The sequence below is a fragment of the Pinus tabuliformis genome, chromosome 9 (genome assembly GCF_031772625.1).
Source record: "Pinus tabuliformis cultivar Carrire ecotype Pingquan chromosome 9, CPIR1, whole genome shotgun sequence".
Lineage (NCBI taxonomy): Eukaryota > Viridiplantae > Streptophyta > Pinopsida > Pinales > Pinaceae > Pinus > Pinus tabuliformis.
The window spans coordinates 254,080,565-254,152,653 of NC_142307.1; positions in this window are offsets into that span (position 1 = coordinate 254,080,565).

Below are 72,089 nucleotides of genomic sequence, written 5' to 3' on the forward strand. Positions count from 1 at the left end.
AACCACCATAAAACCATGATCTCTCTTCATAAATCTCAGCTGAAAGAAAGGGAGTGTTAGTAATGGAATAAAGGGGAAGAGGGAAGTTAGTCATGCTCCTTGCTGTAATATGATGGAATTAACCACTTTTTCTATTGATAGATTTTGCCTTGGCAAAACACCTGTTGACATATGTGTAATGGTGAAAATACCCTTTCTGCAACCACAACTGCCTACCCAGCTATTTCCCTAGCATTTTTTGTTTCTCCATAGAGGGTGCATTTGGACTTGCAAACCCTTACTTGCCTTTTCTTTTCTTTGGCTTTTTCTTTTTTCTTTTCTATCTACTTCTACCCTTATCTCTTCCAAGGTCCCAGATTAAGCTGTTGGGAATCTTTGCTTCTCTACCTAAACTACTTGTCTGCCAAGATTAAACAGTTTGGACAGACTTCTTTCTCTATTCTACAACTCAAAATTGAACACATGGCATGATCCAGATTAGCCTGTTGAATCATCCACAAAATTGAAATAAGGTCCTCAATACTTGAAACACTTTACCCACCTCTTGCTTTCTAGGAAATATGGGATCTTTGGGATACCAAAGCAGAGCATATTTGGCCTTTCTCTTGCCAATCATGAAATATGAAACCTATTGGTATAGGTATCCAACAAGCTCTACAACCATCTGCTTAAGATGGCTCCCACTAACCAGCAAAGACTGATGTCTGCTTTTGATGTTAGTGAAGGCAAAATGATCATGAGCCATTTCTTGCCAACTGTAGCACAGCCCCAGTCTCATGCAGATTATATAAGGACCAATCTTGAGGTCCTTGCCAAAGACATCCACCCAATGGATAAAATTGAGTTGCATAAACAAACAGGTGAGATGGTCTATGCCTCCTTGGCAGACAAAACCTTGGACAATTATAGGCTAGAAAATAGCCTTAATAATACAGCTGCCCAACTTGAGTTGGAAAGGGCATCATCACAGGCTAAGGACAACAGAATTAGGTCCTTAGAAGATATAATTATTGAGATTGGGCATGATCCCAAAGATATCAAGGGCATCCAGGAGATATTGAAGTTAAGGGATGCAGACATGGCTGGTTTGAAGAAAAAGATCAAAATGCCAGCCACAATTCACCCTCAAACAGATGAGGTTGCCCAGCAGAGGCATGATCAGGAGGCCTCAACCTTGCTGGTGTCTCTATATAAGCAGTTAGTCCAGACACAAGAAAAGCTGGGAGAATCAGAGGCTGCACATGCAGCATTACAGGCAACTTTGAAGCAAAGAGAAGAAGGTCAGACCTCCCAGCCTCCTCCTGAAGTAATAAACCTTGAGGAGATTGCTCCAACTATTGTTCCTCCTCCTCAAAAAACAGAACAGGCAGCAACATCCACCTCAGCAGCACCACCAGCAACAGAGCAGGCCCCAAGCCTGGACATGCAAAAGCTGAGGAATGAGATCCAGGCCCTGGAAGCTCAAATGACAGAGCTAAATGACACCAGGGATAAATTGGCTAAAGTGAATGATAGATATGACAAATCCAAGCAGTCTATGGCAGAAAAGGGCAGGGAGATAAAAGCCCTCAAAGACAGAATCAAAGAGCTAGAGAATGAGCTCAAATTAGATAAGGTGGTGGCTGAGCTTAAAATAGTGTTGTGGGCTAACATTGGCCAATCTATTAATGAGCAATGGCAATATATTGAAACAATCCATGAGCAGTTAGAGCTCATTCCAAAAGCACAGACTGAGATTCAAATATCAAGAGCTGCTCTAAGCAACATCCCTGAAATTGCCACCAGGATGATTAATGTGCTTAACAATAGGACAAGTACTCAGTTGGCTGCCATGGGGATATCAAACAGAACTGAGCACATTCAGTTAATCAAAAGGGTTATCACACTGAGAAACTTGGTACAAACATTAGAGAGAAGAACCCAGGACATGCAGACTAAGGTAAACAGGTTTTTGGAGAAGTTTCACGTATTAGAAAACAGAGGGCTCCCTGGCTTACTGAACAGCGCAGGGAGACTGTTTACTCATGAGCAGTATGCTAAAAGGGTTAATACATTTGCCACAAGTTAGATCAATGAGAAGCCCAGCACCTCAGAGGAAACAGGGCCAGCCACAAGACAGACTCTCTACAACAGAGTAGAAAATTTATTTTTTATAATGAATGAAATCAAACATCTGTTTGAAGTGCCTCCCAATTTTTATAAGTATACAGAGGCAGAGGAGACTATGGATGCAATTCTCAGGCATCAACTACCTACACTAGAATGGTGGACTAAGGCCATACAGATGATTTTATAAACAGGAAGCCATTCAGTAAATTTTGTTCACAAAAAATACAAATTGTCATACACAGGACAGTTTAGAAAGAATCAGCATGCGTTAAAGATAAAAGCTGAGCCAACTCAGCAGAAATTTCGGCCAACACAGCAAGGTAGGAAGCTACAGGTGTCCAGGCCGAGAAGCTACAGTAGAGCAGCTCCAAAAGCACATTTCTCAGCGTTAATGTAGATCACTCCAACCGACTCAGTGGCCTCCAAAGGCCAAAATATCTTCTGACAAGCATAAAGATGCACTTACTTTGTATTCAATGATGTAATAACTTTCTTATCTAAAAATATCTTGAAAAGTTGGTGAACGCATTCATTTCTGAGATAACTTAGCACTTAGATATTTTGTAAACCGATTGTGTATATTTGAACCTCGCACAAGCTTGCAGAGGTTGTTGTTGATCCCCCTTGAAGAAGTTCTTATGCTATAATCCTTTCAGAGTTTAATAAAGAAAGTGATGGAATTTCTCAGAGTTCTGAAGTGTTGAATGCGTTCTGGTGTCTGTTGAAAACTGCAGGATTCCTGTGTATTTCACAATACAATAAGTTTCTGTAACTCTCTTTGTTATGTATTTTCAATCTATTAAAATCCATATATGTTTCTAATTTCTAAGTGTTTGACAACAAAGAAAAAGAATAACCTTTAGGACTTATTCATGCAATACCCTGAGTTCAATCTATGTTGTTAATGAATGTTTTTCTTCAGCTATAATCTTGATAAGTGTAATTCTTAATTGCTGCACTTTCAGAATATATCTTTCACAGTGACCTTTGCTTCAGGAATTCAAGTTTGCTCCTGTGCAACATGTTTCACTTTCACATCACCAGCTTAATAGAGAATTCTTAATTGATTTCTGTTGGCTGACCATGCGTCACCACTTAAGTTTAAATTTGTTTGTTTGAGATACACAATAGGCCCTGCAGTCTGAACATCATCACTCCAGCATTTCAAAGCATTTCACAGCTCTGGACTCCATTGCCCAATGATATACTACTCTCTGAACACTACATCTTAAGCCCTGAGAGAAATCCTTCAACCAAAACATAAACCAAAAACCCGAGCATAATAGCTAGCCTAAAAACACTATCAAAACAGAGACAAACCATAAAGAGAGAGCCCTCTCTGATTACAGTTTGGCTAGAAACTGTGATCCAAAGATTGGTTAGTGGTGACCCCGGCCGTATTCCCTTGGGAGTCATAGGGAACAACCTGGGTGTTAACAGATACCTGTCTGCAACTTGGACATCGTAGCAAACCTTTCACTCACAATATGGCCAACTCTCTCTCACATTGTACTTTGCTACAGGCAACTCTAATTTACTTACTTCCAAAGTAGCTCAGATATGCTCTGAATCCATGTTGAATTTCCACAACCTTGGGTCTAGGTTAGAGTCTTAAAATCACTAACACTACCAAACCAAGAATCTCAGCCATAAACTACTTTTCACAATAGAAATATAAAGCAATAAAAAACATATGAAAAATATACACAATTTTAAACAAAATTGTACAATAATGTACAATCACCAATATTCGTTATATTAATCCAAATCTGATAAATACAATAGTCTATGGTTACAAGATATAATGAAAAACTTGGTTGCAACACTATTTTGTCGTATCTTGTCCTGCGGTCTATCGTACATGTATTGGTCACTATTCATGCCTTAGTACATCAAGGCCACTACATATTGAGACTCCACGATGGTTGCCTGCTATCACTGCTTCAAGTCACGTCTCCTACACTAAACAAAGGCTCATTAACTAGTCTTTGGGTTGGCATATTCTCGAGTTCTAATCTACCAGGCTAGAAACAAATTTCATCCATCAAAGTGTTGCACTTTGGCACCATCCTTCACCCAAACTTAAGCAGCTCTTCATCCTTCAAGATAGATCATCTAGGGCTACTTTGGGTAGCCAACACAATGCCATCCAATAGTCCTATGGCACCCAATATCGTCACTGCTAGACCTGCAACTAATATGACTTTTCCTCACCTCAGAATGTGATATAAATGGCTCCAAAATGCTACAAACACTCTGATCCAATTATGGTCTCCAAACTATGACACAACACATACCAAATTATGTTGTGGTGTCTCCTGAAATTTTGCAATTTTTGGGACTAGTTAGGGCATATACCACAGTCCCCAACCACCAACAAATACACCCTGAAATGACCTTTTCTTGTAGCGGCTGCTCCTCTAAAGTTTGTTTCTTATTTGTGCTACTCTCCTAGGGTAGAGTTAGCCACGAACTAGGGACAAAATCCCTAAGAGGACTAAGACACTCCTTTCTAGTCCAATCTAAGGTTGCACTGGCTTCCTGGGAGGACCATCCACCCTCACAAAATCTCCAAATAGCTTCATTGCTCCCTCTATGGTTGTGGCTCCTTGAAAAATCCTTTTACACTATGTTTTTCACCTGAAAACAAATCGCACCCATGCACAAAAAACTCAGCCTCTCGCTGAATATTTCAGACCCTAAAACATGTATGTTCCTCCTTGCTAACTCAACCTCCAAGCTACGTCATATTTCAGATCTCAATGATTTGTGTTATAGTCATGTATTTCACTTGTTGGATAATTCACATGATTCCAATCTATCCACAATATATAGCCTTTAAGGCCTCCAACGAATCACATGAATAGACTTGTCACTTGGATTTTACTTCAAGTTGGCCTACTTGAAAAATCCAATAATAATTATGTCAAATTCAAAAATTCGTATCTCCCTAACAAAAACTAGGATTCAGAAAATTTTTGATGCATTGGAATCCTATTTTTGAGCACTATCATCCTCATCCATCACATTGTTGAAATATGGCAACAATAATATTCCAATTCAATTTGTCCTTGAATTAAATTGTGAATTAAAATTGAATTTAGTCTTAACAACTAATTGGAAGTAATTAATTAATTTATTTTAAATTAATTAGTTGGAGGAATTCATGTTACAAGTCTTTCTGAAGTCATGCAAGAGTTATCCTTGAAATTAAGGAGATAAGATTGAGTTATATTTGAGTTGTAACTAGTTAACTCAGTTTACTGAGTTAAGTCCAATTAAATTATTTCCAAACTGTTTGAGGAACTAATAGTGAGTTAACAATCAGTTGATGCATTAATGCACTCAACTAGTGCTACTCTAGTTAACTGAAGATTTCCTCATTAGAAACTAATGCATGTCTATTCTGATAAAGACCCAGTTGAGATTAATGTTCAAGGACAATGTATTATCAGTTACATGTGTTTTCTCATGGAGAAAGCTCATGCATTGTTGATGGACAAAGTCCGCTAGGGTTTTGGTCAACACCCTAGCAGAGCGGGGGTTATCTACAGTAAAAAACAAGTATTCCACACAGCCATGATACTTAAATAAGAAAACTGTGCGAAGAGAGGTGCACCCGGGGGTCCTTTGTTCGGGTAGATCCAGCTAGGGTTCAAACCCTCTTGGAGTTCTTCTTGATCCTTGAACCTGCAAAACAACCATTTCAAAGAAGCATAGCAATATATGGACCAAGTATCATATAGAAATCAACTTCATAACATATTGAAAGATGGTTAGTTATACAATTGAAACAATTATTCACGTGTAAACCATAACAATAACATCATATGCATAAAGAAAATTGAGTTCGAGAACAAGGCAAATGTTTCTTTATTGCAAATAACTAAAACAAGGCAAGGAATGATATCACCCGAATCTTCCTCTTGCTGGCTCCAAGCGGAACCGTCCTCCGGATCCGTCCAATCCCAAGTCTTCAAAGGGCTCCTTCCATGACTCACACAAAGATATCTCAACTAGTGAAATAACATCATAACTCAAGGAAAAAAGGTTTTCTTGTAGCAGGGGAAGTGCTGGAAGCACAAGGATCTTCAGACCTGATCAGGGATAATCTCAGCGGAGTAATTTTCTCTCTATTCTCTCCTCCCTTAGGCCTTCCCATTGAAGCCTTTTTATACTTCTCCCAAAGTAGTTTTTTAGTTGTGAATTCGTCCGGAACAGTTGTGCCATGGGCACTAATAGGTAATCAACAGGAAAAACCCATGATATATGCCCAAAATTAAGGAGATTTAATTTTTTTAACTGTTTTAAGACATATACGTGGGTTGGGTATACACTGACCTGTGTACACACACGTTTAGCTCAAGGCAATGTCGCGTATAGGGAGTAAAACGTTGTTTTTAAGTATTTGGACCAGGTTTGGAAGAGGGGTTGCCATAGGCCATAAAGCAGCATCACAAATATCAAGGGTGAGATTTAGAGCTATAACAGATGCCCCCTAATATATGAGGTCAGAAGGCGTACATGATGGCCGAAATGTATTAAGTACATGGAAAGGAAACCTGTGAAAAACTGAGAAGGGCTTCACCAGATTTCAGCCAGCCAAGCCAAAAAAGGAGATCAGAAAGAAATATTGTTTGAGGCGGCCATACCCATGCTCAGAAAAAGTAAAGCATGTCCGCATATCAAGTACAAGCGGATCCACTAAGTATACAAGTATAGAAGAGTAGAAATACATAATGGATCATCTAATCATGATTGAACAATTACATGTTTGAATATCACATATAGGAATGTCAATGATGCTGAAGGATGAAGCTGATCACTGATATCCAAGACTGATCGCAATAGTACCAAATGAACATGATGGAATAAGATGGTACTACACTGCCAACTTGGGTGCCAGCATATATAATGTCGCCATGAATGACTGCAACATATAAGGTGGAATGGTATCAACTAGCAGCAACAGGATCAACTGTTAAGTGAACCAATGAATGTTGATGCAACCCGAGGTCTTCACCGACCACCGTGGTACATTTATACACAATGGGAATAAATGAGATGAAGTTGACCATGTGAGAAATCGTTTGATTACCGGTCATTGATGTATACCGTTAACAAATGCGAGACTACTCACCGATGATGATAATAAGAGTCAAGGTACCCTAGTACAATCTAACAAGTGTGAGTAAATGATATGAAGTCGAACAACTAGAAGAATTTATCGATCAGGACACAATGATGGTTTCCCACTGTTGATAGCGAAGGATCTTCCATTAATGACCTCAAACCCCAAGGTACTACAAAATGTACTCTAGACCTTTTCCCTAGAGCAATGAGTCATAGTCGATGGGGAAGATCTACTAGAAGGAAGGCATTAAGGCATCCTTCATCAATCTAGGGCAAATGTAACCTACAGGCCAATAATGTGGAAGGAATCGGATGAAAAAGATGTAGTAACCCGACCGAAGCACATTTCCAGCGTACACAAGATGTGGCTAGTGCATGACAGAAACCTTTTGAACCAACCAATAATGAAAGCTAACGCAGAGGCAAAGTATCCACCAATAGGGTCAAATGGAAACCAAGGTACTGCATGAATCCCAATGTGCGATAATGTAAGCTGATGTCGAACACAAGGGAAACCACTCAGTAAAAGACCCATGATAATAATCGATGTTGAGCATAAGGTGACCTATCAATAATGAAAATAGGGCCAGGGTGCGGCTCTAGGCCTATCCTCAGAGCAAGATGTCAGCGTCAATAAGGACAAGACCTGCCAGCAAGAAGTCAATGGAGACCTTCTCAAACCGGCATGAGTAAAGGACAAATATAATTGATGTGATGATAGACAAGACACTCACAACCAGGGATGGTCGACTGAAAAATGAGTCAAGAGACACCGCAGAGAGGCCGACTCAGGCTAACTTCCCTTGAACAAAAGCATGACTCAATGATGACTATGTGGCAACATATGATGACTCTGTATAAGTTCGTCATGCAGGAGGCATGAACGAACTCTCCATATGATTGGAAGAGATAACCAATCAGAGGAGAACTAACTCAATAACAAGGTTAAGGCATACATAAGTCAAACTAAATCCCGCCCAAATGGAGGAGACTTTGTTTTGAGTGTTTTGTTCAAGGGCGACACAACTGCCTCTAGATGACAACAATAAATGGAAATATTATCCTGTTCCCACTCTTTTTTGGAATATATAATTTTTTTTGTCTTTTTCTTTAAGCCGGAAAAAGAATAAAAGAATTTTATAATCCATTGGAAAGAACGAGTGTCGGTGAAGTAAATGATCTAGTTCTTGGGATTGGAATAATCCTATGCTCAATGCAGGGAGGTGAAAACTAGTCAAAGAAACTCAAAGTTATGTTCCTTCCATGGGTCATAGGGTGTCGAGTTGCAGAAGATAAGGGATTGCAAGTTTGATTTTGCAGATGATATGTTCAAAAAGTGGCTTAAACACGAGTCCAAGTGAAGTTGGCTCAAGGCCAAAAGGTGAAAATGGTCAAAATGCAATGCAGTAGTACAACTCAACACGAAGGAGCCTCTACGATATAAGGCCATAATGAATCAAAGAAGAAAAGAGGAATGAGTCTTCATTGCATAAGTTAGGCAGGACTATAGAGGACTCCCGAGCCTACTCAAATCAAAGCAGCATGGGCAAAAAATGCCAGTGAGGTGATAACTACGAAGCCCATGAAACAGATGGCTCTACCATCATGCCATGATTTAAAAAATTGGCGAGTGAAGATGGTTTACGAACCATAACACGATGGGATCGACCCTATGGCAAGTGTATCGACAAATGGAGGCTAGTATGCATAATGCAACAGAAAAATGGCTTCCCAAACCTATATGCCAGTGAGAAAAACGATGCCTACCATGACAGGTCTGCAGTCATGGACTTGACTCGAAACTTTCGAAAAAGCATCCAAAATGTCCTGAAAAACAAACCATTCTCAACATTCCAACCTCCCAAGTTAAAATTTATATGATACAAAACAAAATCATGTTTTGAAAAAATATGAAATTTTCAAATCTTATAAAATATTTTTTTGACTCACCACTGTTACCGTTTGAGTTGAGAACACAAGGAGTGGAGAAAAAGAAGCAAGCTTTTCCTTTTGCCACATTTGATCATTCAAATCTTCCCAAAATCACCAGGTAACCCCCAAACTTTTCTTGCATCAATTTGTGATTGGTTTTAAGAATTTTAATTCAAGTTTCACCGTTGAATTTATCTCAAAAATTTTGTCGCGACATATACGTGGGTTGGCTATATGAAACCTGTGTATATGCAGGCCCTAGATGCGACTATGTATGAAACAGACCCGTGTATATGTCGTTTAAACTTCAAAACAAAAAACTAACGATCCAAACTTGTTTTTTCCTCAGGATGCCTGTCACTTGGAGGGAAAGGGAGCATGCCACTATTGATGATGAGGTTATGAATGATCCACAGGCCTTGGATGCCTTAAGAGGATGCAGTTTGCTAAAGTTTTTCAAAATGCCAAATATGAAGGCAAATACTCGCTTGCTTGAAATTCTCATTCATTACTGGAGCATCTTGGACGACTCATTCATGATTTATCAAATGCCACTGAGGATAGAGATTGAGGATATCTATTTTATCGCAGGCCTTTCCTGGAGGGGAGAAGTGGTACATTCCAATGGCCAATCACAAGGTATCCTTTCTATCGAGGACTATGTGCATTTATATTGCCTGAGCCATCCAGAAAAGATTGGAAGCCAAATTCCTATCAAGCACGTAGAGAGTTTGTCATTGAGGATCATCCTATTCACTATAGCTAGAGTGAATGGGTCAACTTCCTTACACTAGGCTTCACGGCTTGCCATGAGCTTGATGGTAGACTGTCTCACCATAGTTTTTGATTGGTGTACTCTTCTTCTCACCAACTTGAAGAGCCAACTATCATCTATCAAAAAGGACCAGACCAAAAAATTTGGCTATTGGACCATTTTGTGCTCCTTCTTTTTTGAGAGGGTCCTAGTGCTATGCCCTAGAGTACTAGTTCCGATCAGTAGCCCACGAGATCCACGGATGGGCAGGTGGGCTGATCTGATGAAACGACTAAGAGGTGGGGACGTACCGCGGACAACGTTTGATGATGATTTCTTCTCCTGGTGGGAGTAGAAGATCATCGCAGTGGATGATTACCCCTATGCCGGCTTGGACATCCAAGTAGATCCTGATATAGCATTACCACCAGCCACGAAATGGGGCGATATAGGTAAGAAATGTTTTTGATTTTATGATTTTTATGATTTTTCAAATATGAAAATGAACTTGAAAAATATTTTTGATGGGATTCAAATGACTGATGTAATGATCATATTCCAGATATTGGGCCAGTATGACCAGATGGATTCCCATGGCATGGACATCGCAGCCGACGCACCGAAGAGGCGACTGCCAATACAGAGCGACTCCTACATACAGTTTAGTGACACTTGGTGAGATTAACTCACTCAGTACCGATGGAGGCTGTAGAGGATCTTTCTATAGACATGCAGCATCACGTGGTTGGAATGCCATGGGAGTGGGTTTAGACTTTTAGGCATGTGGCCAAAGTAGTAGTTTCATACTTAGCCACTCATCCTGAGTAGGGGCATTAGATGTACTGGACATGATTATGGGCATTTGAGTCCCAATTTTTGTATATTACTGTGGACACACTTATGTACACCCAAGATGTTTTATGATATATATATATATACAGTTTCAACTTTTTGATGCTTGATTTTATTGTGATGAATGAATGATGTGTCAGTCTAAAGCTTGATTAGCAATATAATCTGCTAACCAATTATGAGATCTTGGAATGCACAAATAAGTAATGTAAGTAAATGATCTTTACAACAACCTCACCCTTAAATATTGGCGATATAAACATGGATCCCTAACCTGATAAATGTTATTCAATTATGAAACTATCAGTTGTGAATCAAGATAGACTACCAATGAATCGATTCTATAAGAAATAGCTTCATATAGTAAATTAACGACGACAATATACTTAGCCATATTATTTGATGCGAGACCAATGCATACTCTCCTTGACACCATCAACTGACCAGTTGGATAGTAGATCACCCAAGCTGCGGAAGCGAGGTTCCGAGTGCCGACTAGCACCATCAGCGAATCCAAAATAGACCAAGTCATCCATCAACACCTGCCACAAAAGACCAAAAAGTGTTGATACCCAAAAAACGCCCTATGAGATATGTACAAAAATACAAAATGTATAAAGAAGCCATTGCCTAGCTGCTACTTAAGCAATGTACTTTTTAAGGTATAGCCGATCAGGGGGCTCTGCCAACTTTCTCCTAGGGATTTTTATAGGTACATTCATTGAACCAATCAATATATTACCTTTGACAGACATCTATGTTGGAGCCAAAGGAACCGTACAAACATCACTAGTAGGTAGACTGGAGGACCTAGATTTGACTTCATGGAAAGGAGGATGGACAAGTAAATGATGACGTAAATCTTCCAATGGTCGATCTACAGTCGTCATTGCTTCGAATATCGCTTCATTAAATGGAAAAAGTGTATCTAAGCAACCCAAAGTAGAAATGGAATCAAGGGTCCAAGTAGGGGCCACATCACCATCTAACTCCTTTCCAGAAGAAGGAGTGGGATGGTTGTCTATAGAGTTATTGATAGATTCATATCTAAGCTCTACTACAGACATAGAAGATTTTATTTCACCCACCTTGCCATTATCCGATGTGGTCACAGATGAAGATGAGGCTCCAGGATCCCAAAAATAATGAGTTTGATCAAACTCTTTTCGTAAAGGCTCCCTGGAGGATGAAATTGTATCTATTCTAGTTGTAGGAGGGGGAAAATCAAATGTACCCATCAATGAAGAATACATCCCGACTCCCAGATTCTCAGTAGGTGGACAGGGGTTATCCACCATCGGAATAGTAGAATTCAAAGTTGCACAAGGGTTAATTGGAGAATAATCCAATTGATCAACCTTAACAATTTTCCCCTCATGAGGAAAGCAAAGGACTCGGAATATAGTTGAAATGACAGCATCCATTTCATAAATCAAATTTCGTCTTAAGAGGAGATTGTAATCTGGGTTGGCATCATTGATTTCTACTTCGACGTTAACGACCTTTCCTCCAACACATATAGGAAAGGTCGGGATAATCCCGTGTGGCCTATGAGAATGACCATCAAACGCTGTCAAGAGGGTGGGTGAAGGAACAGCCGAAGGCGATCTAATGGCCTTCCAACATGACATAGACATGACACACGTGGAAGCTCCCTCATCTATAATCATCCGAAAAATATTAGTTTTCCGGTAAGTAGACTTTATCTGGAAAGCCATATGATGAGGAAGTCTATTTTTGACATTATGCATATCAAAAGTGAGAGCTAATGAATTATTTGGATCAACTACCCCTATCGCTGAAAGTAAAGCACTTCGTTGAGCTGGACATGACTGGAGTACCTCTAAAGCAGACATCGTGGATGGACTTTGGGCCAGATCCTCAACAATGGAGTAATTCTGGGTGGCCCTAGCATTAGTGTTGATAGTAGCACACTTAGAGGAACCTTTTGGTATCCAAGGTATATTCCTGACAGAGGGTCACTCAATATGAAGTGGGTCAATAGTTTTGGGAACAATTTTATCCTTGGATGTTTCAGCTACGCCATAATCATGTGACTATGTGGCAACATTGGTGTGAGAACTCATCATGAAGACATTTGAGGAATTGTCCCCCTCCTGGTTGCCTCTTGCAAAGGTACCAGGGTTTGAATTCGCACCAACAAGCAACTACTGCCCTTGGGGGAAAGGGTTAGTTAAGACAACCTGGGAACTAGAAGACCCTTGCTGCACTAGCAAGTGTTGAGCATCTTGAATTTTGGGGCAAAGATGAGTCAAGTGGTCTCCATTTCATAACTTGCACAGAAGCTTAACTTTTTTTTAGATCCATTTCCACCCTCACCAACACCATTGTCGAGATTGTTCACATTACCCTTCCCATCTTGATTCTTCTTTTTACCTCCTCCCTTCTTCTTCCCATCGGAATTTTGATTTCCTTTGGGGTTAGAAACCTAAATGACATTTACGGAAGAAGGTTGGGAAGGCAAAGGGTTAGACGATGTGACCTGATTGATATGAGCAGTTTGTAAAGACAACTGTTGCAATTGGCTCAACAAGTTCATTGTATTGGTGTCCATCGATCCAATGATATCATTTGCATGAGGACCTGGCTTCGATTTGCCTATATCAGCCTTAGCCCTAGGAGCATCAGGCAAGATTTTCTAAAGAATCCCAAACTCAGAATAAATCAATTCTAATTGTTGGGCTCAAAAAATAGCTTGTTCTTCAGAATAGACTCCAGAGAGAGATACATCCTTGGAAATCTCAAGTTGTAATGATTTCAAAAAACATTCGAGACAGTATTCAGGTGGAATTTCTGCTTTAATGAGCCTCTTTCTCCGTCTCCATTCCTGAATATGATCAGAGATGTGAGTTTTTGTATCCTAATGGAAATTGGCCAGAAGTTCAGTTCCAGCATCATAATGAACGTGCAACTGGAAATGATTTAGAAAAATGTTAGCCAAATCGGCGAAAGATGTAAAGCTGCCCCTTCGCAACTCTATATACCACTTGGCCGCATTGCCAGTTAAGGTGCATTGAAAAAGTCTCAACCTAACCGAGTCATCGATGAGGGAATTTGATGAGAACCACAAATGGAAAGTGGTTACATGGTCGCCTGGGTCTTCACCACCCTTCCCCCTTGAACTTTGGAATATCTAATGGGATTTTTGTTGGGACCGGAGGCCAGGCCAGATTGTATCTGATTTGATCATTTGTTAATTTCGTGAGATCTGGAAAATTCAACATTGCCAAGAAAGGAAGCCTAGGAGGACCTTGGGGATTCCACCTAGATTAGGCGGAGTTCCCAAAGTTCTGAAAAGATTGGCCTAGATTTTGAAAGGCACCAGACTTCCCGAAGTAACTAGTAGAACCCGCTGAACCAAAAGGTGACCCTTGTGGTCCAGCAAAACTCAGAGTTTGACCAACTCCAGCCGAAACACCTCCAAAACCAGCGAAGTTCACTCCTAAAGCATTATAAGGAGTCGATAACCCTTCATAAGGATTCCAAGCGGTAGCTAAAGGAGGAATACTTCGAAATGAACTAAGTGTGGAGTACGGTATATTCCCTTGTTGGACAAAGAACAGATTCCTTGTTCCTATGCCACTAACCGTAGGGTTAGTCCAACCTTTAAAGGGATTGCTGCCTTGACCTATAGAAGAAAAAGGCATAGATCTTATTGTCAAGTTGGAATGTGGTATATGACCACTTCCAAAAGGAAAACCCTGAAATGAAGCCGATCCACTCATCATGGATGTGGAGGCACTGAACGGAACTAACGGAATACCCTGTGACTGGGTGCCAAATGGGAAGAATCCAGAACTAGATCCATGCGCTTGCGAACTTCCACTCATCAACGAAATGGAAGTAGACCCAAACAAAGATGTGCTAGCAGTAGACCCAAATAAAGATGTAGAAGGGATGGAAATGGTTCCTCCCCCTTGTACTGATATAGGAGTCTGTGTGCCTGCAGCAATTGTGGCGGATGCCATGCTCCCAACAATGGTCATCGAAGGGATGTGTGTGATGTGACCTAGACTTGAATTTTTGTGTGTCAAAGTCCCAATGTATACTACTACGTCTAGATGATCAGAAGTCAGAGGATAATTTGGAGCTACTAATGGCTCTGAGAGTTCTTCTACCTCAATATTATCTTTTGATAGGAAGAGAACTCGAGAAATAACTGGAGTGTTCCTCTCAGGCTCTATGGTATTACTAGGCCTGTCTTGTACACAAATGCCCCCAAGTGGAGGATCAATCCTCGATGTGTTGGCTGCCACTGGGTGAAAACCACTGGAAGTATTACCTCTGTGCCTTCTAGGAGAAGGCTCTAAACTTGGTGGTGAAAGACCACGAAGTCTTTGAGACCGTCTAGGCGATCGGTTAGCCACTTTGAATTTTTGATTAAGATCTAATTAAAGACTCAAGAAATAATGAAAGCTAGACCAACTAAGAGAACAGAGCAGACACTAAAAAAGTCCCTAAAAGATATCAGCTAGTTAAACAACTTTCAAGTATTTCTGCTCCGGGTGATGAGAACCAGACACCAAAATACAAGAAAGTGAAGTAGGGGCCTTCCGAAGATAGTCTAGGATAATGACGGCCCAAGCCTACCAGTGAAGGTATCAGAGGAAGTTATTCTGACCTCCAAAAAATAGCCTGTGCTCCCCCAAGCTTCGCAAGGGTGCCCTCCAAAAGTACTGCTGAGAGTGATAGAATGTCGACCTCAAGTGCCACGAGATTCCCCTCTGCAACCACCTATGTAGATCCCTAGGATAAGCAACTAAGGTTACCAACTCGTGTTAGAAGCCGGGCAGAACATTCTTGAGGTAATATCCAACAAGTAGGAGAGGGGGTATCTCTCTACCCTATCTTCAAAAACCCTCGTTCTTAACTGCCAGATCTGGAGCTTTCCTGTTCTCCCTAACGCTATTGGATTTGCACTCGTTATTCAGACTTCTATGTTTCACAGTTTAAAATGGCCTTCAAGATTTTTCTCTCCACTCGCCTAATCCAAGGCCCTAAATATCCTAAAACTTGTTGGTGTGTCTAAATTGACAATATATATAAAAAAAAGTTCTAGTATATTTTAGTTAGCGCTTGTTTTTAAATGGGCTATTCTTAAGTCAAGGGATAAACGGAAATGAAGCTTGTGGTGTTTTCTGACGCAAAAGAAATTAATAAAAACCAAACTATATGAAAATGGAATTGTTTTGTTCTTTGATGAAAGAAATTTCTACCAAGTCCTAAGGAACTTCTAAGAAAGAAATAAATTTCTCTTTTCTTTTTCTTTTAACAAGCTTCACACTCACAAAAAATAACAAAAACTATGGATGCCCTAAAAGATGCACAAACTATACTAATGCAATGAGTATATGCTGATGCAAAAAACTTAAGATTACTCTAAAGAAAAGAATGAAAGTAACTTATTTATCGCTTCTAAATAGCCACTTAAGATGTTTAGATAGAATATAAGTTGATAAAGCTCATTTTCATCCAAACACTAAAAGCAAATCTGAAGACAAACAAAATGAACTTTCACTCGCAAAAAGAAACCAAATCAAAACAAGGCAAAAGAAAGCAAAAACCAAGTTTTCAAGAATTTTTCTTCAAAAGAAAAAGCAAAAAACAAATTTTCAAAAGTGCTCCAAATACTATTGAAAACTTTAAGACCGAAAAATAGGCAACAAAAACACATTGCAAGTTATCAACTCAAAATCGGCGAAAAGTCAACAAAATAGTTGTTTCAAGATGCTCTTAATGACCAAAAAGTAGCAAAAAGAGCTTGGTGACAATGATCAAAAGACCAAGAAAGACAACTTTCAAAATTGTCACTCAACAAATTTCAAAAAGAGAGAAAAGAAAATGGCCACAAGATGCAGTGTTGACACAAAGCAAGAAGATCACAAAGATAAACTTTGTCAGAAAGATTGAAACCGATCTTTCTACTTTGGAAGACCAGAACAGCCAAGATTCTCAGAAAGAAATCTCGTGTGCTCAAACACAAATTATGACACTTGTGACAAAACAAAAACAAGACCAAAACTTTCCACAATAAGAGAGAATTCGAAACCGGAAACTTGCTGCAAATCCAAAGACTGACAACAAAAATTAACTGCTCAGGAAATCCTCAAACCAGCAAACAAATCTTTAGAAACAGAAAGACTTAACAAAATCTTGGAAAGTTAGGGTATACGCGACTGTGTTGATACATAGTTGTGTGTATACGCGATTTAGCCCAAAGAAACCTACGTATACGCAGGTTCATATGGGGAAACTTGCGTACATACGCTACTGTAACCTGACAAAACTGCGTATATAACAGTTCACAAGAAAAAGAAAAAAAGAGGTCTAAATAAATTGCTCAGACTTAAAGTGTGAGTTCCTACAGGAACAAACAAACCAGCTGCGGTAAGAACAACAATGGTTGAGCCCTGATTGGCTTAAAATAACCCAAACTAGGAACAACAATACTGTTGTCGCCAGCGGAGTCGCGAATTCAGTTGAGGGACAATGTCCCCTAAGGTTTTGGGTCAACACCGTAGTAGAGCGGGGGTTATCTACAGTAAAAACCAAGCATTCCACACAGCCATGATACTTAAATAAGCAAACTACGTGAAGAGAGGTGCACCTGGGGGATCTTTGTTTGGGTAGATCCAGCTAGGGTTCAATCCCTCTTGGAGTTCCTCTCGATCATTGAACTTGCAAAACAACCAATTCAAAGAAGCATAGCAATATATGGACCAAGTATCATATAGAAATCAAATTCATAACATATATAAAGATGGTTAGTTATAAAATTGAAACAATTATTCATGTGTAAACCATAACAATAACATCATATCCATAAAGAAGATTGATTTCAGGAACAAGACAAATGTTTCTTTATTGCAGATAACTAAAACAAAGCAAGGAATGATATCACTTGAATCTTCTTCTTACTGGCTTTAAGTGGAACCGTCCTCTGGATCCGTCCAATCCCAAGTCTTCAAAAGGCTCCTTCCATGACTCACACAAAGATATCTCAACTAGTGAAATAACATCATAACTCAAGGAAACAAGGGTTTTCCATAGTGGGGGAAGTGCTGGAAGCACAAGGATCTTCAGACCTGATCAGGGATAATCTCAGTAGATTAATTTTCTCTCTATTCTCTCCTCCTTTAGGCCTTCCCATTGAAGCCTTTTTATACTTCTCCCAAAGTAGTTTTTTATTTGCGAATTCGTTGGGAACAGTTGGGCCATGGGCACTAATAGGAAATAAACAGGTAAAACCCATTATCTCCACCCAAAATTAAGGAGATTTAATTTTTTTAAGTGTTTTAAGACATATACGCAGTTTGGGTATACACCGACCCGCGTACACACATGTTTAGCTCAGGGAAATGTCACGTACAAGGAGTAAAACACTATTTTTAAGTATTTGGACTAGGTTTGGAAGGAGGGGTTGCCCTAGGCCATAAATGTAGCATCACAAATATCAAGGGTGAGATTTGGAGCTATAACATGCATGCAGTCAAGGATTCATCCTTGAGGATTGCATAGTTTTGAAGGCTTGGTTTTCCACTTGGTAATAGGTTAATCATCCACAAGTAACATTGCAAGGAAATAGGAGTTTGGAGGGCAGAGAGGAAGGCTGGAGAGAAGCCAAGATTTCCTGTGAGCATCTGTGAGGATTGTACTGAGAGCTGGCTAGCTGTGAGAGCTAAGGCTTTGTATAATTCCTATGTATTTCCACCATGTATGATAATATAATAGTGTGGGGTTTTTAGCTGAGGCTTTCCCCAAAGTATTTACATGTGTATTGTGCCATTGCTTCTTCTTCTTCCGGTTATATTGTTCAGCTCGATCTTTAAGCTTCCACAAATTGATAGTAGAAGTAGTTTATAGTATTCTTCTTTGATTTATATTGCGTTATCGGGTTAACCTATAACACATTTTTTACATGGTATCGAAGCTATGAATAGTATACTGAGAAGCGAATTTGAAGTTTGAAGTTCAGCGTTGCAGGTGAAAATTGAATTCATATCATACTTCAAGGTTTCCCAATGGTGTTCTATGGCTTGAGACTCGAGTATGCCTTGAAAGGTAGCTCGAATTACATAGCATGGAAATATAGAATGGAGGCTGTATTAGAAAACAATGGCTTGAAGGAATTCATTGATCAAGAAATCCCAAAGCCAGCTTCAGCTAATGCACAAGAGTTGGCTGAGTGGAAGAAGTGTGTGGCAAAGGCGAGACAGATCATCCTTGAGGGAGTTCGAGACCATACTATCTCTCGTCTCCATGGGAAGGATACTTCATTTTCAAGGTGGAAGATATTGAAGGAACTCTACCAGAACAATAGCAACCAGAGAAAACTGGGACTCAAGGATAAGTTTCGAAGAATCAAGATAGAGAAGGGCGATACTATTTCTGCATATCTGAACAAGCTCACCACCTGCAGAGATGAGCTTGGCCGTGTGGGAATAACTACTGTAGATGATGATATGGTGACCCTCGCTCTCCTTGGCCTTCCAAAGAGTTGGAATAGCTACCATGACTCTATGAATGGAAGGGAGAAACTGCCAGATTGGGAATGACTGTGGTTGGATCTTATGCAGGAAGAGATTAGGAGGAGCACATGAGATGGTTCTTCATCCAAGAATGATGATGAAGAAAATCTGGCCTTAGCAAGTAAGGAAAGGAAATGGAATGGGAAGGCTTCCCAATTCAAATCGAATTCTTCTCATGGAGGGAATAAGGGTGACATGTCTAAAGTAAGATGCTCTAATTGTCACAAGATGGGACATTATGCAACTAATTTCCCATCAGAGAAGTCCAAGAAGGGATCCTCGGAAGGATCGGAAGGTGAGGCATTAGCCTCTCAGTTCAAAATGGACTTTACCCTCATCGCATGCATGGTGTCATCGATGATGAGTTGTGTATGGTATCTTGACAGTGGAGCCTCATTCCACATGACCAATGATAAAAATTTATTCAGTGCCATGGGGGAGAAATACCTCAAGATATGCATAGAGATGGGTGACGATGGAAGGTATAGTGTTTCAGGAGTGGGCACGATTTCTTTTCAGAGGGAGCATGGAGCTCCTCTCACCTTGACAGATGTGATGTATGTGACTAGACTGAATAAGAACTTGGTATCAGTCACGATGTTAGAGGACAAAGGCTACGATGTTGTCTTTAGTAAAGGAAAGGCATTCCTAAGACACATAGCCATGGGTCAGACAAAGAGAATAGGGATTTGGGTGAAGAATCTCTACAAACTAGAGGTAGATGATTATGCAACATTGAATACGAAAGTATAATTGGTGCAAATCCAAGACATTAGCGAGTTGTGGCACAGGTGGTTGGGCCATTTGCATCATGGGGCTTTGAAGATAATGCAGCAGATATCTACAGGACTTCCGAAAGGTAAACTTTAGCAAGTTGACACATGAAAAGGTTGTACCTTTGGAAAGTACACCAAGTATTCTTTCATGATCAAGACAATCAAGGAAGGGCTATCTTGAGTGAGTTCATACTGATTTGTGTGGACGACTCTCGACGACATCCACAACGAAGCTAAGGTATTATGTGGTTTTAATTGATGACTATTCTCGTAAATGCTGGATTTATTTCATGCATAAGAAGGACCAAACCTTCACAAAGTTTTGTGAGTTCAAAGCATTGGTCGAGAAAGAGTCAGGGAAGAAGATTAAGGCCTCTAGAAGCAACAACGGTGGAGAATATGTCTCTCAAGAGTTTAAGGAATTCTGTGAAGTGGAAGGAATTAAACGAGAGTTAATGGCACCTCATAACCCACAACAGAATAGGATGGCCGAGAGGAAGAACAGAACTATTGTAGGGGCAGCTCGGGCAATGCTGCATGACCAAGGCCTACCACTTCACTTGTGGGTTGAGGCATGAAACATAGTGGTCTATATGTAGAATAGAAGCCCATATCAGATACTTGGGATGAAGACAACAGAGGAAGGTTTATCCAGTAAGAGACCAGATGTGGGTCACTTCAGGATCTTTGGCTCATCGATATATTGCCATGTGACAAAGGATGCATGGAAGAAGCTTGAGGCAATATCAGAGTTGGGGATATTTGTGGGGTACACTGATACACCTCACAACTATCGAGTGCACTTTCCTACCAGTTAGAGGACAGTGGTTAGCAGAGATCTCAAGTTTGATGAGCAGAAGGCCATGCGAGTTTCCCTTGATAGGGAGATCCAACTACAGGCTGTGGAGGAACTTTTGGTTCCTAAGGACGAGGAGCCTCGGACTGATGCAGAGCAACCGCATGCAAAGGTTCTAGGAATGGAGACATCCACTCAAGAAAATTCTTCTAGAGATGGATGGAAGTGCACAAAAGAAGCTGACAGATTGTTGGACGATGCGAGAGAGGATGTGGGAGCACCATATTCTTAGTGTAGACAGAGGAGGTCACCTGAGAGGTACACTATATACATGGCCCTTGCTGGGGAATGTGTTGAGACCGATCCATATTCCTTTAAGGAAGCATTGGAGCAGCCGATTTGTATTGATGCTATGGCGGAGCAGTATGACTCCATAGTTCGTAAAAGTGTTTGGGACATGGTTCCGAGACTGGAGAACAAGTCAGTTGTGAGTTCACGTTGGTTTTACAAGGTAAATAAAGTTGTTGATGGTAGTGTGGAGAAGCATATGGCAAATTTATTGCTCGTGCCTTTTCATAGGTCGAGAGGATCATGTTGCTGTAGTATATTTCGACAGAGGAGCAAGATGCTGACATTTTGACAAAGGCATTGTCAAAGTGTAAATTCGAGTTCCACAGAGACAGGATCGGGGTGATAGATAATCTCTTTTATTGTTGAGAGGGAGTGTTGAAATATGGCAACAAAAATATTCCAATTTAATTTGTCCTTGAATTAAATTGTGAATTAAAATCGAATTTATTCTTAACAGCTACTTGGAAATAATTAATTAATTTATTTTAAATTAATTAGTTGGAGAAATTCAAGTTAGAAGTCTTTCTGAAGTCATGCAAGAGATATCCCTTAAATTAAGGAGATAATATTGAGTTATATTTGAGTTGTAATTAGTTAACTCAGTTTACTGAGTTAAGTCTAGTTAAATTAGTTCCAAACAATTTCAGGAACTAATAGTGAGTGAACAGTCAGTTGATGCATAATGCACTCAACTAGTGCTACTCCAGTTAACTGAATATTACCTCATCAGAAACTAATGCATGTCTATTCTGAGAAAGACCCAGTTGAGATTAATGTTCAAGGACAATGTACTATTAGTTGCATGTATTTTCTCATGGAGAGAACGCATGCATGTAGTCAAGGATTCATCCTTGAGGATTGCACAATTTTGAAGGCTTGGTTTTCCACTTGGTAATAGGCTAATCATCCACAAGGAAAAACACAAGGAAATAGGATCTTGGAGGGCAGAGAGGAAGGCTAGAGAGAAGCCAAGATTGCCTATGAGCATCTGTGAGGATTGTACTAAGTGCTGGCTAGCTATGAGAGCTGAGGCTTTGTATAATTCTTATGTATTTCCACCATGTATGATAATACAATAGTGTGGGTTTTTAGTTGAGGCTTTCCCAAAAGTGTTTTCATGTGTATTGTGCCATTGATTCTTCTTCTTTTGGTTATATTGTTCAACTCGATCTTTAAGCTTCTGCAAATTGATAGTAGACGTAGGTTATAGTATTCTGGTTTGATTTATATTGCATTGGAATTGTCTTTTTGAGCATTATCATCCTCATCCATCACATGCCATGAATCCATTATGTTTTTTCTTGAAAACACAATGGGTGCCGTAACCCCACACTTGGGTTCCAAGCACACAAGCTTCCCTTCTGATGCTTTTCCGTCGAAACTCTGAACCCTGGGCCTTATAGTACCTCCCAACCTACACAAATCAACACAATTTCTTTCAGTGGACGACATGTCTCCTCAGGATTTTGAAGTTGATTTTGGATGACTGTGTGTGATGTTTCCATTGATTCCACTTCCTTAAGGTCACATAGGAGGTCAAATTTGATCATAGTAGCCTCTCATATCATGTTGAGCCCGGTTGGCATGGTTACTTGGGTGGATGTTGGAGGAGGGCGCTAGAGTGTATGTGTTAGATTATGAGTATTGTTAATCATATAAGATAGTTGTTAATTATTTTGAATATTATTTTTCATATTCATGTGATCTATGTGTTAGAAAATTTATTTTTACAATAATTTATTAATCTTTTATATTGTTTAGAGCATATTAACATTTCCTTTATTAGGTCATAGCACCACACTTTTCAACAATCTTTATGAATGAAAGAATAATAAAGTTTAGGATTTTATAAAAAATAAAATTAAGTATTAAGATTTTTGTTGAGAGACTTCTTTTAGATCCATCACATAAGAATTTTTCTTATGACGTTTAGAACTAAAGAGTGTGGTTTTATGACATTTATAAGTAACTAGTGTGATTCATATTGACTAAAGATATATATTTTTTTCTCTTTATTCATTTAAGATTATTTATATATTCGTATTTGATTCATATGAATTTCTATGATTTATATTATGGTTTTGGGTAAGCCATTGTATTTGATTTCAACAAATATTCTTCTATTGTATGGAATTTGCATATTTTTTCTAGCCACATACATGTTTCCTTAGATACCATTGTATCGTGTGGTAACCATACGAAATTCACTTTAGGATGAATAAATGAACCTCCAGTTCATCATCGCAATGACTCACATGTGCCTTCATTTATCCTTTTAGTGCCTCTTTCATGGTTCGAGATCATAATTCTAGTCTCCTATTTTACGTTTTGTCCTTTTTCCATATCATAAACCTCATCATTTTCCTTTTTTCTACATGTTCAAACTTAGTAGACTCAAATCCTTTGTTTCAATTTGTCTCTAGTTGTTTTAAACTTATTTAATCCTTGTGTATGAAATATTTCCTTTTTTAGTTAGAGTAGAAGCTGCCTAAAGCTACACAAGGTCCCCCATTTTTAGAGCACCATTATTTAAGTGCCTAATTTATTCAAACTTCCATTTCTCTTTAGTAGTTTGAGAGTGTGATATAAATTACATATTTTTCTATATATCATACACTTATGCTTCATTTTTAACAAAAACCTTCAAAACATAAGCTCATTTTTCTTCCTTTTACCTAAAGTTTGTAATATATACCCATAGTTGGTTGGTCTATATAAACATTCTAACCATTGCAAGAGTAAAAATTCATCCTTTTATGCAATAACTAGCCCTGTCATCCAAGAATCCAAAAATTCATTATGTCTCACTCTCTTGTTCATTATTAATGGCCTTTGGTTTATCCATTGAAACTTTACCAAAATGAAAGATCATATATTTCTTATCATCTTTTATGCTCTTAGCTTTCCTTTGACATATCATCTCCATTAACCCTTCAAATTGTAAACATCATTGCTTGCTATTATATCTTCTTCTCTTATTTTGATCTCACTACCTAGATCGATTGGTTACATGTTGCAACGTTTTGATCTCATCATTTAACACTTTGGTCAACCTTGATCCCCAATTCAATGGATGCTTGAATAAAACTAATGAGAGAATAGGAAACCTTTTTTTTTTTCTCGGTAAAAAACTATACTATTATATTATGTACAGGAGGCAAAAATTACAACATGATAAAACAGAAAGAACCAGGCTTTGGGTATGTCATCCTAGAGCAGTTGAGGCCAACCAGATAACTAGCCCACGCAGGGGCACCAAACATATAAGCGAGACCGTCCAAAAGAGCAAGCCCACGCAGGGGCACCAACCAGAAATCCGGATTATCCCACGCAGGGGAGACTAACCGTACCCATCCCATTAACAAAGTTTCAGAAATATAAACACAGAGAATTGATGCTAGAACTAAGCCAAAATAGACAGCAAAAGAGACTAGAAGACCAGACAGAAGAGCCAAAAGAACCTTGTGCTCGAGCGACATCAATCGTCCATTTGCACTTCCTCTACCCGGCACCAACCGTAGGCTTCCCTTTCAGCAGCAGTGGGAAAAGTGTATTCCTCTCCGCCGGTCCCTTCCCTCTGATCGATCTTGCTATGCGATGCATTTTCCATGTCTGAGGCAGGACCTTTAACCTTCTACTCTGGATCAGCTTCAGGAACCTTTACTTCGTGCATCTTCTTATCAGTCTTCCTCTGCCCATGCTCATCCAGGGAATCATTGTCTTCCTGGGAATTTTCAATGAACAGGACCAAGACATGCGCACTAATCTGCGGGTTATTCATGGAACTGCTAAAATTGAAGATAGCAGAGCCAAAGGCAGGCAAGGCAGCCGAGCTCGAAGCCCCCGTGTCCATGAATTGACTGGAGTGGAGGGGATTAGCTCCAGTGGAGCATGCGATATTGCAATGGCAGCAATGGACAACATTATCTGCCTCATGACTATGAGAGGTTCCCCCTACGGAAGTGCCTCGATGGCTAGGCAGACGCTATCGAGGTCTCACCATTCTCACAGGGACCAAGGGGAGGAAATTCCAACAGACCACGGGGTAATCCAAAAACCCAGCTACTCGAATCAACTATGGAATGAGCCAGAAAAACAGAGAGGATATCCCTATGGAGACGAAGAGGCAGGGAAACCGAGTTGCAGAGACCTACTTGAAGGAGGAGCCACCAACATTCTCTGACCATACGCTGCAACATCGCTTATAACCTAACCTACTTTGCCTTGGAGCTCACTCGCCATAACTGCAACCTCCGCTTGAGCCGAATTGTCGTGCCAGGCATTAACTATTCTCTGCAGCTTCACCTTATACCAGCTGCGTACCTTACCTGCGTCTTCGACGTCTGCCACGTGATGGCCAGTGGCCGGCATGTGGCCATCCGTCCACGCCTGTCCCATCCTATCTAGCACCCGCATCCGGGGGAACTGCATCTTTTTGGACCAGTTGAGAGCATTCTTGAGCTTTGTCATGTGTTAAAATAGTATTCAGCTGCCCTGTGATTAGAGATTGGTCATTCTCCACCCCCACATTGGCCATGAAATCGGCAACCTTGTTACCCTCCCGTCTTGTGTGTGTGAAGGTGATTGCTCTATTTCTGTGGAGCTCAAGTTCTATGGCTTCCAGTCTTGCTTCAAGCCTCCAGCTGGTGGCTATTTTCCTGGCCTAAGATCCATTTAGGATTTTTTTGGCCATGTTTATGAGGATTTGAGAGTCTCCTTCCACCTCCAGAGGGTGAAAGTTGTGTCCTCCAGCAAGTAGAAGTCCCTGCCATAGTCCCTCTAACTCAGCTGAGTTATTGGTGTCCCATCCGATGTTTCCGAAATACAGTATCAGGGGAGCACCTTCATGATTCCTTATTATTCCTCCAAAGCCTGCGAGTCCGGGATTCCCTTTGGAGGCACCATCAAAGTTGAGTTTGAATGTATGCTTTGGTGGGGGCTTCCAAGTGACCTGATTTTGAGTACTGGTTTCAGAATGGTCCTGCTTGTGAGATCCTTGAGTAAGTTGTATTTGCCAGTTTTCCATAATGGTTTTCTCATTGTCTAGCGTAGGCCAGTCCTCCTCCTTCCAAGATATTAGCATAAGAGTCTCTTGAAGATTTCTACAGAGCAGGTTCCAAATATTGTCTATCTAAGAGTGCTGATTTTTAAATATGCGCTTATTTTGCTCCTTCCATATGCTCCATAGAACTAGCTCGGGAACTAGTCTCCATAGATGATTGAGTATTTCACTCTTGTAAGGGTCCCATTGCCACTGACGTATAGAGTTCGTGATTTCATTCTCAAGTCTGCATCTTCTTTGACATCTAAAGCTTGCCTTTTCCCATAGCTGATTGGCCAAGGGACAAGAGTCCAGCAGATGTTGGAGAGTTTCCTCATGGGCACTGCAGTTGAAACAGATGGAGGGGCCATGAAAGTTTCTTCTTCTAAGCTTGTCCCAGGTTAGAATTCTCTGATGTCCTACCAACCAGAGAAAATGACAGATTTTGGGCCAGGAGCCAGAGCTCCAGATTTTGCTCCAGATTGGGTCCTGGGGATCAGAATCATTGCAGATGATTTTGTAGGCCTCGGACGTGGTGAAGGCTCCTTTCGGCTGATATCCCCATCTTAGAATGTCTCTGCTTTCATCGTACCTGATTTTTCTTTTGCTTAGTTCCCTTTCCAGATCCATGGAAATTTGGTGATCTTCATTTGTGAGTACTTGGTTGCCCGGTTTCCAAATCCTGAAGCCCTTCTCAGTTTCCTGGGTCCAATACTGCCTAATCTTTGCTTGCTGTGTCTCCTCCCTAATGATGTCCGGTGGCAGGTTAAGTACATGGCTGAGAATAGGCATTTGATTCCAGGCATCTGTCCAGAATCTAGTGGTGTAGCCGTTTCTTACCTCCCAAAAACTGTGCTGCTGGATCATTTGATAGTGTTCTTTGGCTGCATTCCAAATTAGCGATCCTTTATCGTTGGGCTTTAATCTGATGAGTTCTTCCTGGGGTCGGTGATTGGCATACTTGGTCATCCATAATGTGACCCAAGGTTTACCTGGATTGGTGAGCCATTGCCACCATATTTTGGCTCCCATGATGGCGTTGCTATGCTCAGGATCTCTTAGGCCGATGCCTCCTTTTGCTTTTGGTTTGCAAACTATGCTCCACTTTACCAGTGCCCATTTGCGATTATCTGCATTGCTTCCCCATAGAAATCCTCTCTGAATGTTCCTTAGTATTTTTATGACCCACTTTGGTGCAGCCAGGATGGAGAATAAGTACAGCGGCATTGCTTGAAGAACGGCCTTTATGAGCACTGCGCGGCTGACTAACTTTAGAGCTCTGTGCGTCCATTGGTTGAGATGGGATTCGAGCTTTTAAATAGGGTTGCGCCATGAAGAGTGCTTGATGGCAGAGACAGTGAGGGGGGCTCCAAGGTATTTGGATGGAAGGGTGGCGATGGGGAACCCCAAAATGCGGACTATAGTAGACTTGACAACTTGAGGAGTATTAAAGAAGAAGATCTGCGATTTCCAACAGTTGATGCTGGTTCCAAAGCCTTCAGCAAAGTCATTGAGCACGACTTTAAATCTGGAGGTTTCTTGAATGGAGGGGTAACCAAGGAGCATAGTGTCATCAATAAATTGCTGATGGGAGATGGCAGGCAACTGATGAATGGAGAGACCTCTAAGCTGATGTGAGTGAAGGGCATTTTTAATGTGACGTCCCAGTCCTTCAGCCATTAATACAAAGAGGAAGGGGGATAGGGGGTCACCTTGCCTTATACCTCGGGAGGGGGAGAAGGGGCGAGAGGGGATCCCATTCATGAGAATGGAGAAGCTAGTAGAGGAAATTAGGCTCATAATCCAGCGGATCCATGTGGGACTGAATCCGAAAGCAATTAGCATTTGTTGTATATAATTCCAGCTGAGCTTGTCAAATGCTTTGGAAAGATCAAGTTTTAGGAGCATACCTGCCTATTTTGAATGCTTGAGAGTGTGAATGATCTCATGCGAGAGGATGATGCCGTCCATAATCTGTCTCCCTTCCACATATCCAGACTGTTCCGGAGAGATGAGCATTGGCAAGAGGGGCTTTAGCCTATTTGCAATGACTTTAGAGATGACTTTGTATATTACGTTGCAGAGAGCAATCGGCCTGAATTTGTCTGGTTTGATTGAGTCCTCCTCTTTTGGGATTAGGGCTATAAAAGTGGAGTTAAGTGAGGGAAGCAGCCAATGATATGCTCGTGATTCCTCTACCACTTCCCAGACTTCCAACTTTATCAGTTCCCAGAACTTGTGAAAGAAAGTGGTGGTGAAGCCGTCTGGGCCGGGAGCTTTTCCTTCTTTAAGCTGAGCCATAGCAATGTCCACTTCCTGTATTTGAATTGGACGGAGGAGGAGTTCATTGTGCTCCGCTGTGATTAATTTTGGCACATTGTGTATGATTCTTTCGATTGCAGGACGTCTGTTGATTTCAGGCTCTTGATGGACTTGCTTGAAGTGATTGAGGAATTCCTTCTCAATTTCCTCATGTTGTTCCACCCTTTCTCCTCCTGATTTTTTAATGTAAGGGATATTATTGCACATTCTACGTTAAACAATGGTTCTATGGAAGAATTTGGTGTTTCACTCTCCCTCTTTCAACCATCAGATTCTGGACTTTTGCTTCCAGTATATCTCCTCCTGCTTTCTTCTCTCCTCAAGCTGATTGTGGATGCGCTGCTCCTGCTCAAGTGTTCTTTCTGTGTGACCTCCTGTGCTTATTTCTTGTTGTAGATCCTCTAGGGCTTTTTGAAGATCATGTTGTGCCGTGAAGATGTTTCCGAAGGTCTCTCTGTTCCATCGCTTAAGGCAGAATTTTAGATGTTTGAGTTTCTATTGGAACTGGAACATCTTGGAGCCTTCTGGAGGGCTGAAGGATGTCCATGTAGAGTGAACAAAGTCTTTGAGGGAGGGATGGGTGAACCAAAATTCCTCGAAGCGAAAAGGTCTTCTTGTGGTGCTGCCAGGACGTTGCCATTGAAGGGCAATAGGCCAGTGATCGGATCCTGAGTGTGGAAGAATGGCCGCTGAGAAGTCTCCCCCTAGATGAATCGAGTTGTCTGAAATTAGAAACCGATCCAGCTTGGAGGCTATTTGATGCTTGCCTGCTCTTCGGTTGCTCCACGTAAAAGTACCATTGCAGAAATGCAGATCTATCAGAGATGCGTTCTGGATGAAGTCTTTAAAATGGGTGTTTTCCTGTTCCAGCCTATTTCTGCCCCCAATATTTTCCTCCAATTTTGTTATTATGTTAAAGTCCCGTCGACAATCCAGAGTGAGTACCTTCTATTGAATTTTAGAGCTTCTAGGGTGTGGAGGAGAGCTATTTTTTCCCTTGCTTCCTGAGGGAAGTATACATTCGAGAGATTCCCATGAATATTCGTGCCTACTATGTGGAATGCGGCCTTGATTAAATTATGAGAAGCGTGAAAGTCCGAGAGAGAAAGTGCTTGAGAGTTCCACGCAATGGCTAGCCCTCCAGATGCGCCAGATGCATCCACAGCCACCGATTGACATCCTGGCCAAGCCTTAGATAGGATAGTTTCTAGAGTTGAGCTATTACATTTTGTCTCTTGGAGAAAGCATATTTGCGGCTTTTCCATTTTTAACATATTTTTTAACATTCTGAGTTTACCTGGGCTATTGAGCCCTCTTAGGTTGCATGAAATGAGCTTCATGATTCATTATTGGTGGAGGGCTTATAGTACTTCGTAAGCTTAGCATACCTGCCTGAGTCCACTAGGATCTTCCCTACCGCTATTGTTCTTTGGAGATCAGTTCTTCTTCCCTTTTTTGGAGTCCTTTGGAGTGGGGCCTAAATCCCATTGACTTCCTGATTGGATGCCAAGCTGATACTGTTGGTAGGCTCGGGAAATGACCATTTCCAGTTTGTTAAGCTGAAGCTCTGGGATGCTTTCATAGGATTTCTTTTTGCATGCTACTTCTAGTTCTAATATGTCTAGTCCATTCAGATCTATGATTTCTCGTTCTTCCTCCATTCGTTGCACCTGGTTATTTTCTTCTGAGGGAATGTCTGGGTTTTGGAGGGGGTCTGAGGATCCGTCAACCTCCATTTCATTGTCTTTTTCCACCTGCTTCTCTTTGCTTTCCGTGGGGTTACCTGGGGTGTCTTTGGTTGGAGGGGATTCAGAGGAGGGGGCTGAAGGAGGTGGCTGGGTGGAGGAGGAGGGGAGAGCAGAGTTGGGTAATGAGGAAGCGTTTTGCTCTTCCATAGATTGAGCTAGGATTCCAAAGCTATTTTTGACCGCAGGGTCAGAGGTGTTATTTTGCTGGGGTTTCTTCCCTGTTGTTGGTTTTTTATGAGCCCGTTTGCGGGTAGGGGCCTTGGTGAAGCCATCATGGGTCAGAGAGTCAGTGGGGGCAGGGGCAGTAGCTTTAAAATTTAGGGGACAATCTCTGAAAATATGCCCTATGGCATGGCATTTACGGCATCGAAACGGGACATGTTCATAGTCTAAGGGTTGAATCCATTCATAGTCATGGTGAGAGAGACTTACCGATTCTGGCAGAGCTTTGTCTAGGCGTATGAAGACGCAGATGCGAGCGTAAGATGTGTATCTGGGCACTTTCGTTTCTTCTGTTGCCTTTATGTATTCCCCCAAACCATTTCCAATATTTCTCAGGATATCTTCATCCCAGTACTCATCTGGAAGTGAGTACAGTCTTATCCAGACCGGTGCCCAGGTGAGGTCCTCCTTATCCGGGTTGAATCTGGGTGCCCAGTCCCTTAAGTATAGGCCAGCTGAGTTGAAGAAGTAGGGTCCTTCAACCAGGATTCTGTATTTGTCTTCCAGGCAAAAGAAGATCGTTGTAAAGAATCATTTTGGGCCTAGCTGCAGAGTCACATCACCTTTAGGCTTCCACTTCGTTGCTATCCAACTGTATAGGGCTTTTTTCATCGGCCAGAACCCTATAAATTTTTCAATGAGTGCATGATCTGTCATAAATTGGATTCATTATTCTATTTTTTCTCCCGACAGTTCGATTCTGGGTTGATCTGTTGCTATTGGTTTGCAGGTGGTCGAGGAGACCTTCGGGGTTCCATCTGGTCGGTTATTCCATCCTGTTTCTGCTTCCGTTTTGTTTTCCGGTTTGTATTTTCTAGTGCGCTCATGCCGACGTGGGATTTCCTGGTTGATCACATCCTCACTGACCGATCCAAATAGTATCGTTCTTTCAGATTGGTGCTGCAGATTATTCGCCTTGGGGGAGGGCGCAGAAGCCCCCCCTGGGGGTTGTCCATTTGCCCTTCGATCCTTCACAGAGTCGTTGGGTATTTTCTTGGCACAAGGTCAGGTCCGTGATGGATGTCTTAGTAGATCAGACTGTGCCGTCTGAGGAGAGTACAGAACCCTACCAGTCGAGTTCCAGCGTTCTTCCCCCCCAGATCAAATGTTCGATATAGAATTTTTAAAACCCACCAGAGAATAGGAAACCTTATCTCCACCCTTTCTCTTGAATACCTTATCCTTTGAGGCCATAATATATGCAACAACAAGAAAGAGAGAAAATTCCTCAAAATATACACCTATTCAGTTTGTAAATAAGCTTGAGGAAATCACATGCATTAAAATCATGCACCAAAATTTAATAAAAAGGGATAATTTTTTTTCTCTAAAATGATGCTGATTGGGTATCTCACCAATCCATGGCCTTTTGACTGATCAAAAGAAAATTATTTCCAAAATAACTAACACCCAGAGTGAAAATGAAAATATTCTTATGTGGTAGAAGGTTTTATTAATTTCTCTTCAAAATGATGGAAACATAAATAAATAACCTTCATAATTTAGCCATACTTCATGGGGTCATAGGTATTGCATCTAAATTATGGAACCTAGATTTTTACTAAGCGAACATTGCAATGTTATTCTTAGTATGGGTGAAACTTCCACATTTCCCTATGATTCTCTAAGGTGACCAATATTTGATATCCATTACAAATTTTAATTGCAAATCCACAAGTTTAGTGGAATCAAACGTTGGATAATCCAAAGGTATCTTCACTCATTGAACCTATGACATAGCACATTAATTCATGGGACATTAAAAAGTTCCCCTAATTTCAATAGATATTGACAAAAACCTCCCAAAAACCTTTTGTTGAGCATCCTTCCGAATGCATTTTTCAAATTAATAGGAAAACATAATTTTTTAGATATTTCTTTTTATATTGAAAAATACCTATCAACCCCCTTATCCCACATTCACAACGCTAATACCTACAATATGTTGATTTTTTTTCATTAGTTTAAAAAGAATTTATGAGTGAACATGATAATATACTTTTCAACAAGGTAAAGCCACTATGAAAAATGCACATATTGTAAGGGCTTGTATGGAAGTAGAACTTGAAAATGCTTTTTGTAAAGTAGTAAAATTTCTTGAACTATAAGGCTGGAAATACACACAACCCATATATTACGAACAATTGATATTTAATCCAATTCTTACAACAAATACAAATACTTTACCAAGGCATACAAAAGGATTGAGAAACTGCCCTATAAAGCAACTTGATAAACCAAAAACACCTTACCTCCAAAGGAACCCACGATCACCAATGAGAAGAATTTAGTTTACAAACCTAAATAGGTATGTTTCTACCTACTATTTATAAATAATCTAATCATTGGTATCCATACCCTCCTATAAAACCTAAAGCTATTACTATATTCCATCTTTTTCCTATTGTTAATATACCCTCAACTACCAACCCTCCCTCATCTATCCCCCAAGTCCTCACTATCTAGCATGCTACCAGTCATCATCTTTACTTGTATTTCAACTCTTAAAAATATCCATTCCCCTACTATGTGATAACCATCGTCACTTATAAAAAGTGGAAAACATAGAAACGCACAGGAGGAAATTATGGACCCCAAGTCTTCAGAAAAATAAGTAACGAAATCCGATAATGAAGGAAGGCAAGAATAACTATAGAAAGGAAAATATGTAGGTGATAAAGTGATCATTTAAAGATATTTTTGTTGCGGTATCTAACCCTCTTAACCTAAGAAAAGATAGTGATATCATGTATCGATAGAAGGATGGCTAGAGAAAATAATCAAGAGGTTGAATATAACCTAGTAAGAAGTGAGAAACCAACAATTCTCCTACCTCAATGGGTGAAAGTCAAGGAGGAAAGCTTCATAATAATCCTAAACAATGCATGAAAAATAATGAACGGATATGTGAAAATCTAGCAGGACCCTATAATAGGGAAGTTATGAATTGGGAAAACAAATAGATATATGCAATAGAAAGAAAGAAAGGAAAAGGTTCCTATAATTGGATTTTCATAACGTTCAACAAAATCTCGATGGTAAATTAGGTAAACATTTTCAATATTTGTGATCGCAATTATTACTTGAATAAAAAATGAGGTTGGAAATATTTTGGAATCTTAAAAGATATGTATCCTCATTCTCGAAGAAGTTTTGCTAAGGATATAAAATGGTCCATAGTTCACTAAAAAAATATAGGTGTTTCCTTGTTTAGAAATCCCTTTTACAACTCTCTATATGATCTAATCACTAATTAGGATATGGTAGATATCAAGCCAAAAGGAGGTCCTTACACCTAGAATAATAGGATATCAACCTTTAGGTGAAAAAACACATGATATGTTTTGGAACTCAAATATTGTTTCAAACTCTATTAGCCCCTCCAACTGTATTAGGCCCTCATCCATCCTTCTCTCATCAATATGAGGCCATAATCCCAGCCTACTATTTATGAAAGCCAAATAATATTTTGGTCATATTCCTTCAAATTTAATCCTATCAAATATTCACGAGCATCATCCATGTCTTCTTATCCGTTATTTGTGTGGGAAAAGGAAATAAAAGTAGCTAAAGTAGCTCTAAAAGTATGGGCCCACATAATCCTCCACTCTACCCTAAAAGTTAGAGAGGATTGTGGAAAATCCATTATATTCAAGTTACAATGGAAATAGTTCAAGCCACTTTGAAAATATAAAAAAAGGTGGAAGAAGAAACAACACAAGCTTTGTTCAAAACCTAAGAGAATATGAAACCAATTGGAAACTCAACTGAAGGATCCTTTATCTAAAAGAAAAATACAAAAATATTGTATTTCCATAAACATGTTAGCACAAGAAGAATACATAACCATATTACCAAAATATATATTAAATTGTTAAGAAATTTACCGGAGAACATAAATTGATTATTGAGATTTACTGAGAGGAACAAAACACAACAACAATCATAAACAGATAAACACGCATATTTATCTAGGAAAACCCCAAACCCATGGAAAAATCCAACCTAATGAGATCTCATTAGTCTTGGCAAAAATCCTATCTAAGGTGGCCAAGTGAGCCTTCACTACTCACCTCCAAGGCTTACCTTACAATCAAGTCTTCCTGCCTTTTATAGGCTCCATTAGATGCAATACATTGGGAAATGATATCATGGGTACGCTATACCATGTGCCCAAACCACTACTGTTTAACCATCTAAACCTTGACTCAAATCACGAGTCAATTTTACCTAACAATTCCCACCTTAAACTTGACTTAGGGTTCCTTGACTAACTCCAGCCAAACCTACTAAGTGAGACAACTCTCCTCACTTTAGCCCTTACCCCTGTCAAAGTTTTTGCCCAGGATATTGTTAACCTGACATCCCCCTTATCACATAGGTCTAACCCAGACATTACAGACGATTACCTAGGGGTACAAGTGCCTTACCAGGTCTTAGAGTAGTATTCGCATTTACATGCAATAATTTTGACTCCATTAAAATATTTTTTATTTATTTATTGTTGTTTATATTATGACCCATCCTCTCTCATTGTGATTGCTCCATAATTTGAGCATATCTGATCTCCATAGCCATGGAAGATTTGAAAAACTTCTATCAAATCTCTTGAATTCCCATAAAACATAATTGTAGAATTATCATATACCACGCCAGAGATACCAATTTTTCTTTATTGTGAGCTTCTTTTCACCAGCACGTCCACTGCCTACAAGTTTGTTTTCCCAAAATGATGATCTCATGGACATCATCTCTCTGATATTTTGTCCACTCCATTTTCATAATTGATAGTTGTTTCATTTACCAAAATATTTAAAATATCCCATCCCTAATCTTCTCACCCAGGGTTTACACCTTTCCAAATCAGGTCATTCTTATCGAAGCCACAATATTTGGTCCCTAGTATTAGATGATTTCTCTTGAGTGGTCCTCACCTACAAGTGATGGCATGCCTCCTCCTTTAGTGAATGGTATACGGTGGGCATGATTCCATTGCTCAACAAAAGGGAAAGAATATTGACTAAAGTTCGCCAATGACCCTCTTATCTCCACCACAGTGACACCACCACTAGATGGGCTTGTTTTTGTTCCTAATGGTTGATATCTAGATCATTTTGAAATTCTCCTCCATATAGGATATCTTCACAACGTCAACTTTTTACCACAATGGAATTATCGACTCTCATGAACCATGGGCTGCAACCGTCTCTCCTTGACCAGAAGTTTTTTCTCTTTTTTTTTAAATCCTTTGAAGCTAAACCTGTACTGAAAATGGCTAGCGTCTAAGACCTTCTTAATGCTATGGTTATCAACATCCTATCTCTCTCTAAAATTTTCCACATTATTGCAACAATAATGAAACTTTTGGGAACTAGGGATAACTATATCAATTTTCGCACACAGATGATTTTAAATTTATATCACACAACATAACACGTGAGCATGGTCCCATACACTAGTCACAAAAACATTACATATATGCATAACAACCCTTGCAATTTTCCTTGCCTCCACTATCCAACCACGCCAGAACTCTGTTTTACATCACCTGAACAGAAGGATTTTGCACGACTGCTTTGTCATGCCCCACCCCAGCAGTCAGCCTTTGCACAACGACTTTACCATGAGCCACCTGAGCAACGAACTTCTACAAAACTATGAAACCTTCTAATCAACCGTTTTCTCTACCATCCACCACTCAATCCTCTTTCTTCAATGTCATAGACTATGTCTCCACCTACGCACATCACTTAGCATGGTGCCAATCTTCCTATATGTGCTACTCCACGATCCCATCATCATCAAGCAACCATGTGCACCACGTTTTACATAATCGACAACCCCTCTCGCAATTGTCCTTGAATTTTCATTGAAATATGTGATAGTTATCAATTTGCAGTGATAAAACCTTCCCTAGTAAAAATCATATTCAATGTGGGCAACGAAGGGAAAATCAATCATCATGATATCTCCCTCAGTGGATCCTTATACCACTATATCATACGAAAGTCGCACCTTATAGCAGCGAGAGACACTAGATCTGCTTGTCCAATCTACTCTAATCTAGATCCGCTCATCCTGGTTGTTTTTCTTGGTTGATCCAGTCTTATCCATAACTATGTAGTGTACAACTTGCGTCACAATCTATGGATTTTGATCTAGATTTGCAAGAAAAATCAATTATCTCTCTATCTACCAGGCCAATACCAACCCTTGGCAATAAAATATGTCTTTCTGAAGCCAAAATGGCTTTGATACCACTTGTTAAGAAATTTACCGGAGAACATAAATTAATTACTAAGATTTACTAAGAGGAACAAAACACAACAACAATGATAAACACATAAACACACATGCTTATCTGGGAAAACCACAAATCCAAGGAAAAATCCAACCCAATGAGATCTCATTAGCCTTGGCCAAAATCTTGGTCAAGATGGCCAAGTGAGCCTTCACTGACCACGTCCCGGGCCTACCTTACAATGAAATCTTCCCACATTTTGTAGTCTCCATTAGATGCAATACCATGGGTACACTATACCATGTGCCCAAACCACTATTGTTTAACCAAGTCAACCTTGACTCAAACCCCAAGTCAACTTTACCTAACATAAATATGGGGATAGAGCATAAAATATTGAAAGTCAAAAGGAAGTAGATCATGATAACTTTAAATCCCTCTACATAGAAGCACCATTGTCCTCTCCAACAACTTGGATTTCATTTTTATGCATTACTAACTCCCTCATTAAGAGGAGAGTCCAAGGCTCACGAAAGGAGTTTAAAACAAATAAATAGAGAACTTATTGTGGTCTATGGAATTATATAAAGGCACTAGAACAACATATTTATTGGCCACCTATAACAAGCATGATAACATATCAATAAATATAATCTTTGTGGTTTAGATGTAACACAAGAATAAATAAAATGCCTAGGAGAAAGAATCCACTTATCCGCTTGTTGTGCAAAAATCACAACCCCCATTTTTAATTTATTATATTTACAATCATGATGGGAACCCTCTTTCCCTAATCAGGGTGTGATTTGGCCTTAGTGGGCTTGTCTAGGCCCATATATTAATGTGGATCTTAAAGGTTGATGAGCACCAGTATTGCAGCAAGAATGTTGCAACTCCTAGGGCTACCAGCTTTACTTTATCAACCCGGGGTTCATACAAACTTCGAGGTGACAATGCTGTATACACAAGTAAAAGTGATGGTTCAACGTTTTGTCACTATTCAGCTGGCGAGAGACCACTAGGGTTTTCAAGCCAAATTTCTATGGATTTAGAATAATCTTGATTACTAATGAAAGAAAGAGAAATCTACTATAGGAGAAAACTTGTCTCCTACAATAAGGAAAAGGACTGAAATCCAATGCTAAAAACACACCATTTCCTAACTAACTGTTGAGAAACTATGTTTTACAAGAATTCCAAGCTAACATGTCTGAAATTATACTATCCTAAGCACGAAATTTCAAAACACCAAACATCACTATTGTGCATATAAAGGACTGAAATAAATCTATTTTATTCTTTTTATTCATTTTATGGAAAAACAAGTGTGAAAGCTAATTGCTTTTGGTGATGTGGCAGATGGCTTAGGGAGGTTGGTGGATGGTTGGAAGGTTTGGGAGACCCTTAGGTGACCTTTTGTGGCTTCTTGAAGGTTTTCCCTCAATTCAGCCTCAAAACAGGTCACTACAGGAAAACCTACACGACTTCCTAAAAACCTATAGGATTCCCTGTATTTGTACAGGATACAGCTGAGAGAAAAATGATGGGTACTGGAGGTTTTTACACAAAAATGTCGTCACCATGATTATTTGCAGTCAGTATGGGTCTATCATCACTTGTACTGTCCTCCTAAGCAAGTCTCAGACCTCCGCGTTTCAAATCAAGCTTTGAAAATGAGAGAAAGACATTGAAAATCAACAAAGCTCTATTTCCGGACTTTCTCTCACTGTTGCCTGCGGTCTCGCACCCCCTGTTCATAAAAATTGTGAACCTGCCCGCTCTGTCCCTAAGGGAGTGGGTACGGACCCCTGTGAAAGTCAAAAAGGCGCAAGTTTATTCTAAAAAACTCACTTTGGGATAATTCTAGATGATTCTAGAAGGAATTTTGGAGTGGATTGGTCGCTCTTAGGTGGTTCATGCATCCCAAAAGAGAAGGAGCTAATCCCTTGATGAGAGGAGTTATCCCTTTGAAGAAGGACTTTATCCCTTTGAAGGAGGAACTAGTAACTTCCCTCCATTGCACTATAAATTAAGGCATTGGGCTGGTTGCTAGAGAGGTTAGAAGCAGAACATTTTTGAGGGTAAATGCTGGTGGAATTGAGACTTCCTAGTTAAGCTTGAGAGGAGAGATCACATACCTTTTTGGATTCATTGGGAAGAGAGTGAAACTTGTCAAAGTAGAGGAGACTTCTTGTTGGATCCTGGGAGGAGCTTGTACAGCATCAAGGCACAGGTTGTAAAGTTCCTATTTGATTTGAATTAATACAATCAGATTCATTTTTCTCAACAAATTGTCTTATGTCATTTGTTTCATGAATTCCTTGATCATCATGTTAAGTATGCTTTATGATATTGGCTTTTCAGGTGCTACTTAATTTGTTTGCTTGTTTGTGTTTGCAGATTCGCAATGAGGGAGCTCATTTGGATCAAAGGAGCGAGGCTTCCACAAACTTGCATTGGACCCAAGGTAGGCCTAAACACTTGATTTCATTTGTTTATAAATGCATATTTAGAGAAATATAGTTTTTGATTGGCTTGCTTGTCACTAGATATCGTTAGATTCTAGGAAGGTCTATCTTGGCCGCAAGATCGACCCATTCCGTGTGAAAAAATGGCGACTCCACTGGGGATTATTTTTTGTTTTTTCATAACTTTGGGAGAGGACCGCACCCTCGGCTTGGGACACAGTGCGGACCTATGCGCACTTTTGCATTTAGCACATAGCGGTACTGCACCTGTGTTAACTGTGGACCTGTGGACCCTGTCCAAATTTTGGAAACCCTAAGATTTTCTCTGTTAGTCAGCTTAGCTTTTGTTTAGATGTTATTATCCCCTGCCCAGACCTGCATATAACTTGTCAGAAGCTTTTCTTAGGTTAATTCCATTGGTGTTAGGGTTTTAGGTGAAATCCTAGAAGTTTTGATTGTTGGGTTTGGTTTTCATTTTGGTCTTGTAGTAGCTCTGAGCTTAGAAGCTGTAGAAACCTCAGATCACCTTGGTTTTTACCAGCCTTCTTATGAGTCTGACCATTTGCAAAATCTACCTTTGTTGAGGAATCCACCTTGTGTTTTCTCTTTACGAAACTTCAAAAAAGCTTGTGTTAAAAGTTTGGATTTCATTTTTAGAAAAGAAAACAAAAATTGGTTGTTTTTTGACTGATTTGTGATTCTGGAAAAAATAGTCCTTAGTTTGCTTGTAGCTAAGTAAAACATCCTTGAAAAAGACATCTTGTAAGCTTTGACTTCAAATAGGTTTTTGTAGTTTATAGATCTCAAGAATAGTCATATCCATAGTTTTGAGTGTTTTATAAAAAATAAAAAAAATCTCTTTTGGAAAAAAGTTTGTTTTTGTAGTGGTTGAGTGTTTTGAAAGAAAAGGGAAATTTTTGTGAAAATAACTATTGGAAAAGACAAAAAGCTCTTCTTTTAATTTGTTTGTTAAGAAAGATTTGTGTTTACAAGTATTTGCATTCTCAAACTCTTTCCTAGATAGAAGTTCATTGAAGGGAAAAAATTGCTTAATTGTCTTAACTGCATTTTTTAGTGATTTTGAGTCGAGTCTTCACACCACGAGTTTCATCTCCGCATCTCTTGACTTAAACAAAAACCAATAAAAATAACGCTTAAAGTAAAATCTATTTAGTAATATTTTTATTTCTAGGGCTCTGATACACCAACATAGCTTAGGCTAGTGTCTTGGAGTAGGGAGTAATTAACTCTCCAAGACAGTCAAACAAACAAGTAGCTGTATCTTGCGGTAGGAGAGAAATCCAATTGTTGCATTTATGCTCTGGGAAAGCTCCTCTTAAAGGAGAAGCACGAGATCGTGTCCGAACCAGTGTGGGAATCAATCCTTCCTCATTGGGAACGACACTAGATATTCACGTATTAAAAACGGTAAACCTCGGATTAACCATTGTCGAGGAGCCTGGGGTCATTTATTGGTAAACCTTGGATTATGTCAAGGAGCCTTCAAGGGGATTGAGCTTGTTACTCTGCCCTTGCGTGGGTATCGGATCATAGACTGTTCCCCTAGGTATATTTGTTTCCATTGGTAACCTTAGTGACCATATTCTATAGGATTCTTCCTAAGGTGACAGTGGTGGGAAGATCCCACTGTACCTGGAGCAGACGTCAGCTAGACTCACTTGGATTTTTTGGGGGGTTCTCTTCACTCGAGACGGTTTAGTGGAGAAACTTGTGCCAGTCTATTCATTAAACAGGTTGTCGGGGTAATTGTTCCAACCGCCATTTCTGTATTGAACTCTGCGACGTTGGGCTTCATCACCAACTAGTGTTTTGGGTATGGAACGTTACTGTTTGTGTGTGTTTGATCTCCTAGATTCTTTAGGCGTGTGATTCAAATTTGTTTGGTTCTTTAGAGGCTTTAGGTGGTTTTCATTGAGATTTTACTTTGTTTGCGTGTGAAGTAGTTAAAATTTTTAATCGCGGCTGAATTACCGAGGAAGTCCCGTAGAATTCGGAGCCAACCTCCTGAGTTTTCACCGAGCCAGCTTGAAGGGTTAAGAGCCCTCGTAACTCCTAGAGACAGTAGAGTTGGGTCACCTGAAGAAGGAGAGTCTTCTTTGGTGGTACATCCTGATTTTCAAGTTTTAGTAGCAGATTATAATCCACAATCAGTGTCTGTTTCCGAAATTACTGGTAGCCTTTCATGTACTATTGATATAGGTGAGGAACCTGAAATATCTGAGCCTGAAAGTGAATTTTCTACTACTCCAACATCGGGGTTTACCTCTCCAACTTCTAGTGGTCCTGGTTCACCTAGGGTAGAAATAAGAATTACCCAAAATCTTCCTTTTGAACTTATAGTTATCGAAGAACTTGCTACTCCGGAAGAAGAAGTAGGCATCCATATCCCTAAAAATCAACCTGTTATTGAACTTAGGGAGCATGAATCAATTTTTTACAGTCCACCTAGGAGCAGTGCTTGGTATCTTTCATTGACTAATTTTTTAGAAAACCCAGGGCTAAGTTTTTCACCACCTCGTATTCCTTATCACCCAACATCTAGAGGTTACTATCCTCCATTAAATATGTCAAGACAGTCGTCCATGTTTACTCAATCGCCAGAATCCTTTTTGTACGACGACCCTTCTGTTCCCTTTGGGCATCAGTCACTTTCTGGTACTTTTGCAGGAGCATCTCCTCAACCCATTGAACAAGGGTTATTAACTGGAAACAATGGTACTAAGCTGTTGAGTGTAGAAGATATTCTCATGGTGTCAGGTACTATTCCTAATCCTCAACCTCAAGGTGGCCAGTTACCGCCTGGGGGGCAACCTCAAAATCCTTAATCATCTCATGGGGGGCAACCTCAAGGTACCCAATTTGCGCCTGGGGGACAACCTCAAGGACAGTACATACCTACGGGACAATACGTTCCTCAAGGTCAACCCCAGACTCAATATGTACCTCTAGGTCAACCCCAGTATCAATATGTACCTCAAGGTCAACCCCACTATCAGTACGTGTCTCAAGGGTATCAACCCCAAGGTCAGTACTCGAACCAAGGTTTCCAACCACCCTCTGGTCAATCATATGTTCAAGGAACGGGAAATGTACCTTTGAATTATCAACCCTACCCTCAACCCGGTTATGGTCCTCAATATTATCAACCTGTTATGGGTCCGTACCCTGGAATGAATTTAGTGTGGGATCCATCGCAAACTCAATAGGTCTTGCAACCGAATGTACAGTTTTCATCTCAAACTAGACAACCCTTAGTTTCTGGTTCACCCCAGCAACCTGTCCAGTCTACTATTCAAACTTCTGTACCTTCGGTAGTTTCTCAGCCTGGGCCTAGTACGCCTTGTACTCTGCCTCAAACGGCTGCTGCAACTCCTGCAACATTTGTTCAATCTACCCCACCTACTTCTAGAGTATCGACAACTCTGGTTTCTACTGTTCCTGTATCTACTCCTCAGACATCTTTACCTCAGTCTGGATCCACAATTCAAACTTCAGTTGAGATGCCTGTAGGACAATCTGGTTCAAGTACGGTTGTCACAAGTCAACCACAATTTACTTATCAGCTGTACGAGGGACAGTACCAATTCAGTCCTACTGTGCACCAGCCAGTCTATCAGTATCAACCGTACCCTGGGTATACATATCGACAACCTCAACAACCCCAGTACGGTTTGGTTAATCTTGGTTTTTCGGGAGGATACACTATCCCAAATGCAATTCCTATTCCTAGTTATCCTAGATATCCTCCTCCTGGGGCTGGTCTCATGACCCAGAGTTTTAGGGACCCTAATCATCAGTTACCGTTTATCGCAACTTTGGACTTGCCTGACTTGTCATGCCTAACGAACAATCCCATTAACTATATTCCGTTTTGGCCGCCAATGCCAAATAAGTTGCCTAGTGATATTCCTAAGTTTGAAGGAAAATCAGGAGAGGACCCGTCGAACCATGTGATGACTTATCACCTCTGGTGTGCATCTAACTCTATTTCAGATGATTCAATCCATTTAAGGCTTTTCCAGCGCACTCTAATTGGTCTTGCAGCCAAGTGGTACATTGAGTTACCGCGAGCCTCTTTTTATAACTTTAGTCAATTAGCTACCTCGTTTTTAACTCATTTTCAGTTGCCAATCAGATATGACAATGGCACGGAATTACTAACTTTATTAAAGCAGTCAACGTCCACTTACATTTCAGATCACATTCATGAATGGAGACATCGACGGTGTTTAGTGAAGGTTTTTATTCCAGATCAGATCTTAGCTGAATGGTTTGTAAAATCTTTATTGCCAAAGATCACTGAGGATGTAGCTAAGGCCAGAGTCGTTACTAAGGAGCAAGTACTTTCTCAAGCGCAGTACCTTGACTTAGTTTATATTCAGTCAGGTACGTTACATGAGAAAATCCCCGATCTTCCTAACCAAAATCAAATCGCTGCAGCTCCTTCAGGGTCTCATGCCGCTGATGATATGATTGGTACGGTTAAAACCAAAAGTAAGAAGAAGTCTTCCAAGAATTCTTCTCCTATTATAACCTTGCTAGATTCCCCGACAGGAGATTCTTCCATGGAGATTTCCGCCGATATTCATGTTGTGGAGTCATCTGCAGCCAAATCAAAATCCGGTGGTAAGAAGAAAGGGAAGAAGAAAAATAAAACAGAAAAAAATTCAAAAGAGAAACCAGAAAAAGCGGAATCAAATGATGAGAAACGCAAACCTCGTTATGCTTGTCTCATTTGTGACGAAGATCATTTTACAAGAGACTGCCCTCATCGTGCAGAGGTTGTGAAGATTGTCAAAGGTTCCCAAATGCCTGCTATTTTGAAGGATCCTTTTCCAAGTCAAGACAGTAAGATGATAGGTTCTTCCTTAAGTGCCAATGAAGAACCCATACTGATGATGTCCCATGTTCAGATTGCAACTAGATCGCATGATTATGGTGGTAAAAGTCCTATTGATGGTAAATAATCAGAATCTTCTCATTCTAACCGATCAACCTCAGCTCCCGATTCCGATCCGCTACAGATCGAGAAACCTAATCCAGACTTAGTAATCAAACCACCCGCCAAGGGTATACTTCGAAAGTCAGCTTTCAATCCACATGCGAGAGCGACTCAGAACTATAACATTGTTGAGGATTTAGCTATTTCACCTTCAGCAATGTCGGCTTTGGAAGTGCTGCAATCATGTCCAGCACAACATAAATTGCTTTTGTCGGCTATAGGAGCTGTTGACGTTCAGGACTCGAACCTAATAATTTTCGATCTAGAAAATAGTACACCGCGCTTACCTCATCAAATGGCTTTCCAGATCCCAGTGATAGTCAAAAATAGGCCTATTCATAGGACTATGATTGATGAGGGAGCCTCAACGTGTATTATGTCGATACAGTGTTGGAGATCGCTTGGTTCTCCTTCACTAAATCAATCCCCGACGATTCTAAAGGCCTTTGATGGCCGTGGGTTTCATCCTTTTGGCATTCTTCAGGATTTACCTATAGGGGTTGAAGGAAAAACTGTTAATCTAGATGTGGAGGTGGTTGATGCACCTCTAGATTACAACCTTCTCTTGGGTCATAGTTGGTATTATGCTATGACAGCTGTCGTTTCATCGGTCTTTCAGGTTATAAAGTTTCCTCATAATGGAAAGATCGTAACAATAGACCAGCTGGCTTACTTTTCGTCTGACCCAGCCTCTTCTGAAAGCATTCAGCATGTTGGTAAAACAACTATCCCGTATAAGGATGTTGGAGTAGGACTAGTTAAAGATGTCGGTTTATTGGGAACTTTTCCTTTTCCTCTGATCAACGCATTGTCTTCTTTTGCAACCATTCATATGATTTTGTCAGACACCATTGTTTATGATGATCCTTGGATCGTACCTTCTAAATCTGAGATAGACTCATTTGGTGATGTTATGCCTTTGAGTCCATATGAAATTGCGTATGAAGCCGTGCAATCATTTTCCGACCCATCTTCAACCAAAATTGACTTAATGAATGTGGTCCATGAGGAATCACTTTTCACATCAAGCTCAGACGCAACAATGTTTTCCGAACTTGTTCACTCTGATGAGAAAATTCATGTAATCCTATGTGTAGATGAGTTACCATGGGAAGATCTCCATCAAAGATCTTCGTTCTTACTCGAGAATGATTGTTTTGAAAATGATTTTTCATCAATTTTTACGATTGAATATGTCAAGGAACCTCAGAATCCAATGAAAAATCCTTCAGAGTTAAATTTGGGAAACATCTCTCGAACTATTCCTATTGACATTTCAGTTAAGCCTGGAATTGTTGAAAACATTCATATAGGTGCCTCGTGTACAGAAGATGAAATTCAAATATATAAGGCCCTATTTCAAGAATTCCGCGACGTGTTTGCCTGGTCCTATGAGGAAATGCCAAGAATTGACCCCGCAATTGTTGTTCATGAAATCAAGACTTACCCGGACTCTAAACCCGTCCGGCAACGTTTGCGTCAGATTCACCCAAGAAAAGCTTCTGCTATTAAAGCAGAAGTTGAAGAACTACTCAAAGAAGCTTTCATTTATCCGATTCCGTTAACGGATTGGGTATCGAATATTGTTCCGGTTAACAAAAAGCAAGGGACAATAAGAATATGTATCGATTATAGGGACATTAATCGAGCCTGTCCAAAGGACAATTACCCAACTCCCTATATTGATCAAATCATTGATGATTGTGTTGGCAGCGAAATATTCTCCTTCATGGATGGTTTTTCCGGATACAATCAAATCAATATTCTACCTGCCGATCAACCAAAAATGGCTTTCATTTGTCCATGGGGGACATTTGCTTATTGCAAATTACCTTTTGGGCTCAAGAATTCCAGGGAAACTTTTCAGAGGGCCATGTCTTATGCGTTTCATGACATCAAGCACATTGTGCAACCCTATCTCGATGATTTGCCTGCTCATTCATTACATCGAGCTGATCATCTCATCCATTTACGAGCAATATCTATGAGGTGTAGGTATTATCGGATTAGGTTGAATCCACACAAGTGTGTTTTCTGTATAGAAACCGGTCGATTGCTAGGGTTTGTTGTTTCGAAAGCTGACATTCGCGTCGATCCCTCGAAGGTTGAAGCTATTGTCAAATTGCCTCCTCCTTCGAGTCTTCGCCAACTCCAAAGTTTGCAAGGGAAAGCAAACTTTTTACAACGATTCATTCCTAACTATGCCGAGGTTACGAAGGGTTTTACCCGGTTGTTGAAACAGAATACTCCATTCTATTGGGATGAGATAGCTCAGAAATATTTTGATGCACTAAAACACGGGTTGACCCATGCACCATTATTGCATCCTCCCAACTACAACCAGGACTACTTCTTGTATCTCGCCGCCTCTCATTCCACCATTGGAATGGTCTTAGTTCAGGAGGATGAATTCGGTACTGAACATGTGATATATTACCTTAGTCGAAATTTAAATCCAACTGAGCTAAAATACTCACATGTGGAGAAATTGGCATTGGCAACTGTTCAAGTTGTCCAACGTTTTTGTCACTACATTTTACTACGTAAAACTACAGTCATTTCTGATTACAACCCTATGATCTACATTTTGACCAAGAAATTGCTAGGGGGCAAGTACTCCAAATGGATTGTGATCCTGCAGGAGTTTGAATTGGAATTTGAAAAATCTAAGTCTAAGAAATATTTAGTTTTTGCGGAGTTAATGTGTGACTTCCTCCGTGCTGACACAGAAACTGTGGTGGAGGAGCCCATTGCAGACGAATCCTTGATTCTAATCAGCACTTTAGGTCCGTGGTATGGGGATATAATCGTTTATCTCCAGACCGAATCCTTTCGGCCAGAATTTTCAAGGTCAGAACGTCGGAAAATACGATTCCAGTCCCAATAATTCAGGATTATTGGAGATACTCTTTATCGTCGTGGGGTGGACTCTGTTTTTCTACGTTGTTTAACTCATGACGAAGCTGAAAGGGTTCTAAATGACTGTCACTCTGGAGCGTGTGGCGGTCATATGTCTGGGTATGCTACAGCCCAAAAGATATTGCACACTAGCTACTTCTGGCCGTCTTTGTTTAAAGATTTTATTAACACGGTCCGGAAATGCCACAACTGCCAAATTTTTGATCGAAAGATGCGCACTCCACCTGCTCCTCTCCACCCTATAATTGCTGTTGGTCCTTTTGCCAAATGGGGTATCGATTTTATTACATGCAACCCTCACTCCGTCGGGGGGCATGCGTATATCATCCTTGCGGTAGATTATTTTACCAAGTGGGCCGAGGCGATGCCTACATTTGAGGCAGACAGCAAAACAACTGCAATTTTCGTGTTCAATCATATAATTTCTAGGTTTGGTGTTCTACAAGCGATTATCATTGATCATGGGCATCATTTTCGAAACGTTATGATGACCGAACTTACAGGCCAGCTTGGCTTGCGTCACGATAGTTCAACTCCTTATTATCCACAAGCTAATGGTCTAGTTGAATCCATCAACAAAGTTTCAGTCATCATGATCCGACAAATCATTGGGATTCATCGGTTGAATTGGCACAACATGCTATTTTCAGCGCTTTGGGCGTATCGAACCTCAGTAAAAACGTCAACAGGGTTCACTCCTTTCCAACTAGTTTATGGTCTGGAAGTTGTGTTACCCATTGAATGCGAAATCCCGTCATTCCAAATGGCCATCGAGTTACTTCCAGCCACTTCCGAAGAGGAAAAATGTTTGTTATACTTGGCTCAATTAGATGAGAATCGATGTGATGTAGCATTGGCGATCGAAACTCACGCAAAATGTATGAAAGCTCAGTATGATCAGAATGTGACCCCTCGAAATTTTTCGGAAGTAGATCTAGTCTTATTGTACAATCAAGCTAATGATAAATTAGGCGCTGGAAAATTCGTTCTTATGTGGCATGGTCCCTATGTTGTCAAGCGAACGCTAGCAAAAGGGGCCTATGAATTGGTAGACTTTGACGGGGACTCTTTAGGTAAACCCGGAAATGGTCTTTACTTGAAGAGGTATTATGCTTAAAGAATGGGTATGGATATTTTTTAGTTAGGATAGTTTTATTTCTAGCTGGTGTGTTTTAGTTTAAAATGTGTGCTTAGCTTAGAGAGTGTTTTTCGTCATTATTCCTGCTTATCTTGGTTTTACTCTTGATATTGCAGATGTCGATGCCTCTCCATACATTGGTTTCACTGATGGTGCTTGTCGTAATACACGGAACATTTCTTCCACAGCTTGGGTTATCTATTCGCCCTCTGACGAGTTGGTATCTATGCATGGGGTAAGCCTCGGTCAAACAACGAACAACATTGCCGAGTATAGTGCAGTGATTGAGTTATTATCTGAATCTATTTCATTTGGGATTCAGAGTTTGATAGTGAGGTTAGATTCTGAACTCATTGTATTACATATTAATAGAGTGTATGCCATTAAAAATCCAGTGTTATTGAGATTATTCTTGAGAGTGCGTCTCTTGGAACGTGAATTTGATTATATTGAATATCAGAATATTCCAAGATCTTTAAATACATTAGCAGATGCAATTGCTTCTCGAATGTTAAGAATACATTTGCAATAATCATACATGTAAATTTAAAAGCATTCCATAACATGATTTACAAGATAAGCTGGTAATAGTGATATATATAGGAATGTGTCAAAATATACATCATCCTCGATCATAGGTTGAAAAAAACCTTATGATTGGCAAAAATGATGAGTACAAAAAGCAAAAATGGCATATGTGTCTACAATAGGTGATCATCTTATCACTGGTGATGATCGCGATAAGAAACCACTGTACGGGCCACCTTACAAAGGAACCTCCTAAAAGGTCCTGGGACCCCAATCACATAGCGCTATAGTCGACGGGGAATGTCATCTATGCCGGTCCTTGGAATGTCCTCTATTGTTACAGGGAAAAGTGTCTATGCAGAACTGCTAATCCCACTAAGGTGTGGTAGCTACCTTAGAAACAAACAAAGTAAAACTACTTTCGTTTTCCTTTATGAAAGATAGATGAGAGAAGAATAAAGGAGACCAACCTCTGTCTTGCGCTTGGTTCCTTGTTCGATTCCTCTATCTTCTGATAGTCCTTTGCTACTTGCTTCCTTGTATACCCAGCTTCACAGAGTACCTGTAGAATCAAAGCAGCATAACACTATACAAGAACATGGATCTATTATCATAAACAATCTAGAGTCAGATGTAAATTTACCATACAAATGCATGAAACATAAATGACACAAGAGTATGGAGGAAAAATTGAATAGCTTTATTGATAATCAAGAAAGAGCCAAGAGAGTTACAACCAGTTGTTCTGGCCCAGCATCATCCTCTCGGCAAGTAAGCCCTTCTTCACCTCATGCAAAGCTTAGATCACCCAACACTATGATGTTGCCTCAAGAAACCAATAGCAATTCCTTACAAGATGCAAAATTCCAGCCTCCGGATCTCTGGGATGAGGGATCCATATATAGATATCTGTAAGGGAGATGAGTCAGCTTGTGATTTGATTAGTGTCTTCCCTCTCATAGTTCTTGCATCCAATTGGAGATTGATGATCTCTTACTCATCCTTGGTCGAATTCAGAGAGGTAAGTGTCACAGGAGAAGTTTCTGGAAGATTCCATGCTTCTCCACCTCGCGGATTGACACTGCCATTTGCCTCTTCTCGCCCATCGCACCCCATAGAAGGGCTTTTTGAAATGCAACGAACCCACTGAGTGTACTTAGGTGAGATGCAACGCACTTTGCCTATGGAGCAGGTGAAATGATCCTGTTTTGACTAGTTCTGAGTAGTTTTTCATGGAGAACTTCTGGGAGAAGCTGTAATCAGTTGACCTTGTTCCTTTAGGGGTTGGAACAACACTTTTAGGGACTTAGGAGCCCTTAGTTTTTGGACATTTTATACTTGGGGTTGCAGTGCCTTGAAATGTCTATAACAGTTGCCCCCTAAAGCATGAGGTCGTTAATCTTTTTGATGTCGGGTGAAATGCTTTATCATGAGGATCCGAAGTTCTTTCAAGCTGGGAGGAGACATGTAATAAGATACAATACAATACATTATCTTCATAATATTTTCATGATTATCTGTGCAGCAATGATGTACATTTGATGTCTTTATTTTCCTGAATATATATCGTAGCCCGGATGGATGAAACTAGATCCGAGGTCTTCAATCTCGTTCGATCTTTACTCAAAGTACAAGTCGATCCATGTGAGAGATGTTCTAGAGTCGAACATGGAAAGACATCGCCTAATTACCAGCCAATGATGTAAGCTGTTAACAGGCGCGAGAGGAATCACCGATAATGATAATGATCCTCAAGGTACTACAGTACAATTCACGTGGTGTGAATAAGGGACTTGGCGTCGAACACCACGCAAAATCTTTCGGTCAAAGTTCATTGATGTAAACCTGTCGCCAGAAGTGAGAAACTTGCCATTGAGGCATGAAAGCTTCAAAGTACTGAAAGGGGTGTTCCTAGATCGACTTCTTGGATAATGAGCTGATGTCGACAAGAATCAATCCATCATAGGAGGGCCTTAATGAATCCCACATCAATGACACGGAATGGAGCAAATGATTTTAATGGAGATGAAAACGGTCTGGTGACATAAGTTTCAGGGTGGCGGTCATGAAAGAATGGAGTGTAAATGTATTGCAGCGGGTGAGACATAGGTGAATTCTCTGAGTGACTTCTCTTGAACATACCAGCGACACTGACATGATGGATTGGTAGCATTAACCCCAAATGTGGATGGTGTGATGTGACCATGGTGATGTGACCGGTGAATTAAACAACCCAACTCGACTTGGATGCGGAGTGAAAGTGTCATGTTCAAGAGCAACTTGCTACCAACAAAGTTTCTTCAAGTTTTCATCCCAATTTTCCCTAGTCATTGCTGACCAGTACCTCTTTATTTTTGTCAAGATTAAGGAGGATAACATATGCTTGTTCTATAATTTTCCCTTCGGGAAAACCCATCGCTATATTTTAACAAGCCTAGCGATAGTGAAACTCGTTCTTGTCTGCTATGGACAAGTTTCTCACTATTAGGTTTTAACGAGTTTAACGACAAAGATAACTCGGTCCTTTTCAATTTTAGAGAGTCTGAAAGGGGACGTAAAGGAAACTCCAAAAATCCTTTTTCGTCATCTAATCCCTTAAGTCCGAAAAAGTATAAAACAATACAGAAGGGATGAATTTTCGATACTTTTAACGAGCCGAACAAAACCAGATCTCGATCTTTTTGTGTAATAATCTCTCAGGTCCAAAAAGATTAAAATCTAAAGGAGGGATAGCAATTCTAGTCCCTTTAACGAGCTGGAGAGGCCAATGGCTCGACAATCTTTTCATATTTTACGAGTTAGTTGAAAAGAGCTTAAAGGAGACTCGTCTTTCAGGAACGAGTGATAAAATTGGGTAGAAATTGATTCTAGGTAAGGTTTGGAATTTTCCAATCACGGCAGTGTTACAACGATGGCTAGCGGCATCACTCTTCGCAGCTGTTCCTCAAAGGGGGTAAACAATCAAATGGAGGTGAATGATTGGCCAATACAGAGTGGAGGTGATGATGGGAACACAACCAAGGCTTTAAAGGCTAAAGTACTACATTCACGATGGTTATTTACCGAGAATTGGTTCATTTTTTATTGAACTTAAACGCTGGGAGAAACATTTGCTCATTGCTTATGTTTATTTTTTAACGAGCATGAAGTTCACGTTAAAACTACTCGATCCAATCATATAATAAGAATGTCTCATATATAAAAACGACATTATCTCAAAGCTTTGCCCCACATCCTTTCTTTATGCAAGTTAGGAAACGACCAATCCTACGAGTTTAGAGGGTTAGAGGTCCTAAAAATTTAAAAAATAAATGGTCACTCTTTGCTTGCATGCCAAAAGGTTTGCATGCCCCCAGGTATAAAATAGAGTTTCAAGGTCACCTTTTATTCTACTGACAAGACATTCATTTTATTGGGAAAGGCCTACCTCTTTCAGGTTACCAAATATTGTTTTATCTGCACTGCAAGCAAAAAAATTCTTTGGCGATGCCTACCGAAATAGACAAAGGTGAGTGGCGCAAATGCCTCCACCCACATAACTTTGGCGAGGGAATATTATTCCAGTCTAATCCCATATTCCTAAACAGACGGGTGTGTCAGACTAGTCATATATCTCTCGTGGAAACCTACCCTATACCTGAAGTTTTTCTGCCGAAGCAGACCAGGGTGCATGCCCCCTGGGTTTCAGTCATGTCCCTCAAATCACTCGTGCTCATCAGGTGGACGGACTGGGGATTGATGAGACATTCCTTGCGTGAAAATACCATTCAGGGATGGTATATGACTATTTTCTATGCATGAACCGAGGAATGAAAGCTGGTCTACGAGCTTGGCCACTCTTCCTTCGTGCAGAAAACACATTACTCTAAAGAATGATGAGACAATGGCTCCCATGCAATAAATATAGTCTCGTCCAAGGAGTATATTATAATCTAGGGGTCCTTGGACTACCATTACGTTCATGTGAACAGTTTTCCCTCTCAATGTTATGGGCACATTGGGAAGGATCCCTAATGGTCGACTAGTTCCTTTGTCAAAGCCTGTTATATTTCTCATCTCAAGCAAAAGCGATGGCGAACCAAGCGCTTTCCAAGCAGTCGAGGAAAGGATACTCACAGAATCCCCTTCATCTATGATGGTATTGGCCATAACCATTCTATATACTTGAGCAATGATTCAGAACAGTATACTAGCCGGTAAATGGGGTCTGCCTAGCTGATTCCAGTCGAAGGAAACAACTAGGTTGCTTGGAGGTGGGACCGAATAGACGGCCGGGTACGACTCTGACGAACTTCCTTCCTGCGGTAAAGGAATGGGTAAATTGCCCCCATGTTCATCAGAGTCTGTGTTTACGAAAAGAGTTTGGATGGTGTCATCCTTGTTCTCTTGGGTGACTGTATCATCTGAAGATAAGACCTCTGAAGGCAAGACTGGGTCAACTGCTGCCTCGACCTTTTGACTTTCATCTGGTATGGGTTCAGATGGTTTATATTCAATGATAGACGCTTCGGCCGACCATCTGGGCGGGTCAACCAGATTTTCAACTAGTGACGGACTCGGCAAGAGTTTCTTATATCCAGGAGGAAGTCATAACGGTGAAACCGGATGATCATCCAAAACTCTTTTAGCCTCATCTAAGAAGGGACAACGATGGCGTGATCACCTTCACACAGTTTACAAGGAAATTTGCGCTTTCCTTTTTGTCCAGGGGCTTCACTTTCACTAGTCGACGGTGTGTTTTCAACATGATCATCAGAGGTTGATGACACCGGGTTGTGCAAATGAGGAGACTAGTCCCTTAGGATCCGAGGGATGCAGGGACAATCTCTATGATAGTGGTCTCTTTTGCAAATGACACACGGCGATTTAGGCCTGGTCAGTGCAGTGTGTGGATTTTCACTAGATGACGCTTGGTTGCCCCCTTTCGCCTTTGGCTCCTTCTTCTTCTTCTTCTCTTTCTTCTTCTTTTCCTTCTTCTTCTCAGATACTTGATTTTTGGCTTTACCAGCCCCATCAAGTGAAGAGGAAGGAGGAGAGGAAGAATTGGACGAAGTAGAGGGTTGGTGGGTAACTCTGGAATTGTCTAGTTGCTGACTCGATTGTTCAGGAATTGCGGTGTTCTGAATGACAGAGGTTGAGAAAAGCCATATGGGCAAGCCAACTCTCAATCCTGGAAGTGACAATGTGGCCATGTGGGGTGCACCAACATCTCCCCAAGAGGAGAAGGGACTAGGATTTCCTCCAAGGGGAACTCCTTGGTTGGTGGACTCCATTCTCTCAACCTAAGACCAACGTAGGAAAGGTGATGATTATTCCGTTTAAAATAATTTTTAGACGCTTTGACACAACTTGTTTTTTCAATTTTTAAGAGTCGAGAAAAAACAAAAGATGACTCTAGTCACCTTCGATTTTTAATGAGCCTAAAGTGACAAGTGCTCAGATGGACCTTTTCCGTTAAGGAGTTTGAAAAGGAATGAAAGGGACTGCTCTGGAAATCTAGGCAGAGGGATTACCAAACCAATCGCAAAACTACAGAATACTTTTTACGGTACGGTAGTCAATCTTCCTGAATGTTGTGTTCATTGCATTGCGATCGATAGGGCGGCAGACACAGCTTCCTATGGATAAAGGATTAAGCCTGTTGTGGTCTCCCAAAATATACTCGACGGTACATGGGAGCACAAGTCCATACTGGCACTTATCGTCTTAAAGTGGAGGAATCACCCAACCAACAGTGAGAAAAACAGTTACCAGGCTTTACGACTCCAGAATACGTCTCTAGCCTAGACTTCTAGATGTTGTGCGTTAGGTTCCAAAGCGTTGTTAGATTCATTAAATTTATTTTATAGTTGATCTTGCTTAAGAAATTTTCCTTTCAGGTTCACTGCATGATGTAGATGTACAATTCCTAAAATGCAATCTAAGATGATAAACAATCTTTTATCTTCTTTTTGCAATGAAAATCCTAGCTACTAAGGAAAGAAAGACAAAATTCTTTCAACAAAGAGCAAAGAGCATACACTATATGCACTGTCCTAAATCAAACCAATCAAACAGTCTAAATGCAAATAAACATGCATGTATTTGTTTTCAGCCTTCTTAATATGTGAATGATAAAAGAAAGCTAATGTGCAAGTTTGAATTATTTTCAAAGCGACAATTACTAACAAGTTTCTTTTCAAAATCAAAATGAAGACAATGACAACACTTTGCGACTTGGAAATGAAAACTTGCTTTCGACACTAGAAAAACTACTAATTCAGATCAAATACAATAGTAATAGTGTAATCGACTATCAAGAACAATCGGGTTCTCTTCAATGACTGAAAACGACACTTGCGACACTTTCAAATCAAGAAACAACAATACAGTTACGTTACTTCTTTGCAAAGGAGAATTGAAAATGACTCAACAAATACACAAAAACATTTACAGTTCTTTGCACAATGGAGGCGGAATATTAGCAAGGAAAGGGGTTTCAAACAGAGGTGTACTGACTACAAGCAGCAAAATTCTTGAATAGATCTGGAAAGAGTGAACATAAACCAAAATTTAGGAACAATGCCTAGTCTGATCAACACAACTGTAACACAGTGAATTTGAAATGCAGCGCACCTACTACACTCGGGAAGTGCGCTGAATTTCAGATTCACAGAACAGAGAGTGCATTGGGTTAGGTACGAGACTTTGCTTGGGTTCCGGGTCACAGTTTGCAGTTTAGTTCAGGGATTTTGGCCGAGCAAGTGGTAATCAGTAAATCAACAACAGGGGTAGGTCTAAGGAGGTTACTAGAGCCACCACAAGGGCAATTAGAGAGTTTGTAAATCAGTTGTTTAATTCATAAACAAAACCCGGAGATTGACTGAAGCGACATTTATCTACTTTTCATTTGCATAGCAAATGCAGTTCGAAAGCTACCTGGCTCAACTTCAGGCTCCGTCTGTAAGTTTATAAAGTAAACAATTGTAGATAAACAAACAACCTAGTCGCTCCATAGTGGAGTTGCCATTTTGTTAGAGGGAAAAGTGTCTATGCACAACTGTTAATCCCACTAAGGTGTGGTAGCTACCTTAGAAACAAACAAAGTAAAACTACTTTCGTTTTCCTTTATGAAAGATAGATGAGAGAAGAATAAAGGAGACCAACCTCTGTCTTGCGTTTGGTTCCTTGTTCGATTCCTCTCTGATAGTCCTTTGCTACTTGCTTTCTTGTATACCCAAATTCACACAGTACCTGTAGAATCAAAGCAGCATAACACTATACAAGAACATGGATCTATTATCATAAACAATCTAGGGTCATATGTAAATTGACCATACAAATGCATGAAACATAAATGACACAAGAGTATGGAGGAAAACTTGAATAGCCTTATTGATAATCAAGAAAGAACCATGAGAGTTACAACTAGTTGTTCTGACCTAGCATCATCCTCTCGGAAAGTAAGCCCTTATTCACCTCAAGAAAAGCTTAGATCACCCAACACTATGATGTTGCCTCAAGAAACCAACAGCAATTCCTTACAAGATGCAAAATTCCAGCCTCCGGATCTCTGGGATGAGGGATCCATATATAGATATCTGTAAGGGAGATGAGTCAGCTTGTGATTTGATTAGTGTCTTCCCTCTGATAGTTCTTGCTTCGACTTGGAGATTGATGATATCTTACTCATCCTTGGTCGAATTCAGAGAGGCAAGTGTCACAGGAGAAGTTTCTGGAAGATTCCATGCTTCTCCACCTCGCGGATTGACACTGCCATTTGTCTCTTCTCGCCCATCGCACCCCATAGAAGGGCTTTTTGAAATGCAATGCACCCACTGAGTGTACTTAGGTGAGATGCAATGCACTTTGCCTATGGAGCAGGTGAAATGATCCTGTTTTGACCAGTTCTGAGTAGTTTTTCATGGAGGACTTCTGGGAGAAGCTGTAGTCCATTGACCTTGTTCCTTTAGGGGTTGGAACAACACTTTTAGGGACTTAGGAGCCCTTGGTTTATGGACATTTTATGCTTGGGGTTGCAGTGCCCAAAAATGTCTACAACACCTGTCAAGCGCTCTAGATGACTCTCTAACTCGACCAAGGTCTCTGCTGATTCGTCCTGTGGGGCTATCGCCGCTGCAGCTGGTTGTTTTCTCTCGTAAGGTCGGAGAGCGACTGGTCGCTGTGGACCCACATCTGCATTAAAACTTCTACTATCAGTTTTGGGACGACATAAAAACAAAAAAAATAAATAAATATTAAAATGTTGAAAATGATTTTACCTGAGTCATCCCATTGCCCTCCTGGTGGAAGAGACATGTCTGGGTCACCACGAAAATCTACCCCAGCATAAGGGAAGTCCTGAATAGCAAAATTCTGGTTTTCCAACCAATGGAAATACTCAGGTTTGAATCGAACGACCTCTGTCCCCTCGTCCGGATGACGGGCCATAACTGCAACCCATCGCATCAGTTTGGGCTCTCAAGGAAGCCCAGCTCCAACAGTAAGGTGCTGCGGGACCAACATTGGGACCCTCTCCAGACCAAAGCTCACAACCAAAGCCCCATAACCAAAGGTCTTCAGTTTTCTGTTCTTGGCTCTAGTCAGTTGGCCTTTTACATTAGCCAACACAGCATCGCACCAGTTGAAGATGGTGCCTCGAAAGCAGTCAACTACCATCTGCATCTGGGATCTGGTGGCAATATGTAGTGCGGCACTCCCACAAAGTCTGGTAATAGTAAACGCAATCACCATGAGTTCAGGACGGGATATGGTTTTAATGTCTATCACATTGTCTCTAGCCTAGCTGTTGCAGAACTCTAGCCGGAGGCTATCGACAGACTGGCCACCTAGCCTAGTCCCAAATAGAGTCAAGTCTTCGCCTCTCTTAGGAAAACCAGTCAAAAAGTATATGTCTTCCAGCTCAATTTTGAGCTGGTGGCCACCAATAAAGAAGCACTGGTCCTGTATGCTCCACCTGTCTACCAGCCACTGTAAGAAGTCCACCTGGGCCCTCATGCCAGGTATGGACCAGAATTTGTATAAGCCGCATGCCTTCAACGCATCGATCGAAGGTTGGTGATTCAACGCGGCAAGATCCACGTGCTCATGCTCCCGTTCTCGCCAATCAAACATGATGTACACTCTACATCCAACAAAAAGGCAAATTAGAATGCAAGAAATTAAGTTGTTTGGGTCAATTTTGAGAATTTTGGGTTAAAAACCCTTGCTACGTGGTCCGCACCCTCTCTATTAGAGACAGTGCGTGGGTCCACACCTTGCCTTCATGGAAGGTGTGGACCCCTGACTTTTTCCCCATTGAGAAAAAGTCGGGGTCCGCGGGCTGCCAGTGTTATGCCTGCGGGCCCCCACGCGTGGGTTTCTAGCCTAAAAACCCTCTAAAAAATGAAATAAAACCCTAAAACACAAATTGAAATGTTTGAAATTGAAGAGTAGGATGATGTGCATTACCTGGAGGAGACGGTGTTCGATTCCGACGGATGGATTTTCCGCAATCTTCACGGGAAGTTTCTGAACAAAAGCACTATTTTCTCACCCAAATCTTAAACGGTAAAAATGAATTGATGAAAGCCGTTTTTATAAGTTTTTTGAATAAATGAATTGTAAATTTGTTTATGTTTCACTTTAGAATGGTAAATTTTGCAGCATTTTTATCCATCTCAAACATGTATGAGTAATGTTTGTAATTTTTGTTCAGGATAACGGATTGTTCAGGCGAAATCGATCATTTTCAATGAAAAAACATTTAGAGTCACATTTAAGCTCTTTTCTGACTCCTAAAACATGAAAATATCGCCGAGTTTTTCTTTTTAACTTGTTAAAACGGAACTAAAAAGACGGTCCACTTACAACTCTTTTTCTGACCGTAAAAACATGAAAAGATTGTCGGATTTTTGTCGTTTCAAATTCGATATTGGTTATAAAACGACATGTCGTTGATCACTTTTTTACTTTTTCATATCAGGGGCACTAATTACGAAAAGTACTCCCTGGTCGTAAAGATCAAGTATTATTTTATACTTTTTCGGGCTTGGGAGACACAAATTTACGAAAAAGGTCAAACCCGGAGTCTTCTTAAGTTTTTTCAGACTCTCTAAAATTGAAAAACACCAAGTTTCTCCTATACTGGACTCGTTAAAATATAACAGTAAAGGACCTGTTCAATTAAAAACAGGAACAAACCACTCCTTCTTAGGGTTTGAATTTAAACTAAGTTGGACTCATCCGAAGGATGAGCTTATAATCAAGCAAATGTTATCCTCCTCAAGCTTGTCGAAAATAAAGAGGTACTTGCCAGAAATGGTGGGGGAAAAGAGAGAAAAATGATCCTGTTTGTCATACTTTGTAACCACTCTTGAACACGACACTTTTATTCACCTGGGTTGAGAAATCATTTTCCTAACAGTTGATCAAACCACATTTGAAAGTCTTCAGCCGGTTTCTGGGTATTAACTGTGGGTTAATTGTCACCAATCCATCTGTTGTGTCGTTATGTGTTCAAGAGGTCACTGCCAATAAAGTCATTCATCTACAAAATATCTGTCATCCATCTTGACCATCCCTGAGTCAGTCCTTGCAACTAAATTTCTTCAACTTGATCTATGATTTCGTGTTGTGGGCTTGCCTACAACGGATCGCTTTCTATCGACTTGAGCTCATTATCTAGAAAGATGATCTAGAAATCGTCAGTACCTTGGGATTTGCGTGTCTCAATGGCAGGTTTCTTGCCTTTGACGATAGGTTGCATCATTTACCTTCGATCAAAGGATTCCGTGACATGTTCGACATCAACACATCTATTCACATCTCATGGATTGTACTGGGTACTTTGAGAGCCATTGACATCACTGGTGGTTTCTCTCACACTTGTTAATAGTTTACATCATTGACTGGTAATCAAGTGGTTTCTACCATGTTCGACTTCAACACATTCATTCGCATGGATAGAATCATACTGTTTCGGGAAGTAGAAATGAAGACCCTGGATCTAGTTTCCGCAATCCAGGCTGCGAGGAATTTTGTATTCATTATATGGTAGACTATTCATCAATAGATGGCTGCATCCATACTGTGTCTACATGAGTCTATACTTGTGATGTATTAAAATATCATTCCTATGTCAGAGCAGTAGTTAGTTTTCTAAGTCAGTTTTGATCTGAGAATGGGAATTCCTACCTCAGCGATGATATGATCTGATATATATATATCTTGCATTGAATGTTTTTATAGGTTCCGACCGGGCTCTCCACAAGATGATCCTCAAAATGATAAAGCACTTCACTCTTCCTAAATGATAAATGAAATCCTCATCTACTACAGACTTCGCACTTTAGGGGGCAATCTGTTACACAAAAATATCGTCACCATGATTATTTGCAGTCAGTATGGGTCTATCATCACTTGTATTGTCCTCCTAAGCAAGTCTCGCACCTCAACTCTTCAAGCCAAGCTTTGAAAATGAGAGAAAGACATTGAAAATCAACAAAGCTCTAGTTCCGCATTTTCTCTCACTGTTGCCTGCGGTCCTGCACCCCCTGTTCATAAAAACCGTGGATCTGCCCGCTCTGTCCCTAAGGGAGTGGGTGCAGACCCTTGTGAAATTCAAAAAGGCACAAGTTTATTCTAAAAAACTCACTTTGGGTTAATTCTAGATGATTCTAGAAGGAATTTTGACGTGGATTGGTCGCTCTTAGGTTGTTCATGCATCCCAAAAGAGAAGGAGCTAATCCCTTGATGAGAGGAGCTATCCCTTTGAGGGACTTTATCCCTTTGAAGGAGGACCTAGTAACTTCCCTCCATTGCACTATAAATTAAGGCATTGGGTTGGTTGCTAGAGAGGTTAGAAGCTGAACATTTTTGAGGGTAAATGCTGGTGGAATTGAGACTTCCTAGTTAAGCTTGAGAGGAGAGATCACATGCCTTTTTTGCTTCATTGGGAAGAGAGTGAAACTTGTCAAAGTAGAGGAGACTTCTTGTTGGACCCTGGGAGGAGCTTGTAGAGCATCAAGGCACAGGTTGTAAAGTTCTTCTTTGATTTGAATTAATACAATCAGATTCATTTTTCTCAACAAATTGTCTTATGTCATTTGTTTCATGAATTCCTTGATCATCATGTTAAGTATGCTTTATGATATTGGCTTTTTAGGTGCTATTTAATTTTTTTGCTTGTTTGTGTTTGTAGATTCGCAATGAGGGAGCTCATTTGGATCAAAGGAGTGAGGCGTCCACAAACTTGCATTGGACCCAAGGTAGGCCTAAACACTTGATTTCCTTTGTTTATAAATGCATATTTAGAGAAAGATAGTTTTTGATTGGCTTGCTTGTCACTAGATATCATTAGATTCTAGGAAGGTCTATCTTGTCGGCAAGATCGACCCATTCCGTGTGACAGAGGTGATGGAAGGCTTAGGGAAGGTGGTTGGTGGATGGAATGGAGTGAGAAAATGCCTAGGATCACTCAAAAATCAAAGAAAAGGTTGGTAGATGGTTGGATTTTCTCAACATGCTTGGAGAAGTTTCCATGTAAAATTATGAAATTGGTGAAGGTCTTAGTGAAAGCAAGGAATGATTATGGATGGATGAAGTTGGAAGGATGTTTATTGCTATCAAAATATTTCTCTACTTTTGAAACACCTGCACTACATCAAACAATGATATTTGCCCAAAATCCATGTAAACAAGAAGAATTTCAATGAGCTAGAAAAATAGAGTTTAATGAGCTAGATATCTACTTGATGCATGAGGAAAACTTGCAAAATAAGATGAAGTCATTGGAGATCTACTATAAGACTGAAAATGGAAGAAATGGTAATTAAATCCTACAATTGAAAACTGATCAAATGTTCGTTCAAGTACAATAAACTCTAAATTCTATGAGAAAGTAGAAATTTGTCTTTTTGGGGCTGCATAGGGGTCCTTTCCTCAAATCATGATCCCTTAAGGACGAAGTGAGTCCAAGACACCTATTGACATCTTTATGGTGTTCCTTTTATCCCTTCTAACCTATTGCTGAAGTAAAGCACAAATGGAAGAAAACTAATAAACAAACTAATCAAATCTACACTACTTGCAATGATATACTTCTAAGGACAATTTAACCATGAAATACTTCGAGCTAGTGTGATTGATGGAGGAATATGCAAATGATGGAGGAGTAAATGAGGACTATTTTCCCTCCTACAATCTGTCTTCTCTGTCCCATTTCAGTTTCAACCTTTAATCTTACCAAAATTCCTTGATTTTCTCTCACAAACTTGCATTTAATGCACATTAGTCCACTAGTCATAATATCTCACTTTGTCTCATCTCATTAAACAAAATATAATCAAAACATGTAATAAGTTGTGAGAAGAGATGATTTGACTAATCTAGGAGGTGAATGAAGGTCCATATAGTTACCCAATGATGAGGCTCATCATCACCCCCTATTGAAAGTGTTGCTCATCGTCTGAGCAACTCAATCAATATCCATGTCTTTCATAGCTCTAGTGGCTTCCCTGTCATCCCATGCTTCTATTGTGGGTTCTTCTTCTTGTGCATAGGATCACACCTTCCTTTCTATCTCCTCCCATTTCTTTCTTTCTTCATCTTCCCTCCTTCCTTCTAACATCCCCAAGAGCATTGGTGGGCTGAGTCTCAAGCCAATCCAATTGACTTTGAGCCTTTGGATGGTTTGTTTGCACATGGGTGTCATATTCAGTGCTTCTCTCATCCTTTGAGGAGAATGGTACTTTCTGATTTTCAAACTATAAGGCAAAGTATTCCATCTCCTTTGGCAAGCTTACATGATGTCATCCCCTAATAGACTGAACATATCATCAAAATGTGTAATTTCTTACTCTTGGGAAGCAAGATACCTTGGTGCAAATTGAGGAACATTTGCAATTAAATTATGTGCATTGATGACAGCCATTGGATTGGATTGCTTCGTTCTTATCATGAGAGGCTCTGTTTGTTCCCTTGCCAATATCCTCTTCATTTCTTCAGCCGTTTCTTCCTCATGGTTCACCCATGATGCCAAAACCATCAACTCTAAATCCCCTAGCTTTGCATTAGGGTCCCATATATTCATATCTGTCAAGTCCATGTTATGCAAGTAGAACTCATACATCTTAGCACTATCTTCCAATGTGTTTTGATCACAAAGATCAATGAAACATCTATAATCCTGGAATGGCATAGTGCCTCTCTGTGTTAGGGTCTTGATTTGGAACTGCAACCACTATTCCTTAAGGTATAATGCATAGTACATAGCTCGCATCTTGCATTGGATTGCTTCCTGAGATAGACTGGCCATGGATGCCAATTGATTTTCTCTTTTTTGTAGTTGTCCTTTCAACCAGGCATTTTCTACCTCCAACTGAGTTCTTATTGTGGCCTCTTTGTCCCTTAGGCTACTTAGTTCTCTGCCCATCTCTTTGAGCTTCTCCTCCATGTGACTAAGATCCTCCACCCCCTTGGAATTGAAAATCTACATCCATCTATGTGTTTTGGCTCTTTCTTTCTCAAGCTCAAAGAATAATGGGATGGAAAAATTTTGTTGAATGACCTTGCCCCTTCAATAAATCTATAGTAGGAGTCAAGGTTAGGTTGAGGACTAGGTTCCCCTAGCTCTGGGTCCTCTCTCTTTGTTTCTTGCTACATACTTCCTTCCTCATCCAATTTCTAAGTTTCCTATAGGACTGCCTTTGCTTCCTGTAGGTCCTGTTGTGTATCCTGTAGGATGTCTTTTCCTTTGGATGAGGTATATCTAGTCACAGGCCTTCTCTCATAAGTGATAGGAGACTTCAGGGAGGTTTGTGCTGAGGATCCTTCTCCTTGAGTTTTTATAGGAGGATCCATCTTGTCCTACTGTTTATGTGAGTCCTCAATAACAATGGGAACCTTGGTTGGAATTTGAGGTTTTTCATGCCTTATCCTTGTACTTTTCCTTGTTCTGAAGTATAATGGCATTTTCCTCTGTCTCTTGCCTTTTTTTTATAGGGGTGATAAGCGCAGTGAGGGAAGTTGCTGCCTCTTTCTCGGTGGGTTCTGGAGACACCCTAGGTGACTTCTCCTTGTCCTATGCCTCCTCTTTTCCATTGCCCTTTTCACCTTTTTCTTTACCCTCTTCTTCTTCCTCTAGATCATCATCTTGTTTATGAGTTTCCTCCTTGACATGTTCCTTTGTTTCTTCATTACCTTCCATTTGTTCTCTTCCTCCTCATCTATTTCCTCTTCATCAATCTTTGCTTCTTCTTCATCTGCTTCAGTCTCTTCTTCATCCTTTTCATTGATAATAGGGCTTCAATCATATGTGAGGGCCTTGATATCCACCTCTACCAACATGTCTCTGAAAATTTCCCAAGTGATAGGAATTCTAAGGTTTTGGAGGGCATCTTCTATGATGATTCTAATTAACCCATGGTGGGCTAGTTGTTGGTAGTTTCCTTCTTGCACCTTCATGCTTGTATCTATCAGTGATTGCAGAAGGAAGTATGGTAAGTTGAGACTGTGGTGAGGAGGTGTTTCTGCTCCAAACTTCAATTCTTCAAGGAGCCTAAAGTGATATCCATATGCCACACTATAACTACCTTCACATGATATTTATTTTATAAGATGGTAGCTTACCTCATTCCACGGGTATGGTAGGCTTTCTCTCCTCACTCCGTTTTTTTCTTCAATGGGCTCCTCTCCCTCTAAAAAGAATTTATCTTTTCCAGTTTGGCTATATCCCTTGTCTTCCTTTCTCCAAGGCACTCCTAAGGGAAGTATGGTAATTCTACTTATGAGTTCAGGGGTGAGCTCTATGGAGAGGCCTCTCACCACAACAATGGCATGGATCTTGGTGAGTGGAATTAGGGAGAGAGAAAAATCTCTGGCTACATTAGGGTATTCACAGTAAGTTGATTTGTCAAATTTTAGGACATATTTATATATCTTATATGGAATAGGTCATACTAGGTTATTTGAAAGTTTGGCCTTTGTTATTTTTAAACAAATAAATTAGATATGAAACAATTTGGGATTCACTAGTACAAAATGACTAAGAAGTTACTAAAAAAACAACTAAAATTTGCATATAAATGACCATTTTTCAGTCGGTGACCAAAATTAGCGAATTTACAGTATCTTATAATGTCGCCAATGTTTAGTCATTTTTACCTTAGTCATTAATTGGTTTCCTCAATTTTACCATCTAGTAGTATATATAATCATAAATTTGGTCATTACTTTTTAATTGATTTAGTCATTAATTGTTGCAATTAACGACCAAATATACAACAAAATATATTACTATATGAATCCTCGAGAAAACCGATTAATGACCAAAGAAATATGACCAAAATGTTGGTCATGTTATAAGATATTGTAAATTAGCTACTAATAGTCATATATATGCAAATTTTAGTCATCATTTGAAACCAATTAATGACCAAAGAAATATGACTAAAGTTTAGTCATGTTATAAGGTAATGTAAATTAGCTACTAATAGTCATATATATGCAAAATTTAGTCATCATTTTAATAAAAAAATATCATCTGCAATAGTTATTTATCATTTTTTGATATTTTCATATTCATTATATAAACAACTAATTTAGTAGTTTCTATACATTCCATCTAATTTCATTCATAATAATTATAAATGACTAATTTAGTAATATATTGATTTTATTCGTGTTCGTCATTAATTAATATAAACCACTAATTTAGTAATTTTAGATTGATTTTATGTGTTCATTATTAATCCACATAAATTAATTAGTATGATTTTGCGACTAAATTTTAGAAAAATGTGATACAATGTGCATGTTTATCTAATATGCTAACACTTAGTTACATATGTTAATTACAAGACTAAATAATATCAAGTGCAAATAAAAATAATTTCAACCATATAAATTTTATTATATAAAATATCAAGTATTACAATATGAGTTTCCAACTTAATATTGGTTGGACTACAATTTACATATGAAATATTGTTTCATCATTTCAAAACATTATCACTGTGTTTCCAAACCATTGCAAGTGAATTAAGAAACTCTGAAGGCTTGGACATCAATCTCTATGAGTGCCTTATGCAAGATATTGGCTCCAAGGGTATCACTAGACAAATTCTCTTCTCTCTCTCATTTTGCATTTGTCGATCTAGTGTTATTGTTGTCCTCTTTCTTCAATTGTTGCCTCTTACCATCAATATTGAGTTCCTCTCCTAAAAATGAAAGAATATACAATGGACAGTATAAGACATGAAAGACGATGAATACTTGAATATAAAATAAAGTAAACTATAAAATATTTATACGACATATACCTCAACATTTGATAGTGGCCACTATGTAGCTAGATGACCTGTATAAACAAAGCAAATAAAACGTCACCATAGAAAATAACACCTTACGAACTTAGTATTCAACCTTCAAAAAAACCTTAGGCACAATCATACCAACTAAGTTGCATGTTAAAAATATCAAGCAATATATAACTTGTGAAAACAAATAAAAAAAAAAGATCAATGTAAAAAATATCCTTATTTCTTGTTCTAAAAGAGTCATGTTCCTTAAATTTGGATATTATTTTGCCCATGGTAAAAGTTCCTCACTATTATGACATATGTTTTTAGGATCATGAGATTGATCCAAAATCATATTGGATTGTCGAGACAAAATGGTTCAACTTTCCAAGATGACTACCTCACTTGGTTGAATGAAGGTGCTAGCTGTGAGTAGTGTCAAAACCTTAGGGAAGCATAACACTAAGGCCTAAGAAAATATATCACCACTTTTCCATTGAAAGAGAAAATTTCAATCCCACAATGGCCTTTGGAAGTACATTTCATTGGATGGATATCACCCTCTGAGAGATGATTTTCTAGTACAATAAGAAGTGTACATATATTGTCACAATTCCCCTCACAGTGAGACCTTATAGTTGTTTCCTATAATATTAATTATATTATACTATTTAATTATAAATTATGACTATGAGATAATTATTAGTTTGAATAATTAGTGTGAAATTGAGTTTTTAGTATCTCTGTATACATGAAAATATTCGAAAAAAAAGGTACTTTTTGTGACAAGTTAATTTCGAGTGAATATAAATACACAAGAAATTATGGTGCCTGAGTGTTTCTCTAGCAGTTATCCACTCATTGTTCCAATTTCTCGCATGTACTCTACTTCTTTTGGTGAATTCCTCTTTGATGATGTCCAATGCCAAGGCAATGGACATTTATCCTTGATTTTTTTTTGAGCCAAAGGGAAGCTCCACAAGTAACAACCAAAACGTAGCCTCAAATATATTATTGGGGGCCAAAATGCAGTAATTATATGATAAGCCAAGAAACAATGCACATGAATCATCTTCACTTTAATCTTGACTAATAATTTCTTTGCATGATCATGTAATACTAAAGTTTCAAGTAGTGACAATTAAAGCTAGTTGTCCATCAATATCACCTTTCAGTGTGCTTAGTAGTTAATACTTCCAATTACACACAAAGTAGATCACCAACTTCAAGGATAACAATATAAACACAACACAAATGAAATTTAAATAAATGTTAGGAAGTCAAATGTGACTAATCTTGAGTCAAGAAAATACCAATCCCTTCACATTAGCAAGGCATTCTTAGGCACTAAAATAGAAAATCCTTCCATTTCATCATTTTCACCTTTTCTTTAATTTCTTTAATTGAGAACATAAGTTTCAGAAGAGAAAAAAAAAAAGAAATTCATTGAAAAAGGTCACAAAATCCTAACAAATGCTTGAGTGATTGTCATATGAATTAAACAGAAGGGAGATCGTTTGATATGCTCTTAACTTGCAGAATATATTGAAGAATATGACGCTTTCTCATCCCCTGCTCCTAATCAAATTGTAATCCATGGGTTCCAATAAAGTAATCAATTTCCCTCAAAGATAGTTAAGATATCACTTTGGAGAAGGACTTCTAGAAGCATTGGAATAGTAGAAATGGAATTAAATAGAAGGAAAATGAAGCACTTTAGTGGGTCCTCCAAAATATTTGAACGCACTTGAAAATGATTTTATACTCTCTCCACACATTTTAAAACATAAACCATTCAACCGCATCTCATTTATTTTCAACCTTCTTGTAATATGTAATTCTTTGAGAAAGAGTACAACATTCATAAATATTGTTATGAAAGAGGACTCTTCATAATCCTAAAAAGTTTGGCTCTAACAAATAAACAATTTCATGTAGTGAATAAATCTTAGATGGTAGATTTCAATGATTAAAATGACAACTTTATTCTTAATCTCATTACAACAAAAATAAATTCAGCCCTAACTACTTGGGATCTAAGAAATCAAGAATTTCATGTAGTAAAGTAAAATTACATGGCATATCCAAATTATTTACAATGACAACTTTATTCTTGATCTTATTACAAAATAGATAAATTCAACAGTACATACATATTTCCTTATCTGATACAAGCTTTGAACACATTCCAAGTTTTCATAGATATATAATGATACAATTTACCTGTAGGACATGAAAAAGCTATCTACATCTAGCACCTATCACTGGACAATAGTGTTATGAAGACACCATCTCATGGCATTAGCATCATGTAGATAGATAGTGTTATATAGATACCTTGCAACACCTATTCAACACTACCTTCAAGCTTCAAATTCATCAATTGATTTACTTTAGTAGTAAATTCTAGTGTGATTTCATTAAATACAAATCGACAAAAGCCATTTATGATAGTTGTTGTTGCCTTCTCTGGATCTATCCCCCTCTAGAAATAGAATAACTGATATTCCCCAATTTTTTAGGTGCTTTATTCATGTTCAACATGGGCTATTGGGTTCTTGATGTGGAAAAGGTTACAAATATTAGATGTATAATTGAAACAAGCATGCAATTCAAGGTTTCTCCTAAAGTCTCTTGGGTGAATTATAAAACACCATCTACTTAAAACATGATATATGGTAGTAACAGAAACCTACCCAAGGTCCCACTTAAGAATTCAAAACGTTGCAAATAAGAGATGTCTTAAATAATACCAACTATTTAACTGCATAATCACACTAAAATAGAAAAATCTTTAAAATGTTGAAAAGTGTGAAAGAAATGGAGTTGGAATATTATAGTTATGTCAGGGTAGATATAGCTATGTAAAATGTAACTTATATAACTTCATGAAATGTAACTTCTACATAACAAAATAGAGTTGGAATATTATAGTTACGACAGGGTAGATATATCTACGTCAAATGTAACTTCTATATAACATTATAAACATCATTTATAATCATTTTAGAGACTAACATTCAATGTGAAAATGCTTACTCATTCCCCTGCCATATTTCCGATATATTATTTGTGTGCAGATTTGAGCTAGTGTAATGTAACTTCTACATATTTGACAATTTAAATGTAAAAGTTTACCCAGATTGAAGTTATACAATTAACATATGCACAATAAGATACAATATGAATGATTTATAAGTAATATGACATTTACATGTTCTATCAAGAAAAACTTTTTCTCATCTCATTAACTCTTATCTTATAGTTGGTGATGGATATAGCCTTTAAAATTATGATCCATCCTTGTCATACCTTACATTTAAAGATGGATATAGCTTTTAAAAATATCGACCTTGTTTGTTATTTTATGTACGATCAATTTAAATGGAAGTGCTCATAATTTTATTCAATATGAGCTTGTACAACTAGAAATAAAATGATGTGGGGGTGGTGTTTCTAGTGATTTTCAAACTTGTTTTAATTTCATAAGTTTAGCCTATTTAAAATAAATAGGGGTGGTGTTTCTAGTGATTTTCAAACTTTCTTTAATTACCAAAATCTAGCCTATTTAAAGTAAATAGTCCCACTGACCATCTTATCTTGAATTCAGTAACTTTGCTTGATGGAATCTTCATGACAACCACCATCTTTGAAAATTATGAAATATTATAGTATCTTGCACTAAATAGACAATGTTGGCATAAACTCTTTTATTGTGTTTTTTACTCCGTGTAGCAAGTTTATTGATATTTTATGATTCTTGGGTTCAATTTCCATTCTAAGACCAGATTCATCATGCTTGCTAGGATGTTCAGTTGTGCACACATCATATTGTTCACTTCTAATTGTATAAAAAACAGAGAGTATGCACAATGACATGTGGTGACATGTCGGTGTCTATTTTACTCAATAATATGCTTGGTTTTTTAACGAATTCCAATCCTACCACAATGAAATTAAGAGAGACAAGGACACAAGAAGGACTATCAATAAATGAGATTAGAGACTTTAGAATGCAACTCAAATTGTACTGAAATGTAACGATAACTATTTGCAGCTGCCTGGTCACCGATAAGCATCGAATTACGCTATCAAAAATTCCATGCATTATGAGAATTTGGTTGCACTTGCACTAATCCTCTATAGTAGTTGCTTGAATTTCATATAGATATAATTTTAGAAATAATCATTCTCCTACAATTCTTCCCTATGTGGATCATCTTTGTCCCCCCTATTGATAGTTATTTTTGAAGGAAACAAAATAGAACTCTACAGTTGCATCATCGCCTTTCAAAACAATGCTTAAGTATTTCCATATGATTGTCGAACTAGTCTCTACTCAAGTCCATGAAATACTTGATTTGTCTCCATCGTACAAAAATCTTTTTGTAATAAAATTATAAATCCCATGTCTACATTCCTCATCCCCGACATATCAATTCTTTACAGTGGAATACTTTATCATTGCTCCCTCGGTGCAAGAGATCCACTATTGTGCCACAGAGATGATTGGTGTCATAAAATGGTGCAGTGCATCATTCAATATATGTCACAGAACTCCTCTCACCTCATAGAACTCCTCACATCTACAACAATAAGAGTCCTCTCAAATTTCCTAGTCTCCATCTCATTCATCCTAAAATAAGTGGTTATTTCCATGGGTGAGAAAATGTGCTTGGGGATTTAATATAAGGAGCTATCACTAAAATAAAAAATATAATCCATCATAATAGCTATCAGTAGGAGGAACAATCCTGCCAAGCTACTTCCTAACTAGACCAAGATACTCCCGAATTACCTTTTATAACAAACAAAAGATAACCACAGTCCTTATAGAGTCTACCTATGCATGGTAGCAATGGAAAAACTGTGAAAAACAAAATCTACAACAACGTTGGTAAATCTCTTCTTCTAGTCAAGGGCATGCCCAACTTTTGAAAAGTATTAAGTAGGTCAGGGTCCACCTCATCAAGCCTCCTCTTCTTCTTCTACTCTCTTTGTTTAGGTTCATAATAATAGTAAAGATCTTGGAAATTGATGGGTGGGAAAAATTTATCAGACCATTTGGGTTCTTCCATTTTTAATCATTGTCTGTAAGCATTGAGTCTAAACTGCAAAAGTCATTCAGGTTCCTTTTTTTAAGCTGAAATTAACCTAAGATTTGGATAGTTGTAAGGTTTAATGGATCTAAGTATATTATACTTAAAATATAGTAACATGGTTTAAAATTCGAGGCTTTGAGATCAGAATCTAAGAATGAATCATAAAATATTTTATTTTCATGATTACAAGAAATTTTAATTTCATGTAACAAAGTTTGAGGAAGGTCTAGTATTTGCATCCTACCACAAAATTTGCTTGCATCACTCGAGCCCTTTGAATATGGTCATGGTAGAGTCCATTACACAAACAATGAACCACTAAAAAAAGGGTCAAAACAAAGAATAAAATTTCATGCATTCTCACCCTAGAAAAGTTAGGGAGGAGTAAAGGAGTGAACTGATCTATACAATAAGGACATGAAAAATTCTTACTTATCCATTGCATTTTGATGAATTGTTGGCCGCAATCAAGATATGTATTATCATAATCATTAAACCCTTTGTACAATAAGGACATGCAAAATTCTTACTTGTGCATTGTCTTTTGATGAATTGTTGGCCGCAATCAAGATCTACATTATTATAATCATTAAAACCTCAACTCTAGATGAAATTTATGATTTCATCATATAAACCCTTGAAATTGTTTACCCATAAGAACAAAAATAATATTTAGTAAAAAGGAAGAACTCTCCATAGTCCAAATTCATACCCATGTACAAATGGCCAAAATCTCCATGCACAATGACCTTTCCCTTCCTCCATCTAATCGTTGTTGCTCTCCTAATGTGTTACCCACGGAAACT